The following is a 72089-nucleotide window of genomic DNA, read 5'->3' on the forward strand; positions in this document are numbered from 1 at the left end:
TCCTGGGAGCTGGATTTTGGAGGCTTGTTTACGTTGGTATATGTAATAGCTACAATCCCCCAGGTAGATTAAGTAATTTCTTCATTTAGAACATCCAAACCTGGATGACATTTGAGAGATTTCCTCTGCCTTGTCAAGGGCAAACACTAGCTTTATTGCTTCCCCTGATTCTTTACTTAAAGACAACAGACGGCTTTCTCCCTCGCGGCGACTACAGGAGCAGAGGTGAGTGAAAATTACCACAGATGTTTTATGATGTTCAAGCTCTTGCAATCGCACTCCCCAAACAGGCTAATAGCTTCTCTCCCGTGTTTTCTCATTCTGTCTCCTGTAATTTGGCCTACATTTTCTTCCCAAGTCAAGATTTTTGCCCTTTGCATGAAGCATAATAATACTTAGCATTTATGCATTTTAAAGACCCTAAATGATCATTAGTGAGCTAATCCACACAAGATATGATGCTTGTGCAGCAGGCCAGCTGCCACCCCATTGCACAGATGGGAAAACTGAGGTCCCTGTGGACCAGCTCAAAACCCAAAATCCTTCTTGTACATCAGAGCCTCTAGCTTCAAGTGAAGGTTCCCTGCACACTTGGACTCCAGAAGTAAAGCCAAGAGACAAAGAGAGAAAGACCAGAAATTGCCTTCTCTATTAAACAACCTATTTCCATTTTCAATGATTTTTTTTTTTTTTTTGGTAAGCTGAGCTGTGGAAAATTCCAGATCTGTCCAACAGACAGTGCCCACTCTGCACTTTGGGGTCTCCTCCTGGCTAATAAAAGCATAGATATCACTTTGCCAACAGAGTTCTATATAGTCAAAGCTATGGTTTTTCCAGTAGTCATGTATGGATGTGAGATTTGGACCATAAACAAGGCTGAGTGCCAAAGAATTGATTCTTTCAAACTGTGGTGCCAGAGAAGACTCTCGAGAGTCCCTTGGACAATAAGGATCTCAAACCAGTCAATCCTAAGGAAATTAACCCTGAATATTCACTGGAAGGGCTGCTGCTGAAGCAGTAGCTCCAATATTTTGGTCACCTGATGCAAAGAGCTGACTCTTCAGGAAAAAACCCTGATGCTGGGAAAGATTGAAGGCAAAAGGAGAAGGGGACAACAGAAGATGAGATACATGGATGGCATCACTGATTCAGTGGACATGAACTTGGGCAAACTCCAGGATATAGTGAAGGACAGGAGAACTTGGTATGCTGAAGTCCATGAGGTCGCAAAGGGTTGGACACGACTCAGTGACTGAAAAACAGCGACATGACTAATAAGCCTGTCCTAACGTATCACCCACACCATCAGTGGAAATCAGAAACAGTCAGGACTCGCCAATGCCTTTACTATGACTTCTCAGTGTTCCACCTTCCCATGTGGTCGCCTAGGCTCTATTTTACTAGCTTATTCATAAGCGTGTCATGTGGGGCAGAATCAAAAGTTTCTCTGTAGACAAGCTGCAATATGCTTACTGCTTCACCATTTCTACAAGGCTTATCTTTCTTTTGGGGATTGAATTGGTCAGGGATGATGGATTCCTTTTAAAGCCACAGTGGTAATTACTTAATACCTAGTCATTTTTTCTCCCCATTTGTTCTTTCTTCATTTGTCGTGAAAGTCTTTTTCAGGGACAAGTTAGGTGTTGTTACTAATCTCTTGCTTCTGAGTCCTTTTTCTCCCTTTCTAAAAACATATGTTGTGTTGGTCTTTTTCTCATCTTTGGAAACCTTACACGTCTTTCATGAATTCTCAAAAGTGGGATTTGTTGAAACTAAAATTCCACCCATCAATTTTTAATGGCAGTATCCCCTAAGTTATAAGATTTTGAATGGCAGGGGCAATAATTTATTCAATTTTTAAAAATTCCCGATGGTGCCCTGGCAGATTAACAGGTGCTTAAAACTGGTGTGAACTATACCAGCCCTCTGGGAAATGCTGCACAATATATTGATATTATCTGGCCCAACCTTCTAGCAATTTTCAATTTAATTAGGCAAACAGGTCTTACATGCATGAATGTTTTAGAAAATAGTGAACGACAGTATGATCAAGGGGCTCGCACCACCATAAGGGCCATGTGTATGATGTTACAGCAAATAGGGTAATTAAGGGTGGGATGTTATAGCCCCCTTGCCCACTGGTGGGCTATGAGTAGAGCTGGAGGCAGTGGGGGCTTCCTTGAGAGCTTTGGAGTCAGATGTCGATCTCAACTCAAGCCATCTGCCACTGTATAGCCGTGTGAGGTGGACGAGTTACTTGACCTTTGCAAGCCTCAGTTTACTCATCTCTAGTACTCATTCTCTCCAAGAATGCAGAGGAAAGAGTTCTGTTCCTTTTGTTTGCTACTGTGCCCTCATTAGCTAGAAAAGCATCAAGCACAAAGTAAAATATGAAAAAAATGTTTGTCAAAACAATGGGCCTCACCAGGTTTTAGGGTAACACATGTATACTAAATTTTGGTTAGGTAAAACATGTATACTAAATTTTAATACAGTATTTGGCACAATAAGTGTTCTGTAAAATCTTTTATCTTTGTTATTATCATTTCACCGAGGCTTAGGACTCCTGACTTCTGGACGTAGAGGATTTGAGTTCCATTTTTCCTGTAGCAATGATGTAGCAGCCTTTTTAAAAGAACCTCCAATCTGTAGAAAGTTGTATTCACATTCTAGCCTGTTCTATGTTAAGTTGCTCTTATTTTTCTGTTTCTTGTCCCCAGAAACCAAGTCCAGCCATGCATAACTTCTCCCGAAGGGGATCCACTGGTCCAGAAGTCACTTTTCATAGAGTGATACTCAAGAAACCAACTACTTGCAACTAAGTCTGGGTGTGGCCTGTACTTTCAGACGCTTGGGGTGCTGGGATCTGCAGAGGGTTCTGAGTAGAGTCCAGACCTACTCTGACAGCTGAGACCACAGCAAGCAGCACGGGTTAGTGTGTCCTAAGGGGGGCCGGCGTGAGGAGAGCAGAATCTCAGGGTGGTGATTCAGAGGTGAGGAAAGCTGATCAGAGCTAAGGAGTTGCCTGAAGTTGCCCTGGAATGCTGCCTGGACATTGAAGAGTGAAGCTGGGGCTTGGGAGAGACAGAGTGAGGATTTTGCTGTCACAATATTGTTAAAATAGGGGTTTTTCCTGAACTAGACCTACCAGATGTTTTAGGGGTGGTTGATATATCAGGACACATGTGCTACCTGGTGGTCAGGAGATTCCACGAGCCCAGCAGAAGGCCATGGTGAGAGCGAATGAACCCAGGGAGACGGAGGCCTCTGTTCCCGTACTCCCAGGACAGAAGCAGGGCTCTTGACGGCTCTGCAGGTGGCATCTGGCAGCAGGGGCACTGCGACAGGTGTGCAGGAGGCTGGGGACACAAGTGCACAGTTGGGGCTGGCGCCTTTCACAAACCTGGGCACCATTCATGGAAAACTTAATGGGAAAGGTCCCACCTACAGTCCACACAAGAGGGGCTTCCCTGGTGGTCCATTGGTTAAGACTCTGACTTACAATGCAGGAGACACCTGTTTGATCCCTGGTCAGGGAGGATCTCACATGCTCTGGATCAGCTGAGCTCGCGCACCACAACTACCCAGCCTGTGCTCTAGAGCCCAGGAGCTGCAACTCCTGCAGCCCACGTGCCTAGAGCCCGTGCTCCACAAGAGAAGCCACGGCAACGAGAAGCTTGTGCACCAGCAGTCCCTGCTTGCTGCAACTAAAGGAAGTGCCCACACAGAACAGTCAAGACCCAGTGCAGCCAAAGAATAAAATAAAGAGATAAATAAACAAATCTTTTTAAAAAGGTTAAAAAAAGAAAAAGTCTACACAAGGGGTATCCCCAAGTGTGGTCCATCCTGTATGGTGGTTTTTGCCCAGTCCATGTATGCCCTGGGAAGATGCTATCTGTATAAAATAGGCCCACAGACTCCACTCTATCAAATGAGATGGGTGTTCAGATAGTGCTTGCAAGGTGAAGGACTTGGGTATTATACTTAGAACTGTGACTTTATCACTACTGCTACCACTGCAAAGTGCATCATACATTGATCATTGCTTGGAACCCCTTCCATTCAAAGTGGCTATAGGCACATAGCTCTTGAGGCTGCATGGGTTGAGATTGTGTTAAAAAGGGGTAAAAGTTCCCCAAGTTGTCTTCACTAAATTGCCCATTAAAAAACCCATTCCCTCTCTTTCTTTCTTACCTTCCTTCTGCTTCTTCTTTTCCCTTCCCCTTCCCTAATTTTCTTTTCTCCTTCTTCCTTCTGTTGGCAATGTACATGGTAAGTTACTTAAGTTGTGTCCAACTCTTTGTGAACTCATAGACTATAGCCTGCCAGGTTTCTCTGTCCATGGGATGTCCCAGGCAAGAATACTGGAGTGGGTTGCCATTTCCTCCTCCAGGGGATCTTCCCAACCCAGGAGTTGAACCTGCATCTCTTACATCCTCTGCACCGATGGATGGGTTCTTATCACTGAGCCACCCGGGAAGCAAAAGGTATGAAATGCCTTCAAGGAGCTCTGGCTATGAGTACTTCCGTCAAGCTGAAGTCGTGTTTGGATTCTGATCTCTTCCTCCTCTTTCTTCCTGTATTTTATTGCTGATGCTACTTTTGAATCTTGACTTGGTTTATCTCCATGGATCTTGTATGTTTCCTTTTTTGGAGTCTTTCAAATTTTTTTGACTATAAGATTCTATATGAAATATCTTTTACATGCTTAACCTAGCACACATGGACAAATGTACACACACTTGGACAAATATATACACACGTACACATAAAACCGACCCAACCAGTGCTAAGCAATATTTAACCGTATATGGGTAATGTACTCTGACATTCTACTCTCCTCTATTTTATCCCATCGATCTAATTTCACTTAAAAAGAATTCATTAGATTCATTTCATAAGTAATTAACAGATCATAACTGGTAGTTGGAAAAGCTTTTTTCAAAATGATCATGGACTTCTGAATTAGTTGCATTTCCAAGTGGTCTTTGATTTCTACCTGATTCCTGAATATTCTTGAGTATATTGTCTTCTTGAAGTCCCAGCCAAAAATGATGAGACTGATAATATGTATTAAAGAGCAAGTAAACAAGTTTGAAATGATTTTGTGGAAGCAGCCACATGAAATTAGTTTAAAACTATAGATCTCATATTTTATTCAAATTATTTTATCTTTTTTAATTCTAGTATAATCTCTGGGGATGAGAATCTGGGCAACCTGTACCTTTTTGCTCCCTATTAAAGAGGTGTACACACTGGCCAATTGGTGTGGATGCTGGCAGTGAGCTATCCTTGTGAGTGTACCGAGGACCCTGCTCGGTGTCAGATTGCTTCTTAAGTAACAAACCTTCTATTTAAGTCACAAATGCAATCTGATTTAGGAAATTAGAGTATGCCATCTAGCACAGAAAGACAAATATCATATGATAGGCTTATAAGTGCAATCTTAAAGAACGATGGAAATGAATCTATATACACAGAGCAGATATAGACCCACAGATATAGAAAACAAACTTCTGGTTATCAAAGGGGAAGGGGGAATAAATTAGGAGTTTTGGATTAATAGATACACACTGCTGCTGCTGCTGCTAAGTTGCTTCAGTCGTGTCCGACTCTTTGCAACCCCAGAGACGGCAGCCCACCAGGCTCCCCGGTCCCTGGGATTCTTCAGGCAAGAACACTGGAGTGGGTTGCCATTTCCTTCTCCAATGCATATATATAAAATAGATAATCCAACAGGGACCTGCTGTATAGCACAGTGAATATATATAGCTCAGTATTCTGTAACAACCTGTAAGGGAAAAGAATATGAAATGTATATATGTATGGATATACATATGTGTGTGTGTGTGTGACTGACTCACTTTGATGTATACCTGAAACTAACACAACATTGTAAATCAATGATACTTCAATTTAAAAAAAAGTTAGCCTTGAGAAATAAAGAATGCCCATACTAGGATTCTAGTCCATTAAAAAAAAAAAATGCCATCTAGGATTTTCTTCACAATTCTGTACTTGATTTAACATCACATCACCTCTTGGTCAGCATGACAGTTGCCTGGTTCCTATCACATCTCTGCATCTTGCCTTATAGAAACCTCTGATGGGGGTGGGCAGGGGACTGGAGAGGGAGGCATGGTCCTGGGAATGGGCCCTGCTTTCCACTGGGGGATTGCCAGCTGAACAAAAAGGAATGGCTACCTGCTCCAGTATCTTGCCTGGAGAATTCCATGGACTGAGGAGCCTGGAGGGCTACAGTCCATGGGGTTGCAAAGAGTCCTACACGGTAACACTATATTTTACTAGCTGAATAAAAAGGCATAGGCCTTCACAGGGAGAAAGATGTGAGGGATCCCAAGAGGTGGGAATGGACATGGACCCTCGCTGCCCTGTTCTTGGGCAGGACGCTGATTCCCTGGCCTGGCCCTTGTCTGGCCCTACGACGCTGAGAGTGCAGGCATTTCTGAGGGACCACCATCTGATTTACCCTTTTCCTGTGAGTCCGGCAGAGCCCTGCTGTCCCTCACACTGACTGCCACAGTCCTATTCACCTCTCTGGGAAAAGAAGTAGGGATACTCCTATCCTCCAGGGTTGTGCCTGGAAGCATGATGACAGCCCTTTCTTAAAAACCAAACAACAACAAAACCCATCTAATCTTCCCTTGACCCTGTTATGTCTCGAAAGCAAGTGAAATGCTCAGAGCTGTCTGGTGAGCTTTCATTCCCTTTGGTAAGTTTCATTCCTCTGACCACTTACTTTGAAATTTCCTACCTACAGTATCTTGACACCTCTACTAAAACTTAATTTTTCTTCCTGTTACTTCATGAAAAGTGTTTAGAGTGACAGGAGATTATAACCCAAAGGTAGGCTTTCTTGCATCATAATCTTTTGTGTTATTGTAAATCAGGTCAAATCAGTCAACCTCAAATAAAATAGTCTTTTGTATTACTTAATTATACCTTGCTTTACAGTAGAGTTTTTTTTTTTTTCAAAATCCATGTAAACTTGCTCTCTGAATAATCTTTTTATATTTAAGATTTGCTACTAAAATTACAGAAAAACAAAAACCTGTAATCCAGTCTTTTCTGTGTTCACAAATGGAATCTTAAGGCAGGTATTCCAAGAAAAGAAGACATGATATTCTTTTTCTCAGTGACCACAATAGTACTTGGAAGGTTAAGGAAGTTCCCCACCCCTACATCATCCCCCCTCCTCCACCCCACTCCACCAAACTATGCAGTAAGGGCAGGGGGCTGGGAAGAGGAAAGTCAGCCATGGATGCAGGGAACTGAGTCAGGCAAAGAAGTTATCACTGTATTGCTGGGGCTTGAACTGGAGAGAATGGGGCTAAGGTTGGGGGGTCCATAAGGATGCAAAGAGAACCTAAGACCTTCTGTGTTCCAAGCTCCTCCTTTACTTTTTCACTGTAGCCTGGCCTCCAGGTAACTCTCTGTGTCCTGGTCTCTCTGCAGCCAGCTCACTCTTCTTCTCTCCTGGGTCTTACAGCCACTGATAGAAAGACAATAGTCATTTTTTTTCAGCTTTTAACTTTATATTGGAGTATAGCCAACTAACAATGCTGTGATAGCTTCAGGTGCACAGCAAAGGCACCTGGCCATACATACACATGTATCCATTCTCCCCCCAACCCCTCTCTCACCCAAGCTGCCACATAACATTGAGCAGAGTTCCTTGTGCTATATCACAGGTCTTTGTTGGTTATCCATTTTAAATATAGCAATGTGTACATATCCATCCCAAACTCCCTAACTGTCCCTTTGTCCAATTTTTCCTCCTTGGCAACCATAAGTTCATTCTCTAAGTCTGTGAGTCTGTTTTGTCAAGAAGTTCATTTGTAGCGTTTCTTTTCAGATTCTGCATATAAGGGATGTCATGTGATATTTCTCCTCTGTCTGAACTGTCATTTGGTTTTGAGCCAACCTTCCAGGTGGCAATATTACCCTATTTTTATTTTGTCGGATGGTGATTGAAGTATTTTTACTGTTCAACGGCTACTACTTGAATAATGAACCTTTGGTTTGGGGGACGGGGTCTCCCAGGCAGAGATGATACGGAAACTCTTGATGGATTGTAAAGGAACTGGTGTAATAAGTATAACCTGAAGGGAAAAGATAGCTATTTTAAAAAATAGATGACTTCATCCACTTATGCATTATAAGGGACTGCAGGTTTTATCTCAGGGAAGATGGCTCTTTCATTTAAGAAAGCCAATTAATAGACCTTTGGGTTAGGCGCCAAAACCTAGATTGCAGTGGCAGCTTGAGACAAAGGAGACTTAAATCTCTCTGCATAATAGAGCAGAAGCCTTGACCCACGTGATCTGACCAGAGCTGGGCCACGTTAAAGCACCACAGCTGGAGCTGGAGTCCCTGGTTCGCATCTCTGGAGTCTGTCTCTGTCAGGATCTAAGAACAGGGCCTGTGGTTCTGGAGCACTGGTGCCCTTCTTCCCCAAACGATTCTAGGTCCCCGATCAGGGGACCCTCTTCACTGCTTTCGCCCTGCCCTTCCTCCTGCGGGACCTCCTGCACTGGTGGGTCCAGCCCATGGAGCAGCAACCCCGGAGGGTCCAGTCTGTTCTCAGCAGGACTGTGATTCTGCGAACCACCTCCTAGGCTATGGGTCATCCACAAAAGTAGATAATTCACCTCTCAGCTCCTGAAGTCAGCCCTGGGCCCATCCCGCCCTTATGTGAGAGGAACAGGTGTTCAGTATCCTTGTTGCAGGAAGGGGGACGTCTTCCAGGGCCCAAAGCTGGCCTCTTGTCTAACACTTGGAAATGAATTGTCTGAGGAGACACGTGTGCTGACAAAGCAAGAGATTTTATCAGGAAAGAGCACCCGGGCAGAGAGCAGTAGGATAAGGGAACCCAGGAGAACTGCTCTGCCACGTGGCTCGCGGTCTCGGGTTTTTTGGTGATGGCATTAGGTTCCGTGTTGTCTTTAGCCAGTCATTCTGACTCAAAGTCCTTCCTGGTGGTGCACGCCTTATTCAGCCAAGATGGATGCCAGCGAGAAGGATTCTGGGAGGTGGTCGGACATGTGGTGTCTCCTTTTCACCTTTCCCAACTCTTCCAGTTGGTGGTGGCTTATTAGTTCCGTGTTCCTTACCAGGACCTCCTGTCGTAAAACAACTCACGCAAATAGTTACTATCGTGCCTGGCCAGGGTGGGTGGTTTCAGTCAGTGTGCTTACCCTAACATCCTCACCCCAGTCTTTCCCCCCAGAGGCTGTCCACATCACATTATCACAGTCAGCTGCACAGATAGCATCCTCTAATGACCTGCAGAGAGCTGCTTAAGACAGCGTTTCTTCTCCACAGGAGTAGATATGTGTCCCCCCCACTTCTCTCCATCTCTTTCTCTCTCCCCCCTTTCTCCTCTTCTTTTGACTGATTCATTTGACATCCCGAGGCAATCTTTCACTCCCGGGTTTTCTTTAAACCTTCAATTTATTCTCTTCACTTTCAACTTTTGTGTAGTCTCTCCCAGAAAATTACTTCTTTCTCTCCCTCCAGTCTCCCTCCTTGTTTTTCATCCCCGCCCCTCCCTGTCTCTCTTGCCCTTTGTTTCAAAGGGTGAAGGAAAAATAAAACTGACTCCAATTATGGAGGATGAGCATAAGTAGTGTTAGGGATACACCTGTAGCGAGAGGGAGGCAGTCCGTGAGTTTCTGAGCAAAATAACACCTCTTGAAGAGCCATATCATCAGCCTCAACAGCCCTTGAGGTAACCCCAAAGCCTCCTTCAAGAGCACCACACAGGCTCCATCTACTTTCTTCTCTTCTTCAATTAATCTTACTTCCCGCAAGAATGAACGATCACGTCAAAAAGAGAGACACATTTCATCGTATTGTTCCACTGTTTGGTTTAATTACTGGTATTGCACCGTGATTGTTTTCTGCAAAGTTTTCTTTCAACTGTGGAATACTGAAAGCGCAACCCCGGTTGGAGAGGCATTTGTGGTCTAGGCCAGAGGAATATTTATAACATCAACTCTGCAGGAAAGTTTATTCCAGGTCCCAAGCAACTCACTTGAAATGAACTTTCTGATCATGACCTGGAACAAATCTTACGCCTGGGGAAGTGCTTGGTCATGCATACACGGGCTAAGCTTGTGCTGGCTGCATCCAGGCATATTTCCATCAGCACAGGCTCTCCTACCTGTTCTCAGCAACACAGGGCTACTCACCATGCTCTGGGCAACTTACTGGCTAAGATGCAGAATCATTTGCAAAAAGGCAGGGGGATCCCTGCTTTACCTAAGGGGCTCCCATTCAGCTCATGTGTATAGTCCCTGTGGCTCTACTTCTGGAGATGAGAGGTGAGTTATAGGGGAAACATGGTTGATTCACAGGGAATAACCTCCTGAGGACTCAGAAGTTAACTTGTTTTCCCAGGACCCTGGGCCCAGGATTTTATTTTGAGACTCATACAAGTGCTCTTTCCATGGCCTCTGTGGGTCATCTTGAGTGAGTCTCCTTAGCTTTTCAACCACCTTCATAGCAGTTATTTGGAGAAAATGTGTAATTAGCATCACACACACACACACACACACACACACACACACACACACCCCTCCCATTCCTTTTCCAATCCCTTGTGATCCCTTGTCTGTGCTAGGCCAGGCCAATGGAAGATATTTTCTGAATCTAACAGGAGTTTGTTTTATGGATAAGGAACTTTTAATCTTCGGAGAGCATTTACCTCCAGCGATGGTCATCTGGGGAAGAAGCAGCTACCAGGGCAGCGCTGCCCCCAGCCCCCACTCCCAGAATGAGTCCCCTGCGGAGAGCCATTTACACTTAGGAAGAAATGTGATCATCTCCTGCTTACCGTGGTGTTTGGGGTGATTTGAATTGTAATGCAGTGTATCCAATCCACAGAGTGAAGGAAAACTGAACCAGGATCATTTAAGCTCTGAGGGTTGAAATAAGTGGCATGGGTCTGGCTTCCCTGGTGGCAGGGGAATGAAAGAAGCCCTACTAAAGGCTGGCTGGGCAGGCTTCTCTGTGGATGATGTAGGGTGAGTGTGTATGTGCTGTGTGTATGTGAGTCTATATGCACGTACACATATGTATTTTTTCCTCTGGTCATTGCTTTTTTTTTAGACATATGATTTGTTGGAGGAGTCAAATTGTTTCCTCTGAGGGGCAGCGATATTCACAAATTCCTCTAAATTCTTTTCCAGCTCCCCTTGAAAGAGAAGGAGGCAATGTGCCCACCAGAGCTGTTCCGGGAGAATTGGGTCCACACAGCATTAACGCCAACCCCCCTTCCCTTGATCCACAGGCATCTCTGAAGCTACTGGCAGGACCGCCCTTAATAACCTTCTTCTTTACTCCTCTTTACAAAGTGCTTGTGGTTAAATATTTATGAGGCCTTGCAAGATGGACCCCTATCACTGCCTGGGAATATATAAATGTCATGCTCACCAGCATCATATGGGGCTGCTCTGTGGAAGGGGGAGGGGTGAGTCTTTCCACTCCCTTCTGTGTGGCCCTGCAATGCTCTGGGCTGATGACATCACCACATCAGTGCAGGGATGTTGCCAGGTGCCAGCTGCAGAGCCAGAGTGGGATGGGTTGGGGTGGCAGGGGGAGGGGAGGATTCTTCCCAGCTCAGCGGGCCTTGCTCCTACCATCTAAACCTTGTAAATATTAATAGGAGCCAAAAATATGTTCATAAGAAATGAACAAAGCTAAAATAAAAGGAAAAGCAACAGACAAGGGGATATTTGCAGTAAAGATGACAAATGAAAGGCTAGTATCTCTTTTCACCAGCCCCACTTGGCTCAGGTAGACAGGTGTTCAGCAGGAGAGCACAGCCACTTTCCTGAGCTGGACTTTGTCTACGCATCCCCTGCGGATCCTGCCACCTGAAGCTTTGGGTGCAGAAGGGCTGGAGAGGGCCTCAGTTCAGTTCAGTTCAGTTCAGTCGCTCAGTCGTGTCCGATTCTTTGTGACCCCATGAATCGCAGCACGCCAGGCCTCCCTGTCCATCACCATCTCCTGGAGTTCACTCAAACTCACGTCCATGGAGCTGGTGATGCCATCTAGCCATCTCATCCTCTGTCGTCCCCCTTTCCTCCTGCCACCAATCCCTCCCAGCATCAGAGTCTTTTCCAATGAGCCAACTCTTCGTATGAGGTACCCAAAGTTCTGGAGTTTCAGCTTTAGCATCATTCCTTCCAAAGAACACCCAGGGCTGATCTTCTTTAGAATGGACTGGTTGGATCTCCTTGCAGTCCAAGGGACTCTCAAGAGTCTTCTTCAACACCACAGTTCAAAAGCATCAGTTCTTCAGGGCTCAGCTTTCTTCACAGTCCAGCTCTCACATCCATACATGACCACTGGAAAAACCATAGCCTTGACTAGATGGACCTTTGTTGGCAAAGTAATGTCTCTGCTTTTGAATATGCTATCTAGGTTGGTCATAACTTTCCTTCCAAGGAGTAAGCGTCTTTTAATATCATGGCTGCAATCACCATCTGCAGTGATTTTGGAGCCCCCCAAAATAAAGTCTGACACTGTTTCCACTGTTTCCCCATCGATTTCCCATGAAGTGGTGGGACCTGGGCATCTACATTTCTCTCCAGCCGTCGGGTGAAGCCAGGCTGTGTGGGTCCTCCTGAGGAGGCAGGACCCTCGCCATGAGGTGATGACCGAGACAGTCCATATGGTCTGTGGTCTGTGGTCTCCAGTCCAGCACAGTGGCCACCAGCACACGAGGCTCCTGAGTCCCCAAAATGTGGCTACACAGCTAGAGAGCTGACATCTTAATTTTATTCCATTGTAACTAACTGAAATGTAAATAGTCTCAAGTGACTGTCAGAGAAGGAAGGAGGAGGTTCCTGCCAGGTGTCTTGGTGGCCAGTTTTCATCAGTGAAAGGTGATGTCTGGGAACTTGTCTGTGCCCAAGGTGAAGATGGAGACCAGGGAGCCCAGCGAGCCAAACAAGGCAAGGCTGCGCCTTAGCTCTCAGCTGCAACCTGCCTCCCTCCTGCCCACCTTGCCCTGGGGGATTAGATCCGGTGCCACATGAGCCGAGTGCAGCCTTGTCCAGCCCAGGTCTCATGTCCCTGTTACTGTCTCAGCAGTGTGGTGCTGAGTACCTGTTTGCAGACACCCACCCCACAGAGCCTGTGTGTCCACGTCAGTCTCCATAGCACAGGGCTCCTTCCCTCCCCGACTCTGCTTTGGGCTGTTGACAGGCCTCTTGTGAGCCGTGAGGCCGCAGGGCGTGGAGAGCACACAGGCACCAACTTCAGACAAAAAGTGAGGGTGTGAAAGCATTGGTCGCTCAATTGTGTCTGATTCTGTGTCACCCCATGGACTGTAGCCCTGCAGGCTCCTCTGTCCTTGGGGTTTTCCAGGCAAGAATACTGGAGTGCGTAGGCGTTTCAGTGTGGTCTTGGGCGATTGTAACTTTCCTGAGCTTAAATTTCCTCTCCTAAAAAACAGAGCTATGATAGTGCCTACCTTCCATTAATGTTGCAAAACTAAGGATAATATCTACAAGGTGTCCTTAATAGTAGCTGCTGCTGCTAATAATAATAATAATAAATTCTGACTTTGATTCCTCCAGCTAGGCCTACTGGTTCCATCTCCACTTACTCAAAGCATTATTCTCTTCTTTTCAAGGAGCCCACAATTGATGTCCCTGAACATTTAAACACAAAAATAAATGGAGATGGCTTGTAAATTCTTAAGAGAATTGCCAGATTTACTTTATTAAGTAGAGCACATGTGGGAGAAAATACAAATAGAAAAAATCTTGGAATTCTTTCGAGTCCTGCTAATCATTGAATAAATGAAAAGAAAATTGCTGCTCAAACTATTAAAGCGTCTGTAAGAGCAGTATAACTCTGTGCTAGTGGCATTGAAAACGGGGGTAATAGTTTTGTAGAAAAGCTGGTAAAAGTCATTCATTCAGGGAATGTGTGTTGAATGCTGACCAAGTTTCAGTTATTTTGTTAGTCTCTGGGGACTCAGAAATGAGTAAGAACAGATCTTTATCCACAAAAGGTTATAGAATGGGCATTACGGAACCCCTGGCCTCACCAAAAATGCAGTCTGCTTCTTGACTCAGTAACCCCAAAGAAATATTGTTTTTTTAATATTTTCTTACAGTCATGTGCATTGCTATGCCATCTGTAATAGTGAAAGACTAGCTACCCCCACAGATAACCAACAGTTAGGAAATGTTTAACATTACAATGAGTTCTCAACAGCAAAGTTTAATAAGATAATGTCAAATGAAAAGAACACAAAATAGCATGCACAAAATACTTTGATTATGCAAAATGACGTGTGAACAAATTAAGAATCAGATATCAGTACATTTGAGAAACAGGGCTTTATGTGCCGAGTGGAGCTTTACACTGTGGTAGTCGCTACAGCTGCTGAGGCACACTGCCTGCCTCTAATCCTACATCCCAACCTTTCTGCTTCCTGGATCGTGGTTTCATAGGAACATGGCAGGTCCCCAGCCCCTGAAGCTAAGCAGGGCCTTGTGACTTACTTGGATGAATGACGTGGAACTGAAATAGCCACATGGCACATCTTGGTGAGAGCGTTAAGAGCCAGTCATCTTAAGCTGGCCAGCTTCCTGCCATGGCAACCAACAGCACTCCCCATGCTAGAGGGTCATCAGCCTGCCTCCTGGAGGGGAGAGATGGGCAGCAAAGACCCAGACAACCAGAATGTATATATACAGTGTGAGTAAAGAGAAATCTTTCTTATTTTTAGCCCTGCAGATTTCTTAACCTATACTTATCGACATAGATATCCATGTTGTTTGTTGATTTTTAAATTGCATCTATCACTTATTAATTCCAAAACAATAATGATGTGGCCTTGCAGAGCTCTTTCACGGGTCACACAATGTCATGAGCTTTATGATCTTGGAACTCATCCTTTAGGAGACCCCTTCATTCCTGAGCAAACATTTAAGAGTTTGAACATCACTTTCCATGTTCTAATTCAGCAATTCTAAAATGTTTTGGTTTCAGTATGTAAATATATATATTATATACTTTAAAATAATTGAAATCCTCAAAAGAATGATTATTACATGTGAGTTATCTCTATCAATATTTGCCATATTAGAAAGACTATAAAAAGAGAATATTTATCAATTAATGTAAAGTAAAAATAATAACCCCTTTATAAGGGCTTCCCTAGTAGCTCAGCTGGTAAAGAATCTGCCTATAATGCTGGAGAAGCTGGTTTGATTCCTGGGTTGGGAAGATCTGCTGGAGAAGGGAAAAGTTACCCATTCTAGTATTTTTGGGCTTTTTGGGTGGCTCAGCTGGTAAAGAATTGCCTGAGTTGCAGGAGACCTGGGCTCTATCCTTGGTTGGGAAGATCCCCTGGAGAAGGGAATGGCTACCCACTCCAGTATTCTGGCCTGGAGAATTATCTCTATTAATAATTGCCATATTAGAAAGAAAGACAAAAAATAATGAATATTTATAAATTAAGGTAAAATAACAATAATAACCCCTTTATAAAAATATATTCATGAAAATTAGCCATAGTTTCCAAAATTTAAAAGAAATAGTGCAAAAAGTGTCTTCATTTTACATGTTGTAAATCTCTTTAATGTCTGACTTCCGTTGGATTTTGACATGTGCCTTTGCATTCATTCTGTTGGAATACGTTTCTTTGTTGAAGCAGATGAAGAAAATCTGGCCTCACTCAAGAATATGGGATAGAGAAAAGGAAAGGTATCCTAGTAACTATGGACATTCTTCTTTGTTACTACACCAAAACTTGACAGGTGGTAGCAGTTTTTTAAAGGTCAATTGCAATATGGACCCTGAAACTGAATCAGCGAACATCTTAAAGCCTGTTCTATAAAAATTCACGGGTCTATCTTTCACTCTTGATGTGTTATTTTACCCGTGTGTGATTTCATAATATCATGCATTGTCCATTTGGAAAATACTGGTTTGTTGAATTATTCAGATCATCCCAAGTTGACACATTTCATAATACAATATCAAAAAGTCACATTTATTGATATAACTACTGATCACATCAGAAAAAGTCTTCTTGAGCATCGGGAAGCTGTCAAGCTCATGATGGCAGATACACATTTTTTAAAAATTCTGATTTGTGCTGAGAAACTCATATTTTATCATTGGCAACAAATACTTTCAGTTGTTTTCCTTTAAGTGACAGCTCACTTTGCTCGTTTGAAAGAAAATGTCTGCCAAATGCCCGAGTCTGAATAACCATGGCTTGTCTAGAATTTGTTCTTTCAAGCAAAAATTGTGTTTGCAACAACAAAAAAGTGGCTAGTTGAACCCACAACTCAATCACCTTGAAATAATCTTTCCACTTGGTTTTGCAACATATGTGCATTATGGGTACAATAGTTTCTCACACAAGATGTTAAAAGGGTCTGTATTTAAGGGTTGAGATTTAATCAAATGAATAATTTTTACTGTTTCATTGAAGGGTGTTCTTACGTGAACTGGCTTTTAATTTTCTTTCTGTGGAATTCACTGGCCACTAAGACAGTTTGTTGCAGCTGCTTAATTCCTGCTGAGGGGCCAGCATTTTTATACCTCCTCGCCCTCATTGCTTCTGTATCACCAGTGCAGGCATCAGCGGAGCGGAAGAGCCAAATAGCATTCTTAGGATAACAGGAAAATGATTTTGACCCCCACAGACCCCCGAGAAAGTGTTGAGGATGCCCAGAAGTCTGCCATCACACCGACCTGATGTAGAATGCTGCAACTGACCTGTAGTCTCCTCCCCCACGCTGCTCTTGGTATTTCTGTTTATTGGGCGCCTGGTTTATTTTTTCTGCAAAATAATACCATTCATTCACTCATGCATGTGTTCATCCATTCAACAAATATTTATTAACTATTACTCGTACCACCCATGTGAGGCACTGGGGACACAGTCAACAAAAGGCAGACAACGTCTTTGAACTCATTATATAGTCTAAATGGGACCAAAACCATACATATGTGTGTGCATTTATTTAGATGAAAGCAACGTATAAACATTGAACAAATCATACATGAGTGAAGCCAGGACAGACTGTGCCGTGTGCTAGAAATGAAATTAACCAAAGTGCTCTGATGGGTATGGTTGGTGGGGGGCGGGGGGAACGGGGGATGGGGCACTGTAGACCCAGGATGGGCAGGAAAGCCTTGATTCTAAGAACAAGACACTTGAGCTGGGACATGAGGGTAGGGAGGTATCAGCAGGCAAACTTCTGACCCGAGTTTCCTGTAATCGTCACAGAACATCACAGGGCACCTCAGACATTTCTTTGGGATATAAAAGGGGTGTTGGAGTTAGGTTGATTTTTATTAAATCTCAACCATTAAATACAAACCTTTTAATATTCTTCGTGAGAAACTGCTGTACCTATAATGCATGTACATTGCAAAACCAAGTGAGATGATTATTTCAAGGCGATTGAATTGTGGGTTCAACTAGCTACTTTTTTTGTTGTTGTTGCTTGAAAGAACATATTCTAGACAAGTCATGGTTATTCAGACTCAGGCATTTGGCAGGCATTTTCTTTCAAATGAGCAAAGCGAGTTGTCACTTGAAGGAAAACGGCTGAAAGTATTTGTGGTTGAAGCTCCAAGAGAAGTTGGAAGGGGTCAATAATATTAATATCAGTCAACACTTAGTAAGCACATATTACCTCCTGGGCAGGTTTTATGGGCCTTACCTGTATTAACTCATTTAATCTTCACAGTAATGCCATGAAATAGAATTCTATCCTTTCCACTTTGGGAAGGCAAAATTGAGGTCCAAAAGTCACACAGGGAGGAATTAAGAGGCAGGATTCTCGAGGTATCATTCACTCCAAAGCTATGATAAACCTAGACAGCATATTAAAAAGTAGAGACATCACTTTCTTGACAAAGGTCTATATTGTCAAAGCTATGGTTTTTCCAGTAGTCGTGTATAGATGTGAGAGTTAGACCATAAAGAAGGCTGCACACCAAAGAACTGATTCCTTCAGACTGTGGTGCTGGAGAAGACTCTTGAGAGTCCCTTGGGCAGTAAGGAGATCAAACCAGTCAATCCTAAAGGAAATTAACCCTTAATGTTCATTGGAAGAACTGTTGCTGAAGCTCCAATACTTTGTCCACCTGATGTGAAAAGCTAACTCATTAGCTCTGATGAAAAGACACTGATGCTGGGAAAGATTGAGGGCAGGAGGAGAAGGGGACAACAGAGGATCAAATCGTTGGATGGCATTACTGACTCAATGGACATGAGCTTGAGCAAACTCTGGAAGACAGTAAAGGACAGGGAAGCCTGGTGTGCTGCACTCCATAGGGTTGCAAAGAGTCAAACGGGACTTAGCAACTGAACCAAAAGCAGTACTTAGGAAACACTGTACCATTTTATAAAACATGTAGAAACCCCCTTATTGGGGGACCTATTACACTAGTATTGCTCTAAATGCATTTTGAAGATACATGGATCTAAACTACACAAATTGAGTTGATTTTAAAATATTTCACAAATTGGAGGACATGGTATCTACATGAATAGTGGTGAAAGGAATGGAGTTTGAGCTCCATAAAAGGGATCAGGGAAAGAAAAGTGTAGCGGATTAGCTGTTTCTGGCTTGTCCTGAGCCTGAAGGGGAAGGTTAAATATCTGAGCTGTGTGAGGCGCTGACTCTCTGCAATCGCTCACACCCAGGGGTGGGAGACTCTAAGAACAAAGCAGGGGGAACTCTGCTCGTGATACCTGTCTGGGGGGAACATCTCAGGACTGCTCTTTTTGATCAGCTTGCTCCGGCTGCCTCTGAGCTCTGAAAGATGCTTCTACCTGCCTGTTTCTGAAATCCTTTCCAACATCTTAGAAAAGCCTTCCCTCCTCACTCATGCACACACTAATCTCCTCTAAGAACGGTTGGTGTGTGAGGTCTGGCTGTATTTCCTATGAGAGGCAACAGTGTTTTAAGAGTATTTAAATACTCTGCCGGAAGGCTTTGTAACTGAGCACTGTCTCTCTGTGAAGACTGAGATTTTATTACTAACAGCCTTTTTTTTTTTTCCTTTGGCCATGTGGCGTGTGGGATTTTAGTTCCCCGACCAGGGACTGAACTCATGCCCTCGGCATTGGAAGCACAGAGTCCTAATCGCTGGGGCACTAGGGAAGTCCAAGTGGTGGGTCCTCATCTTGCTGTTACAGTCAGGCAATCACAGGACAGAGGTGTGCTTTGCCTTGAGCTCCCCTTTCAAGAAACTTCTCTTGTTCATGAGCAGCATGCTTTATGTTTGTTCTCTTTTCTCAGGAGGAAATGGCAGCCCACTCCAGTATTCTTGCCTGCAGAATTCCAAGGACTGAGGAGCCTGGCGGGCTACAGTCCATGGGGTTGTAAATTTTCTCAGGATGGATTTCAAATCTGTTTTTTGGTTTGTTTTTTAGCTAGTAGATAAAGTTCTGGAGAAACGAAAGTAGAAAACAATCTGAATAAGAGGGTCTAGGAAATAAGTCATTTTCATGATCTGACAGATGATGGAATGGATATATCCGTTTGAAAAGGAAAGGTCACTTGGAGTCTGCACTGTGGAGGTTTTTGAGCAGCAGTCCTGGCTCATTGTGGCAAACCATCTTACAGGTCCTGTCAGTAGAGACAAGGAGGATTCTAAAATTCTGATTTGTCATAGATTTGTGTCTCCTTTTTAGCAGGTGCATTGGGCAGACACAGCCTGAATCTGGATGTTTTAATTCTGTTCTGCGTCTCAGCCTAGTGAAAGGGATGGCATTAGTCACTCGATCCACCAGCATTCAGAGAGCACCTACTGTGTGCAGGCTGCAGGCACCAGGCACCATGTTGGGCACCAGACAGACACAGCGAAGGAGGTAGATACTGGCCATGCATGGCAGAGCTGGCCACCTCACTGCTGCTGTGAGTGACAAGTTATTATAGAAGCTAGTTCTGCTGACATGAAGATAAGATGAAGCCTATGTTGCTAACATAGATATGAAAAGTCTTTATGATAAAAGAGCTAAACGATGGGCCATTTATTATTATTATTATTATTCCTACTTCTACAGCCGATAGTGGGTAATGGTGATAACAATTAAGCCCCATATGTAATCAAGGTTTCCTTGTACCAAAAGAAAATGAGGCTGTTTCTCATAAAAATCTAGTAGATAAAATTTTTAGATATAAACTCTTTATTTTTCTCCTCACCCGAGAACACCCAGTTTTCTTGTACCTATGACTTCAAAATTTGGGCAATAGTTCCCTATAAGCATTGTCCTTGGGGCAGAGTGAGAGAGTATTACAACAGATAACCCATTGTCTAATTAAATACATAATTTAATGTGCAGCTGGAACATTAGTCCTGGAAATGAAAACTTTTGCTCCATAAGTGCTGGGCTTTTGGAGAGAAGCAGAGAATCAGGGCATAAATGAATTCCACAGCAACCACTGGATGGAAAATACATGATGGTGTAAAAGTTAGATTCCACATGACCCGAAGGGGAGACCAGGATCCTTGCTGGTTGCAGAGGTTTCCAGAGAAAGGGGGCAGTGGTCATGGAGACAATATCAAAGTTCTGAGCCCCATTGTGAAGGAGCCCCCTCCACACCATCCGAGAGCTGGTGGGGGGTGGATGGCGCATGGTGGGTGCATACCCCAGATAAGTTTGATATGAAGAGGAGAGGGGAACCTGACACATTCTTCCCAGGTCCTCAGCTGTGGAGAATCAAGGTAAAAGAGGTGTCTGGAAAAATGGACTGGGGGCAGGTCACAGCATTTCGGCACCTCACGTGGTTCTCAGTGAACAGCTGGGAAGTCCTGAACCTCCAGGGAGGCACCGGAAGAATGAGCGAATGCAGAGAGAATTGGAATGACCTGTGCTTGTGACAAAGATGGCTCAGAAAGTTTGCTCCTGCCTGTCCCAGGAGATGCTGGCGTAGTGAGCATCAGCAGGAGGCATGAGGGGAATGATGAGGACCAGAGGAGTCAGGCTGCATCTCAGAGGCAACTGGCCAAGGCAGAGGATGGGGACAAAGTCCTCCACAGCCCTGGATGACATCCAGGCTGCCAGCCACCCTCCTCCCCTCACCCCGTTCAAGGTCAGTCAGGGAGGAGGAGACGTGGTACTGGAGAATTTAGACAAAATATATGGCTTTAAACTAGAAGAACAGACCAGCTTGAATGGTCCAGGTTAAGTTTTCCACCACAGAGTACAAATGAGGACTTAAGAAAGCTCAGTGGTGGAGAACTATGGACATACCATCTCAGTGCTCATGAATTTGGGACCCAACATGCTCGTGACACTCAGATTGTGATGGCTGATTCCCTAGGGGTTTGCATTTTGTGAGGGCTGCATCCGAGTGTGGCTTAGATGAAAGCTGTAAGGTAACGTGCTGACGGCAGAGCTACAATCAGCTGCTCTGTAGGTGAACAAGGGATATGGTTTCTGAGGAGTTAACATTGGAAGGAGGCGATATATACATCACACATATAGTCAGTCCCTGATGTGATTTCTGTTTGCAGCAGGGGGCACAAAGCACATCCCTGCCCAGGTTAAATCTAAGCTTTCTGTGGGTGAATTGAAGTTTTTAGTGAGTGCAAAGTTGCTTTGGGTGATCTGCCAAGTCGATGCCTAGCGTGAGTATGCCCGTAATGTGCCCAGATCAATATAAATATGGATACTCCAGTATGAATTAGGCAGAAAAAGTGGGACAATCTGACAGCCCCTTGCTGAGACACAGCAGCTCCCATCCCCTGGAAGGGCCTGAAGAACTGCGGGTAGCCCTGATGGACTACCGGGAAGAATCCAGCAGCCTGGAAATGCAGATACTTTGGAGATGTTCGCTTGACAGACTGAAGCCTGTTTGTCATCTGGGCTGTCACCTGTCAGAGCTTTAAATAGGAGCCTCTATAGGATGTTACATAACCTGCTGGCTCACAACAGCCCTATTGGAATGGAACTGGGGACAGTAAGGAGGAGAAGCCGGCTGTGACATGGAGAACGAGCCCTGCTCTTCTTCCCCTTAGTGGATTCTGTGCCTCCTACATTGCCATGCTTGAACACACAACAAGGGGCTGGAGATGCATGCTCTTTAAGGGCTGTGTCAGTCAAGAGAAGAAAATTAATCATGGTGAGGTTGGGAGCAGAGCGGGAGAGAAAGAAGCAGGCTCTCTGTGGGCACTGGGCACTTGGGACAGTTCTGGGAGATGGAGGGACCTCACCCCCTTCTGTCCCCCATCTTCTTGATCGACACCGCCCCTCCCCAACACCACTAGCCTACTGAAGGCTGAGAGCTGAACTCCCATATTCCCCTTCTGGGAAGAGATGTAGCTTCAGTTCCACAAGACTATAATATGAGTTGAAATGTTCACAGGTTGGAAATCATGTAATGGTATGAGCTTTAGAGATGTCCTGTGGGCACAATGTTGCTGGTTTGATTTGTACACTTTTCCAAGGAGGACTCAGACTTTTACTGATCTTTCCAGCAGGGAGAGGTTAAGTCAAGCAGAAACCAGCCGGGGTAAAATCAATACAGAAAAACACTTGCTATATGCAATGGGTGTAATCCTGAGAATTTACATGCAAAGTTTGGTGATGAGTTTTATTTTAGAGACCCTGGAGGAGCTGGCTATTTTAAAGAATTCTGATGTAAGAGTGAAGTATTCTATTGTGATGGGATGACTCACTCTCTACTCCCTAATTTATCTGTTCTGTAAATTTGAATTTTGCACATTTTACCTCACTTACATTACCCACATACTGCTGAGTCATCAGAGGGCACGAAGTGGAAGCAAAATTTGGATGTAAATTTTCACATCATCATGATTGTGCTCAGTCATTCAGTCATATCCGAATCTTGCAGCCCCGTGGTCTGCAGCCGCCTGCGAGGCTCCTCTGTCCCTGGGATTTTCCAGGCAAGAATACTGGAATGGGTTGCCATTTCCTTCTCCAATGCATGAAAGCGAGAAGTGAAAGTGAAGTCGCTTAGTCATGTCCGACTCTTAGCGACCCCATGGACTGCAGCCCACCAGGCTCCTCCGTCCATGGGGTTTTCCAGGCAAGAGTACTGGAGTGGGCTGCCATCGCCTTCTCCGAGACAAGCAGTTTACAACAAGGCAATTCAGCTCTTTTAAGAGAGTAGTGTTTATTGCAACATTTCTAAAGCATGGTAAGCCCAAAAATTCAATAAAAAAGACACACACACACACGTAAACACACATACTCATGTACAACTTAAACAGTCTCATGAAACAGTATTTACCCTTACTATGCCTTATGCCCTCTGATAGCTTTTATTCTAACTTATTTTTGTAAAAATGTTCATTGAAACCTCCTTAATGTCATGCTGCTGCTGCTGCTAAGTCGCTTCAGTCGTGTCCGACTCTCTGCGACCCTATAGAAGGCAGCCCACCAGGCTTCCCCATCCCTGGGATTTTCCAGGCAAGAACACTGGAGTGGGTCCTTAATGTCATAGCCTATTTATAAATTGGTTATGACTTACAAGTTGAAAAACTATTATTTCTATGAAGGGGACATATTGGGCTGACCAAAAAGTTTGTTTGGGTTTTTCTGTTTCATGGAAAAACCTGAAGGACCTTTTTGGCCAATCCAATATTATTTGACATTTCCCCAATTTGTTTGACCATTGCGTCCTTTCTGGTGGACAGTGTCATGCAGGACCATGCCCCGTGAGACATGCTTTTGGAAATGCTGAACTGGTCCAGGTCCTTCTTTTCATAGCTCAGAGCATGAGAATGTGACTTGCTCGAAGTCACACGACAAATCAGTTAGGGGCAGAGCTGGAGCCCAAGACCCAGGTGACCCGAGTCCTGAGTTGGCTTGATTTTTCTGTGCCATAATATCATTTTCCTTAGTGGTTTGAAAATTAAATGGTCTAATCCAAATAAAGCCCACACCCCAAGAAAGACGATGATTATGACAATTGCCACGAGAGATAAGCTAGGTACCATCAATCAACACCTGCCAGATAGAGGGTAATGAAGGAAGAAGCATAAAGGTGATTAAGACACAATTTCCTCCCTTGAGAGACAGACACATATAGATAACCTGGGGTACAAGCCAGACTGTGATGGATGCTTAAATAAAACCATGATCAGAGGGCGTGGGGAAACAGGGGAGGGGACAGAGTCAAATGAACATGGAAGAGAGAGCTGGGAGGACTTTGGAAAGCAGAATTTAAAAAAATGTCTTGAGGGTTGGCCAGGACTTTCATACACACAAAAGGAAATATAAATTCGAGGTAATTAAGGGCACTTTAGGGAAAGGTAGGGGAGGTACTTGAGAGAAGGGTATTTGGGGAGAAAATTCATGATGAGAGGGGAAGCTAGAACAGTGGAGTACATTGTTCATGTGGGACCAGGGTGCCTGGCTCTATCATTGATGTCATTTTGCTGGGCAATATGGGGTCTTTTTTTTTTTTCTTTGCTGTTTTAAAGTTGCTGCAATAATTTAAGCAAAATATGGTAAGTATCCAAATGAACTCAGACACCATGGGGTTGAAAAGGGGGGTTGGTGCAAGAGATATGTTTAAGTTGGAATAGTGGGGACTTCACAAGTTATTAGATGAAGAGAGAAGAGTGAGTTGAAGTCTGAGCACTTGGTTGAGTAGGAGGATTATAATATTATCCAGTGTACAGAGCCTCAGGAATGACATTTTAAGGGGAAGATGGTGATATCCATGGACAAGACAGGGTTGATGAATGTTAAGCCAAGAGATACTCTCCATAACTTTAGAAAAAAGGCCGGTATTCACAAGGATCCTTTGTAGGTTGAAGATTGCTCTTCGTCAACCCTGTCATACCACGGTTTTAGAGCTAGTAAGCAATTAACTCTTTCTGGAACTAAACTTGGTTAGTTACAAAAGGAGTGTTTTCTGAATTTTTTCTCTTGAAATCTTTTTGCTCTGAGGTCTTTGTGCCACAGGATTCTTTTCTCCAGTATTCAGAGACATTGGAGACTTACTCTAGGACTAGAAGGCTTTTCTGCATTATTTTATGGTATTAAGGTTGAGTGTAAACAGGCAAATAGCAATAATAGCCATCACGAAATGTGAGTGACAATGAGCACACACATAGAATTTGGCAAGAAGAAAAAATCAGCTAGAATAAGGTGGAAAAGTCATGACATGTAGTTAAAAGTAAGTTTGCAAGATAGGAAGGGGTTAGATGATGGAGGAATCTTAATGTTAAGAAGAAAAATGTGGATATGGTAAGGCTAAAAATAGAAAACCATTACCTTCTTGGGGAAATTACATAATGTGAAGATGTCTTTAATAAGGTTTGTCTAGCATAAAATTTCTTGGTGAATCAAAATTGGGGAGATACTCAAGTCAGGGAGACCTCTAAGATTACTGCAATAAATTAAAGGAGCTGAAGGGATTGCAGCTAGTATGAGAAAACTAAAATTGTTCTTGTCAAGATTATCAATAACCTCCATTTAAAAATATATAATATTCATTTGCAGTCTTCAGTATATTTAATCCTTTAACATTTTAGACATTGTCAATCACTCTTCTTTTAGAAACTTATCTTTTAAGAAAGTTGTAAACTCAACTATAATATATGTAAAGAAAAGTGCACGGATCAAAGTGTAGTTATAAATTAATTTTCATAAAGTCAAAACTCCCATGGAACTAACGTCCAGGAAAAAAAAAAAGGACATTAACCAACACCACAGGATTCCCCTATGTCCCTTCCTAGTTACCTGCCTGAGCTTGAGAGCTAACCTCTATCCTGACTTCTACCACCATCAGTTAATGTTTTCTGTCTGGTTACTCTACATAAATGGAACCATATATCATGTATTCTTGTTACCTGACTTCTAGTGTGCAGTACTACGTTTATAAGTAGGATGCATCCATGTTTTTATACAGCAGAAGTTTGTTCATTCTCATTGCTGTCTGACATTCTTTTCCATAAATCTATCATGATTCTAAGCATTGTAGTTGTTAATAAATATCTGGGTTATTTCTAGTTTGTGTCTACTGTGAGTAATACTGCTACGAAAACTCTCATATAGGCACACATTTCTATTGGATATTCACTTAAGATTGGAATTTCTAGGGCATATGTTCACCTTCAGCAAATACTGAAAAACAGTGTTTCAAAGTGGTTATATCAATTACACTCTCATCGACAGTTCTTGCTATTGGGCTTCTCTGGTAGTCCAGTGCTTGTTAATGCAGTAGACACGAGTTCAATTCCTGGTCCAGGAAGATTGCACATGTCCTGCCTGGAGTAACTAAGCCCACGAGCCCCAACTTTTGAAGACAGAGCCTGTACTCTGCAACAAGAGAAACCACTGCAATGAGAAGCCTGGACACCACAACTAGAGATCAGTCCCAACTCATTATAACTAGGGTAAGCCCATGCACAGCAATGAAGAACCAGTGCAGCCAAAAAGAAATAAATATGCTTTAAAAAAATAAAAACACAATACTTGTTATTACTGATTGTTTCAATGCAAGCCATGCAGTGATATTTTGGAATTTTAAAATTCATATTTCCCTGATGGCTAATTGAATTGAATGCTTTCTTATGTGACAATTGCCACTTAGATATCATATTTTGTAAAATATCTATTCAAATCCTTTGCCTATTTTTAACTGAGACTTCTGTCTTTTCTCTTATTGATTTAAAATTACTATTTATATATTTGGGATAAAAGTCCAATCTTCTGTCGGTCACTTATACTGCAAATATCCCTTTCTACTCCATGTCTTAAGTTTTTACTTTCTTAGGTATGAAAACATAAATGCTTAATTTTAACAAAGTTCATTTTTATAAGTTTTCTTCTTTTGGTTAGTATTATTTATGTTCTTTTCAAGAAATCTGTCTAAATCAAGGTTATGTAGATAGCATTCTTTTTATCTTCTAGAAACATTGCTTCTACTTTCATTAGAAGCTGAAATTCATCTGAAATTTGCTTTTGTATATGGTGTGAGGTAGGGGGTAAAAATTGTTTTTTTTTTCCCCACATCAATGTTAAATTTCTTTGATGTCATTTATTGAAAAATTGTTCTTTCTTCATACCACAGGAGTATTATCTTCTTTGTGAGCCGAATGACTGTATGAAGATTTCTTTTGCCTAGCACAGCCTATTTATTGGCTTTGTAATGACTAATAGTACATTTCTCTTAAATCAGTTATTCCAGATTCTGGGTCATCCAACTGGAGGGTATGGGATTTGATTTATCTCAATTGTGCTTCCCCCCAACTAGCTTGTTGTGGCTTCTTCTTTGTCTTTAGAAAAATATCTTTCTAAAGGAGGATATCTTTCTTGGTAGTTCCAACATTTTTTGTCAATGGTTGTTCATCAGTTAGTTGTGATTTGGGTGTTTTCATGACTCCTTCTACTTCACCTCTATGAGAATTTCCTTCTGGGTTGTCTATAACTCCTGTACAATACCACACTTTGTTTCTTTCTTTCTGTTTTTTAACAAAAATATATATTTTGGCCACTCCATGCACCTTGTGGGATCTTAGTTTCCTGACCAGGGATCAAACCGTTGACCTGGGTAGTGAAAGCACTGAGTGCTAACTTCCGGGCCACCAGGGAATTGCCTATACTTTCCTAGTATAGTTTTATAACTTTGTAGTGAGTCATGATATCTAGTAATTCAAGCTGACCAACTTTCTTATTTGTCCAAATAACCTTGGTTGTTTTTATTCCTTTATTCTTATAATCTTAGTATCAACTGATCAATTCCCACCAAAAAATACTGTTAAGATATTGATTGATTTGAATTGCCTGGAATTTATGCCCCAATCAGAAATCATGTTGCATTTTTGCAATATTGAATCACCAATCTGTAAACTTGGCATATTTCTCCATTTATTTAGAGTTTACTTAATTTCTCTCAATGATAATTTGTAGTTTTCTGGGTATAAGTGTACATTTTTTGTTAAATTTTTCCTCAGTGTTTGATGTTATACAAAGTTGTAAATAATATGTTTTATAATTTTCATAATCTCATTGTTGATAGTGGTGTGGTTTAGTCGCTGACTCTTGCAACCCCTGGGACTGTAGCCTGCTAGGCTCCCCTGTCCATGGGATTCTCCAGGCAAGAATACTGGAGTGGGTTGCCATTTCATTCTCCAGGGGATCTTCCTGACCTAGGAATTGAACGCGGCTCTCCTGCATTGCAGGTAGATTCTTCACCTACTGAGCTATGATGGAAGTCCTTGTCGATGGTACATAGAAACAGAAATATAACTCATTTTTATAAATTAATAATTGACCTTGTATCTAATGACCCTGATAAATCTGTTTATTAATTCTAGCGGTTGTTCTTCATAGATTATTTAAAATTTTTTAAGCTCACCATCATGCCCTCTGTGAATAATGAAGGTTTTTTTTTTTTTTCTTTCTAATCATGGTACCCCTCTTTTTCTTACCTTGCTGCACTATGACCTACAATATATCATTGAATAAAGTGATAGTGGTTATCCTGATTTGTTTTAGGTCTCAAGGAAAAGTCTTTAAAATTTCATTAAATGTTATTGCTATAATTTTCTTGTTGTTGATACTTGTTACCAAATTAAGGAGTCTCCCTTTTATTTCTACTTCGGTAAGAGTTAAAAAATTTTTATATCACAAATGGTTATAGAATGTCATCAAATATTCTGCATCTAACGAAATGATAATAGGATTTTTTTCATTTAGTTTGCATATGTGTTAAGTTATAATGATTGTTTTGTTTTGAAATATTCAAAACTGTGATTTCAAAAAAAGGTGGCTTTTACTTTTTTTTGGTAATATTTTAGTCATATTTTGGTTTAAAAAAAGTTAAGTTGGCCTCATAAAGCTAGTTAAAACTAATCTGCTGTGAAATTCATCTGTTGGATTTCTAATTTCAGGGCTTTTTCTCCCCAGAATTTCTGTTTATACATTTATATATGTTGCAATTTCTGTTGGAACTCTACATCCTGTCATTCATTTTCTTGAACGTGTTAAATACAGCTATTTAGAGTTCATTTCTGAAAATCCAGGTCAGTATTCCTGTGACTGTTTTCTGTTGTTTCTTTTCTTTTCAGTTTGTTTTTTAATGTGTCTGATAATAAACATTTTTAGTTCTAGACATGGAATATAAAGGGTTAGAGAGACTCTGGATGATGCTATAGTCTGCAGAGGAGTTCACCTTGCTCTCTGGCGGCCAACTAGAGTAGAAAGACCACATCCATCCACCCAGAGAGAGAGCTCACATAGGGCAGATTTCAGCCACTTTCTGAGTCTGTCTCACTTCTAGGGTCTAACCCTCCAAAGGTACAGACTGACACCTACATGTACTAGAAAGAAAGTGAAGTGAAGTCATTCAGTTGTGTCTGACTTTTGCGACTCCATGGACTGTAGCCCGCCAGGCTCCTCCGTCCATTGGATTCTCCAGGCAAGGATACTGGAATGGGTTGCCATGCGCTCCTCCAGGGGATCTTTCCCACCCAGGGACTGAACCTGAGTTTCCTGTGCCTCCTGCATTGCAGGCATGTATTTTACCGCTGAGCCATGGGAGAAGCCCTAATAGAAAGAAAGTGGAAGTGAAAAGTGTTAGTTGCTCAGTGGTGTCCAACTCTTTGCGACCCCATGAACTATAGCCTGCCAGGCTCCTCTGTCCATGGAATTCTCTAGGCGAGAATACTGGAGTTGTTTACCCCCAAATATTTCTTAAATGAAAGAATAAGTGAATGAATGTTGGGAGCACAGGGGAAGAGTAACTGTGATAAGCAATGCAGAAAACGTGATGCTTCTTAGTAAATAAGATTTAAGGAAAAAGGAGGGAATGTTGTTGTTTAGTCACTAAGTTGTGTCTGACTCTTTTGCTACCCCACAGACTGCAGTCTGCCAGGCTCCTCTGTCCATGGGATTGCTCAGGCAAGAATACTGGAGTGGGTTGCCATTTCCTTCTCCAGGGGATCTTCATGATCCAGGGATCAAACCTAATTCTCCTGCATTGTCAGGTGGATTCTTTACCACAGAGCCACCAGGAAAGCCCAGACCTATAGTTCAGTTCAGTTCAATTCAGTTGCTCAGTTGTGTCCAACTCATTGCGACCCCATGAATCGTAGCACGCCTGTCCATCACCATCTCCCTGAGTTCACTCAGACTCACGTCCATCGAGTCCGTGATGCCATCCAGCCATCTCATCCTTGGTCGTCCCCTTCTCCTCCTACCCCAGTCCCTCCCAGCATCAGAGACTTTTCCAATGAGTCAGCTCTTCGCATGAGGTGGCCAAAGTACTGGAGTTTCAGCTTTAGCATCATTCCTTCCAAAGAAATCCCGGGGCTGATCTCCTTTGGAATGGACTGGTTGGCTCTCCTTGCAGTCCAAGACCTATGGTAGATAGTTACAAATATGGGTTATGCGTTGAGGGGTCTGGGCTGAAGGACAGGAAAGACATCAAAGCTATTTTCCAGTCCACAGGCTACAAAATGTCCACATTTCATAAGATTATATGGATTTGACAGCTTTGTAGGTTGGCATTTATGAATATAGCAAGAGATATTTGGACCCAATCAGTTCAGTTGCTCAGTTGTGTCTGACTCTTTGCGACCCCATGGAGAGCAGCACGCCAGGCTTCCCTGTCCATCACCAACTCCCGGGAGCTTGCTCAAACTCATGTCCATTGGGTTGGTGATGCCATCCAACCATCTCATCCAACCATTTGGGCCCAATAAGAACACAAACTAGCACTCAAAATTCTGCCTTCTGGAAAGTCCAGATATGAAGTGAGTTCTTGGCTAAGTTCAAAGAGATTGTTTTAAAATTTAAATTTATTTATTTTAATTGGAGGCTAATTACAATATTGTGTTGGTTTTGCCATACATCAACATGAATCCGCCACGGGTGTACACGTGTTCCCCATCCTGAACCCCCCTCCCACCTCCCTCCCCATACCATCCCTCTGCGTCATCCCAGTGCACCAGCCCCAAGCATCCTGTATCCTGCCTTGAACCTGGACTGGCAATTCGCTTCTTGGTAACTCGGACTCATGCTGGCTACTCAGAGCAAGAGACTGTGGAAAACAGAGCCAGGCGAATTGCAGCAGCCACATAGTGCCTCTAGGTGCCTGGCTGATGGCTCTTTTGGCTCTGCACATCCTTTCCCTCAAAGAGATTTTTAATGAACAAGCAGAAGATATTTATTTTTCTTTGAGGAAACACTCAAGAGGTTATCTTTTCTGCTTGTCTTCCTGGATCCCTCATAATCTTAAGACTGCTAAGCATGGTTATAGAGAACATGTTCCTTTGTAAAAGAAATCGTTAATGGTTCCTTAAGACTCCCTGTATAGATATCCAGCTATTTTTAAGGCCTTTCATTGGTTAATCCTTTCCTGATCAGGAGAGTTGTTCTGTTATTTGTCCTCCTGCATATATACATATTAATAAAGTACAAAATTCAGTACAAGAGCAGGCAGGTGAGCTGCAAGACTCAGCCAGTTAGCCTACTGAGTATTCTCTTTAGAAAGTTACTGAACCACACAAATCTATTTAGGAACCAATGTCTTTATGTTGTGGGTCTGTATATATTCTTTGGGCGAAATGTTCTAGACAGTTTCAGTGATAGCTCAGGACCACATTTCTCTCTTCCTGGGCAACGATGGAGCAGGATTCCATGTATTTGTGGTTTCAGCTTGAGCCTCCAGCATGAATTATAGTACTGGTTCCAAGGTACTATAAGGTGTTGGTATCCTAGAGTCTGAAATAGATGTTTCTAGTACTCATAAAATATTGAGCAAATATCAAGGGAAGATGTTTCACAACCTGAAGCTAATGCAGAGTGTCATTAACACTGTTATTGGAGACAATCCAGATGATTTAACCAAGACCTTTGACAAGGGTGTACACCTGTCCATGAATGACAGGCAGCTGTTTATTACCTATGCTGCTAATTAGATGAAAGATAAGGATGGGAATGGGGGGATGTCTGATCCAGAGCATCTCAGTAGGGGAGAGTGTGAGCCGACAGGTCACAAGGACTTCATCCCAGATGGTACACTCGATGCCCAGGGTGGGCTGTGGGCAGGGAACAGCAAAAGACTGCCTTCAGGCCACTTGGCTGCTCCCCTCCAAGCTCCAATAGCATGTTCTTCCAGAATTCTTGTTAATGTGAATTCTATCAGCAACTTACATCATCTTTACTATTGTGACCTACACTTTCCATTATTTTGAGCATTTGAAGCTGATGAAAATCTATGCTTTTCTCTACTTTACCATCACCATTACTGAGTTCTTTCTTTCTGATAACATTGAGATGGTGTAACTGCTACAGGAATAACTTGAGTCTCAAGTTGAATCATGCTTTGGTAAATTCAGTTCAGTCACTCAGTCGTGTCCTGAACTGCGACTCCATGGACTGCAGCACACCAGGCTTCTCTGTCCATCACCAACTCTTGGAGCTTGCTCAAACTCATGTCCATCAGGTCGGTGATGCCATCCACCATCTCATCCTCTGTTGCCCCTTCTCCTCCTGCCTTCAATCTTTCCCAGCATCAGGGTCTTTCCCAATGAGTCAGTTCTTCGAATCAGATGGCCAAAGTATTGGAGTTTCAGCTTCAGCATCATCCTTCCAATGAATATTCAGGAATGATTTCCTTTAGGACTGACTGGTTTGATCTCTTTGCAGTCCAAGGGACTCTCAAGAGACTTCTCCAGCACCACAGTTCAAAACCATCAATTCTTTGGCATTCAGCTTTTTGTATAGGCCAGTTCTCACATCCATACATAACTACTGGAAAAACAGATGGACCTTTGTTGGCAATGTAATGTCTCTTCTTTTTAATATGCTGTCTAGACAGCGTATTAAAAGAGCAAGCATCTTTTATTTTCATGGCTGCAGTCACCATCTGCAGTGACTTTGGAGCTCAAGAAAATAAAGTCTGTCACTGTTTCCATTGTTTCCCCATCTATTTGCCATGAAGTGATGGGACTGGATGCCATGATCTTTGTTTCTGAAAGTTGAGTTTTAAGCCAGATTTTTCACTCTCCTCTTTCACTTTCAAGAGGCTCTTTAGTTCTTCTTTGCTTTATGCCATAAGGGTGATGTCATCTGCATATCTGAGGTTATTGATATTTCTCCTGGCAATCTTGATTCCAGCTTGTGCTTCATCCAACTGGCATTTTGCATGATGTACTCTGCATATAAGTTAAATAAGCAGGGTGACAATTTACAGCCTGGATGTACTCTTTTCCCAGTTTGGACCCAGTCTGTTGTTCCATGTCCAGTTCTAACTTTCATGTCTTCATCTGCATACAGATTTCTCAGGAGGCAGGTCAGATGGTCTGGTATTCCCATCTCTTGAATTTTCCACGGTTTGTTGTGACCTACAGAGTCAAAGGCTTTGGTGTTATCAATAAAGCAGAAGTAGATGTTTTTCTGGAACTCTCTTGCTTTTTCAATGATCCAACAGATGTTGGCAATTTGATCTCTGGTTCCTCTGCCTTTTTAAAATCCAGCTTGAACATCTGGAAGTTCACAGTTCATGTACTGTTTAAGCCTGTCTTGGAGAATTTTGAGCATTACTTTGCTAGCATGTGAGATGAATGCAACTGTGCGGTAGTCTGAACATTCTTTGGCATTGCCTTTCTTTGGGATTGGAATGAAAACTGACCTTTTCCAGTCCTGTGGCCACTGCTGAGTTTTCCTAATTTGCTGGCATATTGAGTGCAGCACTTTCACAGCATCATCTTTTAGGATTTGAAATAGCTCAACTGGAATTCCATCACCTCCACTAGCTTTTTTCATAGTGATGCTTCCTAAGGCCCATTTGACTTCACATTCCAGGATGTCTGGTTCTAGGTGAGTGATCACACCATTGTGCTTATGTGGGTCATGACGATTTTTTTGTATCACTTTTCTGTATATTCTTGCCACTTCTTCTTAATATCTTCTACTTCTATTGGGTCCATATCATTTCTGTCCTTTATTGTGCCCATCTTTGCATGAAATGTTCCCTTTGTATCTCTAATTTTCTTGAAGAGATCTCTAGTCTTTCCCATCCTATTATTTTCCTCTATTTCTTTGCGCTGATCACTGAGGAAGGCTTTCTTATCTCTCCTTGCTATTCTTTGGAACTCTGCATTTAAATGGGTATATCTTTCCTTTCTTCTTTACCTTTAGCGTCTCCTCTTTTCTTAGCTAAATGTTAAGACCTCCTCAGACAACCATTTTGCCCTTTTGCATTTCTTTTTCTTGGGGATGGTCTTGATCACTGCCTCATGTACAATGTCACAAACCTTTGTCCATAGTTCTTCAGGCACTCTATCAGATCTAATCCCTTGAATCTATTTGTCACTTCCACTGTATAATTGTAAGGGATTTGATTTAGGTCATACCTGAATGGTCTAGTGATTTTGCCTACTTTCTTCAATTTCAGTCTGAATCTGGCAATTAGTAGTTCATGGTCTGAGCCACAGCCAGCTCCCGGTCTTGTTTTCACTGACTATATAGAGCTTCTCCATCTTTGGCTGCAAAGAATATAGTCAATCTGATTTCACTATTGATCATCTGGTAATGTCCATGTGTAGAGTCTTCTTTTGTGTTGTTTGAAGAGCATGTTTGCTATGACCAGTGTGTCTTCTTGTCAAAACTCTGTTAGATTTTGCCCTGCTTCATTCTGTACTCTAAGGCCGAATTTGCCTGTTATTCCAGGTATCTCTTGACTTCCTACTTTTGCATTCCAGTCCCCTATGAGGAAAAGGACATCTTTTTTGGGTGTTAGTTCTAGAAGGTCTTGTAAGGTCTTCATAGACCTGTTCAACTTCAGCTTCTTTCAGCATTACTGGTTGGGGCATAGACTTGGATTGCTGTGATATTGAATGGTTTGCCTTGGAAACTAACAGAGATCATTCTTTCATTTTTGAGATTGCACCCAAGTACTGCATTTTGGACTCCTTTGTTGACTATGAGGGCTACTCCATTTCTTCTAAGGGATTCTTGCCCATAGGAGTAGATACAATGGTCATCTGAATTAAATTCACCCATTCCAGTCCATTTTAGTTCACTGATTCCTAAAATGTTGATGTTCACTCTTGCCATCTCCTGTTTGATCACTTCTAATTTATCTTGATTCATGGGCGTAACATTTCGGGTTCCTATGCAATATTGCTCTTTACAGCATTGGACTTTACTTCCATCACCAGTCACATCCACAACTGGGTGTTATTTTTGCTTTGGCTCCATCTCTTCATTCTTTGGAGTTATTTCTCTACACATCTTCAGTAGCATAGTGGGCACCTACCGACCTGGGGAGTTCATATTTCAGTGTCCTATCTTTCTGCCTTTTCATACTGTTCATGGGGTTCTCAAGACAAGAATACTGAAGTGGTTTGCCATTCCCTTCACTGGTGGACCACATTTTGTCAGAACTCTCCACCATGACCCATCCATCTTGGTTGGCCCTACACGGCATGGCTCATAGTTTCATTGAGTTAGACAAGGCTGTGGTCCCTGTGATCAGTTTGATTAGTTTTCTGTGACTGTGGTTTTCATTTTGTCTGCTCTCTGATGTTTAAGGATGAGAGCCTTATGGAAGCTTCCTGATGGGAAAGACTGACTGTGGGGGAAACTGAGCCTTGTTCTGATGGGTGGGGCCATGCTCAGTTCAGTTCAGTAGCTCAGTCATGTCTGACTCTTTGTGACCCCATGAACTGCAGCACGCCAGGCCTCCCTGTCCATCACCAGCTCCCGGAGTTCACTCAAACTCACGTCCATTGAGTCAGTGATGCCATCCAGCCATCTCATCCTCTGTCATCCCCTTCTCCTCCTGCCCTCAATCTTTCGCAGCATCAGAGTCTTTTCAAATGAATCAGCTCTCCACATCAGGTGGCCAAAGTATTGGAGTTTCAGCTTCAACATCAGTCCCTCCAATGAACACCCAGGACTGATCTCATTTAGGATGGACTGGTTGGATCTCCTTGCAGTCCAAGGGACTCTCAAGAGTCTTCTCCAACACCACAGTTCAAAAGCATTGATTCTTCAGCGCTCAGCTTCCTTTACAGTTCAACTCTCACATCCATAGGTGACTACTGGAGAAACCATAACCTTGACTAGATGGACCTTTGTTGGCAAAATAATGTCTCTGCTTTTTAATATGCTGTCTAGGTTGGTCATAACTTTCCTTCAAAGGAGAAAGCATCTTTTAATTTCATGGGTGCAATTATAAATCTTTAATCCAGTTTTCTGTTGATGGGCGGGGCTGCTTTCCCCCGCTGTTGTTTGACCTGAGACAAAATATGCTGGAGGTAATGAAGATAATGGTGACCTCCTTCAAAAGGTCTTGTGCACGAATTGCCGCATTCAGTGCCCCCCACCCTGCATCAGGCCACTGCTGACCCACGCCTCTGCCAGGGACTCTTGGACACTCCCAGGCAAGTCTCAATCAGTCTCTTGTGGGGTCACTGCTCCTTTCTCCTCCTGATCCCACTGTCCTCCAAAGTCAAATTCTCTGGGCATTCTCAGTCCCTTTTTCTAGATTCCTAGGCTGGGAAATCTGTTGTGGGTCCCAGAACTTTCTTAACAATGTGAGAATTTCTTTGGTATAATTGCTCTGCAGTTTATGGGTCTTCTGCTTCGTGGCTCTAAGGTGGGGTTAATGGAGACCTCCTCCAAGGGGGCTTATGCCACACCCAAGTCTGCTGCACCCAGAGCCCCTGCCCCTACAGCAGGGCACTGTTGACCTGTACCTCTGTAGGAGACACTCAAACACTCAAAGGTAGGTCTGGCTCAGTCTCTGTGGAGTCTCTGGGTCCTGGTGCACACAAGGTTTTATTTGAGCCCTCGAAGCATCTCTGGTAGGTATGGGGTTTGATTCTAGATACGATTTTGCCACTCCTATCATCTTTCTGGGGTTTCTCCTTTGCCCTTGGACATGGGGTACCTTTTTTTTTTTTTTTTTTTGGTGAGATCCAACATTCCCCTGTTGATGGTTGTTCAGAGTGAGTTGTAATTTTTGAATTCTTGCAGGAGAAGATGAGTGCACATCCTTCTACTCTGCCATCTTGAGACTTTACCAAAGCCCCATGCTTTGGTAAAGTGAGTGACAAATTCTAAATGATTGCTATGCAGCCAGTTTTTAAATTAAAAAGTAAACTAATACTTATTTTTAAAAGTTTAAAATTTACTAAATTACTTTAATGAACAACTTCAGAAACAAATCAAGCAATGCCAAAGTGTTTGATAAATGACCCAGGAAAAAAAATACACATAGACACACAAGAGCCATACATTGTCTTTCTTCATGAATTGTAACCCATTTATTTCAAGTCTGAGCAGAGCTGGGCTTTATAATAAAGCCATTTAAACATGCTGGAAGAGCGTAGCAAGTTTCTGCTGTCTCATGCTCCTTCCCTTACATGTCTCACTCACATTTGGGGTTGAATCACTGTCTTTGTCTCTTTCTCTTACTGCCCAGAAAGTCTCTCAATTCTTTTACTGCTATAGCTCATTCTCTTTTAAAAAACTTTCCATTTTATATTGGACTATAGTTGATTAACACTGTTGTATTAATTTTAGTTGTACAACAAAGATATCCATTTATACATATACATGTATCTGTTATTTTAAAAATTCTTTTTCCAATTGGGTTGTTACAGAACATTGAGCAGAGTTCCATGTGCTATACAGTAGGTCCTTGTTGATGATCCATTTTAAATGTAGCAGTGTTACATGTCTGTCCCGAACTCCCTAATGATAACTCATTCTTGAGCCTATCTTCCCATTCCTCGGTATCTGGATGGTTATAAAAACCAATAATAACCTGCGTTCACTAATAATTTTTGAAGTCTTTTTATATGTCAGATCCATTTCCTGATGCCTTAAATGCATTATCTAATTTAGCACTCCTAGGAATTCAGTTCCTAGCTTTTGGATGGACTGAACTGACTAATTTGAAAAGACCCTGATGCTGAAAAAGAATGAAGGCAGGAGGAGAAGGGGATGACAGAGGATGAGATAGTTGGATGGAATCACCAATTCAATGGACATGAGTTTGAGCAAGCTCCAAGAGTTGGTGACAGACAGGAAGGCCTGGCGTGCTGCAGTCCATGGGGTTGCAAAGAGCTGGACACGACTGAGTGACTGAACTGAACTGATACTCATGGAGATGAGATGACTAGCTGTCCCCACAGTGGGTCAATGGCACTGCTGGGATTGAACATACCTCATCCTTTCTCTGTATTTCTGGAGACTGCAATAAACCCTCAAACTTTGACATGTCTGCAAAGTATCAGGGAATTTTGTTAAAATGCAGATTTTGATTCTGGGAACTGGATGGGACTAGGATCCTGCGCTTTCAACAGGATTCCTGGGGAGGTTCTGTATCTGGCCCTGGAGCAATATCAAGTGTTAAGGCTGCACTGTTTACGATAGCCTAGACACAGAAGCAGCCAAAATGTCCATCACAGATGAACGAACAAAGAAGATGTGGTGTATATACAATGGGATATTCCTCAGCCATAAATGAGAGTGAAATAATGCCATTTGCTGCAACACGGATGCAACTAGAGATTATCATGGTAAGTGAAGTAAGTCAGAAGGAGAACAAATACCATATGATATCACTTCAATATGAAATATAAAATACGACAAAACAAATCTATCTGTGAAACAGAAACAGTCAGGAACATGGAGAATAGACTAATGGTTGCCAAGAGGTGGAGGAGGGGAGGAGTGGGAGCTTGGGATTATTAAATGCAAACTTTTATGTATAGACTGGATAAACAATAAGGTCCTACTATGTAGCACAGGGACTTCTGCTCAGTGCCTGTGGCACCTGGATGGGAGGGGAGATTGGGGGAGAATAGATGCATGTATATGTATGGCTGAGTCCTTTTGCTGTTCACCTGGAACTACCATTGCTGAAGCTATTATTCACTGGAAACATAACCTTGCTAATGAACTACACCCCCATACAAAATAAAAAGCTTTTAAAAAGTGATAAGGCCAGGATGGAATTCTTTCTTCTTTGAGGAAGTGGGATGGTGCACTTAGAGGGTATATCATCTTATCTTCTAAAATGTGGAAGTGTCTCCAGAACTCCATCCCATTGCACTTTCTGAGCCCCAAGGGGGAAATAAATTCAGTCTTTCTATTCCTCTGCCTCCATTTCAATGGACTGTCCCTGTGGACATCCCCAGGGAAGGTCTTCTCTGCTGCAGAGGGTCTGGGGCAGTCTGTTTTGCAGCAAACACCCCTGGATGACACGTGCTATTGGACAGGAGCAACACTTTTGATCTTCTCGGAAAGTCACTCTATTGTTTGCTTCAAAAATGCCCTGAGGCTGCCAGTTCCCCCAAACGAGACTTTAAACATATGATGGCCATTTATCTATTTTCAGTCCTTTCAAATTCCTTCTCATTCTTGCGATTTGGGACAGGGGAGAGGGCAGAACCTGAATGGCCGTGACTCGCCATTCATTATCCAGTAGAGCTCTATTAAGCCAAAGAATTCTTTCCCAATTGTTTCTTTCCTTCTAGGGATAAAGACGTCCTTTCACCCATTATGTCTCTGATCATTTTCCTGCCCTTTTCTGAAACTTCACTTTGTTGGCTTCACTTTCTTTGAGGCAAAGATGATCAAAGCAGCTCTAAGCATGCCAGCAATTTTTACAATAAATAGCATTTTCTGGGTTATTTTCCATTCCCATTTTAATGCAGCTCACTCACCTTGCTTGTTCTTTAAACTGTCCCTGTGCATTTTCTATGGTTTCATATCAAACAGAAAAGTCACTTCAGATTACATCAGAGTACTTGCCCCTACCCTGAATTCGCTTTAACTTAATGTGAAGGTTGGGAGAGATTCAGTACACTGTGTTCTCCAGAATGGTTTCCTTTTTTGTTTTTTGCTTCTTCCTCAAGTTTCTTGGAAGTACAGTGTTCTGCCCTGGCCAGAAGTGAATCTGAGTAGAACTGAGAATTGAAGAATTTTTCAAGCCTTTATCCAATCACAGCAGTTCTCATCAATGACATTGTACCCCCTTGGCTTGTATTCTTCTCACTTTCTGGGTCTTCCAAATGATAATTAATCATATACCAATTGCATCCATTTCTGCTTTGCCACCTCCAATTTACTTTTATTACTATTACTCTTTGCCACCATCCCTGTTAAAGGCTGAAGTTTCCTGAGAACATACTTTGTGCCAGACACATTTTAAGAACATCACACATGTTAACTTGTTTGGTCCTCTCGGCGGTCCCCAACCTTTCCGGCACCAGGGACCAGTTCAGTGGAAGATCATTTCTCCACGGATGGGGAGTTGGGGGGTAGGGATGGTTTCTGGATGACTCAAGCACATTACATATATTATGCACTTAATTTTTATTATTATTACATCAGCTCCACCTCAGATCACCAAGCATTAGATCCTAGAGGTTGGAGACCCCTGCATACAACTCAGTTCAGCTATTATTCCGTTTTATAGATGAGGACATCAAGGCCCAGAGAGGTCCATGGCTAGTCCAGGGTCACACAGACAGTAAGTGAAGGGGACAGAATGGAACTCAGGCATTCCAGCTCTGCAGACTGAAAATTTCACCATCAATCGCCTTACTATGTAATAGTGCAATCAATGCTTTATACATATGATCTAAATTTTGGTAGCAGTATGCTTCATCTAAGGAACACCGTGTTTTCTTCAAAACAAACTGTACCTCTGTCTTCCAGGAAGCCTTCATGGATTAAAATAAGGGAGTAAGCAAAGCCCAGAGATTCCATCTACAAATCATAATGCCAAAGCCTTGCTTGTCACCCTTGGTATTCATGGGTTTACCTCTTGGAGGCTCCATATGGACATGGACACTGAGCACCTTGAGGGCAGGGACTGGGTTTTATTCATGTATGAATCACCCTGTGATGGTCCCTAAGAAAGATCTGAGCATCCTCTCTCTATGGCTCTGGAACCGATGCAGAGCCACACAGAATCTTAGAGGCAGGTGAGTGTGGGGGCTGCATGTGGGATCCCTGAATGGACCCCTCCCTTCTCTGCCCACCTCTGGAAGGTTGCTCTACATAGACATTATTTTGTCTGAATTCCTTCTCTTCTGTCTGTACTCTGAGCAATCTTTCTCCTATTTTTTCTTGGCACATTTTGCAACCTCCTGTGGCTAAAAGTTACTCTCTTTAACAGGAAGAGAGCTGAATTCTGGCTTGCATGTCACTGTTGACCACACAGAGCTGGAGGACAGAGCACATTCTCTCTCCAAACTCCCTTTATGCCTATGATTCAACACATGGTCACTGTCAGAATTAGACAACTCCCATTTGGTCCACCCAGGAAATCGATTTCATTGACTTTGTTCATTGTGACCTATTACCCTGTGAGAGCTGGACTGGAAAGAAGTTCTGAGCGCCAAAGAAGTGCTTCTTTCAAACTGTGATGGGAGAGAAGACTCTTGAGAGTCCCTTAGATAGCAAGGAGATGAGTCAATCCTAAAGGAAATCAACCCTGAATATTCATTGGAAGGACTGTTGCTGAAGCTCCAATACTTTGGCCACCTGACGGGAAGAGCCACTCATTGGAAAAGACCCTGATGTTGGGAAAGATTGAGGTCAGAAGGAGGAGCAGATGACAGAGGATGAGATGGTTGGATGGCATCGCTGACTCAATGGACATTAGCTTGAGCAAATTCTGGAAGATAATGAAGGACAGGGAAGCCTGGCGTACTGCAGTCCATAGGGTCACAGAGAGTGGGACACGAGTTAGCAACCAAACACCAACCCTGGCCTGAGAAAGGCCTCCCAACTGCTTTCTATCCTGGAGCCTGCACTGGTGACAAGGATTGCTGTTCCTGCCCCACATTACATACCTGCCTCATATCCCAGGGTGGGTGCATGGGTGGGTAGTATGAGCTGAGACATCTCAGGTTCCTGGTCATATCCCCATGTCCCTCAGCATTCAGAGAGGATGGTACTTACCTTGTCCTCAGTCGATGACATTTCACAGGTAAAACGCCAAACACAGTGCAGGAACCCAGTGATCATTTTAACAAGTGTCAATCATTTCCTTCCCCATCGCTTCTCTAATTTCCTCTCCTATCTCAATTTTGTTTTCACACTAAACTCTGAGAGGAGACGGCGGATATTGTTGTGTTTGTATACAGAAAGTGAAATTGAGGCGGAGAAAGACATGCTCACAGGAGGTGTTCAGATCACGGGCCTGGTGCCTGGCTCAGTGACAACGGGTCAGAGCATCCTTTACTCTCAGTAAGGTATGTTCACTCTCCCTGGTGGGGAGGTAGGTTCTAGGAATTCAAATGCAAATATAAAACCATGTCAGCAAGTGTTTAAAACAGAATGGTAACAATAATGACAGCGGCATTCATATAGTGAATTTGTTTACTGGTTGTATTATGCAATACTTTGGTCACCTGATGCGAAGAACTGAGTCATTGGAAAAGATCCTGATGCTGGTAAAGATTGAAGGCAGGAGGAGAAGGGGATGACAAGAGGATAAGATGGTTGGATGGCATCACCGACTCAATGGACATGAGTTTGAGCAACTCCAGGAGTTGGTGACAGACAGGGAGGCCTGGTGTGCTGCAGTCCATGGGATCAAAAGAGCTGGACACAACTGAGTGACTGAACTGAACTGTATTGTACAAAATGTGTTTATAGGTCTTCTTTCTATAAAATACTTCAGCTGAGTGCCATTTCACTGGTGTAACAGGTGGATTGAGTAGGAAATCTTACAGTTACAAGTATCAGAGGCTTATTTTATATTTTACTGTCACAAAGATGTGGTAATAGGCAGTGGCTTGTATTGGTTCAGCAGCTCAATGATGTTAGGGCTCAATTCAACATGTGTATATTTCTATTCATCTCCTCATTGTAATGAAATGGCTGCAGCAGCGCCAAGAATCAGATCCTGCATTTCAGTTTGGAAACATGGAGCAGCACAAGGCATTTCTCTAGGCAGGGAGGAAAACCCTTCCCTTTTACATCTCTTTGGCTAAAATGGGATTAATGTCTCTCCTTTGACTAGGAATTGAGCTCATGTTCGCTAAAATCAAAAGATCCCCTAAATAAATATGGGGCAAGGTACTCCTGTTAGTAAGGAACACTGACTCTTTAGGAAGGCAGTTAACAGTGTCTGATACAAAAGAACACTGGCCTAGAAGGAAAATGGACGATAAGCTCATTCTTTTTCTTCCATGAGCTAACTGAGGCACATTGTAAAAGTCTTCACAGCTCTGCTTCCTTACCTGCAGATTAAAGATAATAATAGAGTACTTCTCATGGGGATGGAGTGAGGAAGTATATGTATACACAAATGTGTTAAAGATTAAAAGTACTGTGAAAAGCAAATTATTTTATTTAGGTCATTTCTTCATTTAGGAGGGATATTAGAGGGGCATGAAATGATCTCTTTCTGATAGAAGTCACACCAGGTAGGAAACCCAAGCTGTTCATGTATGAAATTTGAAATAATCTAAAGTTTAGCTATCAGCTCAAGACAACAAAAGCAGAGTTACTATCAGTAGTGTGAAGAGACAATACAACAGGATGGTTAGGACTAAAGGGTTTGCAAGTCACACGTGCGGCTTCCCAGGTGGTGTTAGTTGTAAAGAACCTGCCTGCTCATACAGGAGACGCAGGAGAGGCTAGAGATGCGGGTTCAGTCCCTGCATTGGGAAGATTCCCTGGAGGAAGACTTGGCAACCCACTCCAGTATTCTTGCCTAGAGAATTCCGTGGGCAGAGGACTCCTGCACACCTTAGTTGTGTGATCTTGGGCAGTTCACGTATCTTTTGAATCTCACTTTACTCATCTGTGAAACAGAAAAAGTTCTTTCCTTCCAGGGCTTTTAAGGTTTTGAATCACATGAAATATACACAAAATACTTAGTACAGGATCTGGCAAAGGAGATGAAGTCAGTAAATGTTAATTAACAGATGGTTAATGTGTAGTTTACTGGACATTTCTCTTTCCTCCATCTCTTTATTTCTCTTCCATCCAACCTCTTTGGAACCAGACACCCCGTGTCCCTGGGCAGATGGTTGTCTTTTACCATATTGAACAGGTCCTGAATGATCTTGGTCCTCACACAATGTCCCTGAAGCTCCAGATTAACCTTTTCCCCGGGATAATTATTGACAATTTACCCTTAGTCTTTGCTTCCTGCCTCTTAACTTATTTTGGATTGGCAATGAGACTGTGCTTCTAGCCCTGAGGTTGCAAATGAACTCATTTCTGTCTTTGCCTGAATCCTGGCCTCTTGTTACACTGAGTGAAAATGACCCAAACTGAATTCCCTCCTGGGCTGGAAGAGAGCAGGGACTGAGAGGTGAGAAAATGCCAAGCAATCGATCAGAAAAAGGGACAACCCCTCAAATAAGCTCTCCTCTGTCTCATGTCCAGCTCCTGCTTCACTCCCATGAATATACTTCAGGACTTTGGGAAAAAAACAAGAAGATGACCAACTGTTTTATGGGTTTGGGACATGATTCTTTCTCTCTCAAAAAAATTTAACATGTGAAGGCTATTATTTGGAAACCTAGTCTGGGGCTGTTTCACTTGTCAGAATTGTAAGCTGGAATTGAACTGCTGTAGTAGCACACTGCAATTTAAACTAGAATTGCAGGAAGGCTGGACCACAGGAAGAGGAGTTTAACCCTTGATGGTTACAAGGAAGGCTGTGTAGACCTCTTCTCTGCTGTAAAACAGATCAGGATTTTCAGTGATGTCGGTTGCTGTCTGTTTCAGCATCTCTCAGCTGTAGCCACACATTTCTTCCTGACCTTAGTGCATTTTTCCCTCCTTCCCTCCAAAGCTGTGCCTGGCTGCAGAAGACAGGACACCACAAGCTCAGACCTCTGGGCACATGGGGTCTGCAGAAAGCTTCGCGCGATTGATGGGCTCAGGAGGAGCCTGCAGCCCTCAGGTGCCCACCGAGGTGTGGCCTCCTGTACCTGCTTCACTCTGGAGACCTGGACATACTGGTCTCCCTCCTGGAGCATGAGCTGTTCTGCTCTGGACTGAGCTGTTGAACTGGATATTGCATCTGCTCTTTCTTACAAACCGACTCCAGCAAAGGCTGAAAAGGGACCCCAGCTCCCCAGCACCGAGTTGGTTCCTCCTGAGGGTGGATGGCCCCTTTGCCAGGAAAGCCCCCAGGCCCAGGGGTCAGCCACTGCCCAAGCACCACGCTGAGCCCTAGTGGACCTTGTACAGGCCTGCGCCCTCCAGCGGCCAGTCTCAGAATTGCATCAGCTTCCTCTCTGCCACCCTCCTCCCCGAGACCCCCTAGAACTGAAGACTGGGTGTGCTTTGAGGCCAGTCCTCCTGAACCATAAGCTGGATGTTTCTCAGCATGGATTTTCAGGCCCCACTCAGATCCACTTTTCAAGTTGGGCTACCAACCCCCCAGGGGTATCAGCAGTGGCCTTACGCAAGGTGCTGTGCTGTGTGTCCTTGGGTAAGTCACTGCCTTCTCTGAGCACCCAGCTCCTCACCTGGGGATGGAAATAACAAACCTCACCATGCAGTCATTCATGTAACACGCACAGAGTAAAGTGACAGTATACAGTAGCCGTGCTATTATGATAGATGATTCAGGAAGGTAAGTCTTTCTTATCCTGTGCCTTCAAGTGATAATACTTGACTGCAATTTTAAACAAATGGTTTTAAACATTAAAACAAACATAAATGCATTGTGCAGCCGAGTACAACATCCATATAAATTTTTAAGATAAAACAGGTGACTTCCAAAAACCTTCATGCTTCTTGTGCGATGCTTCAGGCTCCCTGTCTGACAGCCTGGGGGTAGAATCTCTCTTCTCTGCTATTTGAGGTGCTTCAAAGACCTGAGCGATAAACAAAGAAGCTTAAGTCAGAAAGAGAAGAATGCAGAAAATATGTCTGCAAGGAGCAAATTCAGGTGTGAGCTATGAAGAGTGAAGAAGGAGATTCAGATTGTCCTGGGCTGCTCGGACAATATTTATCTACCCCTGTTGCCTTCATCAGCAACAGCCAGCCCTTCCCATCAAGCAAATTCTCCCATCATCACTGTTGAGAAAACATCGCCTGAGGTGTAATCTGGAGGGAAGCCCAATAGGAAGCTCTGAGGGCAGGAACGTTCTTAAACTCTTTGCACCTCAGTTTCCACATCTGGGAAATGGGTTTGTAATTCTAATCTCACAGAGTTGGATGGAGCTAGACACACGTCTCTAAGTCTTCTAGCACATTTCCAGGCCCTTTGCTGCATCGGTCCTCCCACTGCCCTGGCCCTGGTCACTTCTACCCCTTACCTGGAACACTGTACTCGCCTCCTCATTGTCCCTGTTTCTCAACTCTCCTCACCCCCTCCCCTGCCTCCACTAACCCCAGCACAGCCATAATGGATTCTGAAGAACTGAGCTACCCCTGGGTGGATGGAGTGGAGCAGGTGGATGAGTCACTGGGAGCTGAGCTCGCAGACACCATTTGGTGGACCCCCTTCTCACCTCTGCATGGGTCTGGATGTGGCAGGGATCCACACAGTGACCAACCACCCTCCCTCTGCCCACGGTCTGCAGAGAAGCCCAGCCTTGTCTGTGCCTTGTCTAACTGCGCTTGACTCAGAGACTCGCTTTAAAGAATGAGATTTGCATACAGGCACCAGGCAAAAAATAAAAATAATTCTCCCTAAGCAGGAAGCCGCACAGCCCATAATTGCTGAAGGTGCTAAGAGGCCAGGCCTCTGCTAGCCAGTGACGCTGCAAACCAGCTTTTTCATCATAAAGGAATGAGCTGCCAATGATTTTCATAGCTTGATTAACGCTCTTCAAACCGATATCCATTGGGAGCAGAAGTGAAGTCCAGAGAAGATGAATGTTTCCTATTACTTGATGTAATGACTGTGAGGCAGGCTAATGAAACCTTTACAGCCCGAGTTTACAGGAAAAAAACCAACAAACACAGATCAATACCTGAGTTACAGTTAGAATGCACTGATGAATGGGTGACAGCCTGCAGGCCCAGCCTCTGCACAGGAGAGGAGAGCAGGGAAGTGGGGTTGGGTGTGTTGAGAGGGAACTGGAGACCAGAGAAGATGGAGAAGGGTCCATCGGCTGAACTCATGGGGCCCAAGGGTGCTGAGAAGAGGTTGTGATCTGAGCGTATGGATGTCAAAGGAAAGAGAAGGGCCAGATGTCTGAGAGGAGAGAGTGAGGGATTGAAGAGGGTGTCTACACAGCCAATTTCACGGTGAAGGCATTGGGTCCAGAAGCGACAGGTGGTGGATGCCCATGGCCAAGGGCGACTGGCTTTGGTTTTTGCACTCTTAAGAACGGGCGGCCCTTCTCCCCTCGCTGTCCTTCCTGCTAATTAAAACCTCACCCGCACCGTTCCCACTCCTGGCTGCTCATTAAGGGTTTCTTGCCTTGACACCGACATCCTTTGTTTCCTGAGTCCTGGGATCAGATCTCCAGCGAGGAAGAACAGCGCCTGTGCTCAGCCGCGGCCTCTGTTCCACTGCCGCTCAGAAGCTACCCTGGGGCAAGGTGACACCAACTGCTGGCCAGGGCCAGCCAAGAAAGTCTCAGTTGCTGACACATCGCCCATTCATCTTCTCCGACAGCGTTCCTGGGCACAGCTCGTGGCTCAGGGAGAGAATGCAAACTGGAAAAACTCACAGCTTTGGCAGAAAACCCTCATTTCCTTCAAGTCTCCAGTCTTTGCCTAAGCGCACGAGGCTGCAGTGGCTGCTCTCTGTCCAGCCCGTGGCTGACTCCCCCGCCCCCTTCTCCACTGTGTGCGTGTCTGTCTCAGGAAAGGGGTTTTTGTGGGTTTTCTCATTGCTGTGTCCTCAGCTCTGAGAACCCTGGTCGGTACGCAGCAGGGGCTCGGCAGATACTTGTTGCAGGAAGAAGTGAAGGAGGCCTGGCCACTGTGCTCTGGTCCTGGCCTCAGAGAGTCCGCAGCTGAACAACTACTGCCCTGTGTCTCAGTTTTCTGTCCTGGAAAATGGGGATGATAATCCCTATTCTATTTTTCGGAGTTTCTGAAGGAACAAATGGATCAACATATATAAAGTGTTTGAAAAATATGAACACTCTATGAATGCAATAGGCTCATATTCGTTAGTATTGAACGGGGCACCCAGTCTCTGTAACCAGGGGACCGGCCACATGCACGGGTGCTTGTTTCCCACCTCGTGGCTGAGGCAGCTACCCACCCCACACTCCTGAGCCAGAAGACTGCTTTTATGTCTTTGTCCAAAGTTATTCTGGGTGTGCAGCACCCCAAGAAATGAGAACCCAGACCACTGTGCCAGGTTTGCGGGGCACGCCACGTGAGATGTGCACTTACTCGGTAGAAATTGGACAAAAGGCTATACGTATAGGATCTGAGAGCGTGGCTTTCAGGGCCTGTTCATCAAGTAAGGGGATGACATGGTCCCAGCTCTGCAGGAGCTGAGAGGAGGCAGGATTCTCCAGGGAGCACGTCTCTTCCAGTTCTGCTGACTCGGGAGGGATAGGTAAGTCAGCACGGGGCTAAGAGCTTCGCTGATCGAGGTTGCTCTGGGTGCTGAGGTGGGGTGGGCACACAGGAGAGCAGTTGGCTCTAACCAGAGCAGGAAGGAGGGCCCTGGAACTGCAGTAAGGACCCCGCTGGGTCATCCATTAGTGGGGGGTCAGCTGGTCCCATTCTAGGTAGCCAGGGAGCTCCCTGAGTGTCGGCTCCTGCCAGCAGCTCCCAGTCACCGGTCGGTCCCTTACAGGATTCTTGGCTGTGACATTAGTAATGGCCTCACCCAGGCATTTTTCATCAGTGACCCTGAACCTTAGCTCCCCCTCTGCTCCCCGGGATGTCGGCCGTGGATGCACATAGGTGCCCATGACAGAGAAACCCAGGCCTCGCCATCTGCCCCTTCCCTTCCTCTCAAGGCAGCAGTGGGCAGGTGGGAAGGGGCTGAGGGCCTGAGTTCAGAGACTGGCTGGATGTGAAGTCTTGGCTCTGCTAAACCCTGGCTGTGTGACTTTGGAACTGTTACCACACCCGCACGGTGGGACGACAGCGCCTCTCTTATTGTCTGTGTGAGAAGCACAGGAGACTGGGCACTGTAAGTGCCCACAGGTGGTGTGTGAGGAGCTCACTGTTGCTGGGGAACAAGGTGATGTCTCCAGAGCTGCTTGTCTGCACGGAAGTCTCGTGTTGCTAACACCAGAGGGAAGGGGAACCTGTCCTGGCCAGGTATGCTGGTTGAGCAGGTGCTGTCAACTCTTCACCACGGGCCTGTGAGCTGAAATGGCCCCACTCAACAGCCAAGGGGAGGAGAGAGGCCCTGAGGACCTTGCCCAAGGGGAGGGGCTGACAGCTGCTGAGCTGGGCCTCCAAGGCTCCCGGCTCTGGTTCTAAAAGCCCACAGCCTTTCCTGGTCACTAGGCTGCATCCCAGAGAAGATTCCAGACCGCACAACTAGCACAGTTTGCCTACAGCCTCCGCAGCAAAAGACACGTGGCCAGAGCCTCCTGTGGCACATGCCAGCCCGTCCACCGCCGCCACCTCGCTCCGTGGTAATGAGAACCACCTGCTGCAAGACAAAGCCAGGGAGAGAGGAACAGCCTGGCTCGCCTGGAAATAGCAGCCGGGACAGCAGCAGGCTGGCCGGGCACAGGTGGGAGGCCAGGGGACGGGCAAGGCTGCTGCAGCTGGGCCTAGGCAGAGACCCCCGCATTCGGTGCTTCCTCAGGACCCCCAGCCTCAGCCTGCTAAAGGGAAATGTGAGCTGACGCTTGTGAGCTATAAACACGTGTCATGCACGGTGCTGCCTGCCTCCCTGCGCTGAGCCTGATCTGCGGCTCAAACTAATCCTGTGAGATGGATCTTATTCTCGTCCAGCAAATAAGGAAACTTAGGAGCCAGGCCACCCTCTGGACAGTGCAGCCAGGGGCTCAGTAAAGGAAGACAGGGCCAGCTCTGGACCCAGCAGAGGTGGAGCCCAGAGGCACAGGGAGGGGACCGTCCCTCTGCAGATGCTGCGCTTCCTCCTGGGAGGCCTCCTGAGTCTGCCCCCCTCTCCTCCAACCTCCACTGCTCAACCTTTGAGGGCAGGGAAGTCCTCACCTCTCTGATGCCCTCCTCAGCCTTGCCTGTTAGACCTTGTCCATGGAGAACCCGACCCAACACCTAGCATACTGGCACCTACCGAGATGGGACTGAGATATTTGATGGCAGACAAATGGATGACTGGATACAATGTCTAGAATAGCACAGCCGACAGAACTCTCGGCCAGGACAGGGCTGTGCCTCCACCCTTGCCGCCCTGGCCAGCAGCCCCTGATCACAGGTGACCCTGGCTGTCATGTTGGACAATGCAGGTCTGGAGACCCGGGCTTTGTCCACTTCCACCACCGCTGCCTTCGGCCAGCTCCGTAGCCATGGCAATGTGACAATCAGCTGGAGAGACCTGGCTGATTCTACACCTGGGTGGATCCAGCTCTTCAGAACATGACGCGCTCATCTTGAAATATCTCTGGGGAACTTCTTCCACCTCCGTTGGCTGTTGGTACCAGCTAGACATCAGGATCTTGATTTTTAAAAGACATGAGGATTCAGTTCTCCACAGCCCCCAGATCCTTCTCTGATGGTCAGGCAGGCTTGTTCAGCAGTTTAGAGGACCATTTGGGGTCTATTTGACTTCCCAGCTGGTGCTAGTGGTAAAGAACCCAACGGCCAATGCAGGAGACACAGTTTTGATCCCTGGGTCAGGAAGATCCCCTGGAGGAGGGCAGGGCAGCCCACTCCAGTATTCTTGCCCGGAGAATCCCCATGTGACAGAGGTGGCAGTGTTGGACATGAAGTGACTAAGCGCTGCTTCTCAGCTCAGCACCCGGGGAAGCTGAGCACAGAGACAAAATGTGGGCATTAGCAGGCTGGGGGGGGGGGGGATTTGGGGTGGAGATTAGAGTGCAGAGCTGGCAGCACCCAGACCAAAAGCACCCCTTGGGATCAGTCTGGCATCTCCCAGGGTTCAAACACTGGGGAACATCAGTAGCCATCCCAGGAATTGGCGCCTTGAAAACTGTCAGGTATACTTGTTTAGAATGATCCATTCTTCCTTCCAGAGCACCTGGGACCTACCTGGATGCTGAAAAAAGGTCAGGCAGGACAGGAGGTGGAACAGGTGGCAGGAGGCAGACTCTGCAGCTGGGGACGGAGCTGTGAGCCCAGCTCTGGAGGGATCATCATAGCTTCCTGCTCTGCAGCGTTGTTCTCTGGAGATAGCTGGTGGGTCACTGACCCCTGGATGATGGGAGTTCCCTGGACAGAAGTGGCAGAATCACTGTTAGAGTTAGGCTGAGCTGCCGTGGGCCAGCTTGGGGCACCTCCTGGCTTAATCCACACTGACCTGAAAGCTCGCTCTTAGAGCAGTCTTTCAAATACGGTCTCTGGGAACTGAAGATGGTATGACTGTGGCTCTCGCGAAAATTTGTGTGCCCTGTGGCTCTCGCGAAAATTTGTGTTAGTGGTTTTGCCAGAATTTGGAGTGTAGGGGGGAAGGATGGGGAGGGTGACAGTCCTTCCAGTGGTGCTGGGACACCAGACCCTGAGGATGTCATATTCCCTTCCCACCCTGGGCCAAGCACAAGTCCCACCCAGGAGAGCTCCTTCTTCTTCCTTTTTCTTCCTTTCTTTCCTAACCCAGGCCCCCTTTCCTTCTGAGCTGCACAGGCACTTTCCCTCGCAGCTTGGGGGTGCAGGGATCCCTCATCTGGGTACAATCTCTGGAGGGGAGACCTGTGAATGAGGCCTAGGGTTACTGATCTGATCTGAGCTTACTGACTTCCGCCCAGAATTCTCAGGATGCTCCATGGCGTGGCTCAGGATGGAATGAATTTTTCGGCCCAAAGTAACAGATTCCTGTGCTATTGGCTGAGGTGGCTGTGTATAAGAGACAAAACGTTTTTCCTGGTTTTCAGGATCTGTCTAGACAGGCCTCTGTCATTGCTTGACTGCAGAGCCTCGGCACCAGGGCCTCAGTCTCCTAATCACTAGGATAAGGGCATCGGACCAGGTGCCACGCTTGTCGGATTATGTCCTGCAGCAGCTGTGGCTAGGGTGGAGGGGGTGCGCCCGGAACCCTCACCTCGGCTTCCTCGAGGTCATCTTTGCTTTTACTTCTGTTGGTTTACATCCCTGCGTCAGACTTGCTTTGCAGAAAACATTTGATGGCTAAAAATAATTTGGAATCCCTTGACTATTTGGTCTCCGAGGTGCCCTTTTCGCTCTATAATTTTAAGGTAGCACCTGCTAATTGGCTCCGATTGTACGCCCAGGTCAGAGACTAACAGCTTGTGGCGAGAAGTCCTGAGACTAGGTTTCAACTCATTTTAGCAATTTGCTCACTTCTTTACATTTGACACTTGGGGTTACATATGAAGCTGTTTTTTCTTTCTTCTTCTTTTTTTTTCCGTAGGAGCATTACTATTTTGAAGCAAATTCTCTGCATCCTGGGAGGCTGTACAGGGGAGTCTGTCTCCCATCTCATTTCCCCTCTGCGGCAGCTTTGGGATGGTGGTCGGCTCTGTGAGGGAGGTCAAGGTCATGTCTTTGTCCATCTTTTCTGGAGTCTCATTGCGCCTCTACCCCAAGAGGGGTCACTGCATGTACGGTGAGTCATTTCATTCACGGGTCGCAGGAGACGGTGCACCTTACCACCTTCAGACCAAGTATGAAGACTCACGAAGCCCTCCCTAGTCCCAGCATCTCACCCATAGGATGGCTCCAGCAGCTGTGTCACGAACGCCCATTCCGCGTGTCAAAGCTTCAATCCACCGCTTCTGCTGCTCTGCTCTTAGCATTTGTGCTTTAGGAATCATGCCACGAAACCTGCTTTTGGGGAGAGAGCCGAAGAACCCCTTTAACCTCCAATGTGCTTTCTTATTTTCTTTTTAAATCAACTTTATTAAGGCATAAGTGACATACAACAGGGCAATCCTAGTTTAAGAGCACAGTTCTGCAGTTCTGAGAACTGTGTTCCCGTGTGACCACCAAGCCAGCGCAGACATTGAGCGTGTCCACCATGCCATCCCTCTGTGTACTGTGTGTGCCAGGACAGTATGGTGGATAAGAGAGGGCAGTGGGTGTTGGAAACCTCGGCGCGGGATTGGGCTCGAGTTATATGAAATACGTTGTCAACATCCGTACGACTGGACACTTAAAATGGGTACTGTTTACAGTAGAGGACATCGAAGCTTAGAAAGATTAAATACATTTCTCTCTGCTGCAACCCAGGGCTGGTCCTAGATCCGACACAAGGATCAGGAGATTTCTATCCCATACTCTTAACTACCGTCCTAGGCTGCCTCCCTTCAACATCCTATGCATAGATGGAAGCGATGAAGGCTGGGGACTAGCCACCTGGCCCAACCTTCTCGTTACGTACAGAAGGAAACAAGACCCTGGGGGTGAGGTGGTTCAGGCAGCGAAGCACTGGTGAGGCCCAGGTCAGGGCCCGCACTCAGCATACAGAGCCCAGCGGTGGTGCCTGCCTGGCGGTGTCAGTGCCTTCACACCAAATATACCCCAGCTCCTGTGGGGTCTCTGCACACAAGAAGAGCTCGTAATGTCCTATTTTATCGCAACGACTCTACACGTGAACATGGAATGCCCTACAGTCATGCTTCTCAGACCAGCCAGAATGCGCCGTGACTCCTGCTAGGATCTTGTTAAAGTGTAGATGCTGATTTAGAAAAGCCTTATCGTTGTTGTTGCTTAATCGTTAAGTCCTTTCTGACTCTTTTGGACCCCATGGACTGTAGCCCACCAGGCTCCTCTGTCCATTGGATTTCCCAGGCGAGAATACTGGAGTGGGCTGCCATTTCCTTCTCCAGCGGATCTTTCCAACCCAGGGATTGAACCCACAGCTCCTGCCACATCTCTTGCGTTGCACGCAGACTCTTTACCTCGGAGCCATGGGGAAGCCTCAGGGGGAGCTCCAAAATGTTTCTGAAAAATTCAAAAACAAAATTAAGTGAATTCAGTCTAGACATTCTCTTAATTTTCCTCTCTCCCTACAGAGGACACACAGGCACATGCTTCACAGCCACAGAACACGGCAAGCATCTGAGATGAACCTCGACATAGTCACCGAAAACCTTGACTCGAAGACAAATCCTTGGACGTGGGTTGACTGGTCATGCCCGCAAACCACACTGAATATTTCATTTTCCTACACTTTCCAGCTGGAATTAGATATCACAGGACCAAGTATTTTGATTGACTCCGCATCTGGGTCCCTGGACACCGCATGTCCCTGGGACTGCTCGGCTGCACTCAGAGGTTTTCATCGCGCTCCGCCAGAGCCACTTTTGGCCTGTGATTGATTGATAGATCCCAGTCCAAGTCCAGTTGCTCTTCCTTTCTGTCTAGAAGGATTTGGGATTTATTGATCTCCGTCCAGGCTCATCTGGAGAGAACAATGCGGCTACAGCAGAGAGAATGCCACTTGGGGTCCTGTGTTGTGCGTTTTTATTTCTCTTGCCAACTCCGACCGAGGCTTTATCTGTGGTGCTTTTGGCAGCTGGTAGGCATGGTGCCTGCCTGAGACGTGTCTGATTCCCCATTCCGCTGCATGTCCTTTGATGGCATATTCATTTAGGCACATTACAGTCGTACAGATGCAGGCTGACCCAGTTAGCTCTACGTGCGTTGTGAATCCAGTTAATTGTATATCAACTAATTGCATAATTTATTTATTAATGGAGTGAATTAAGATCCAAATGCCGCAGCTCCTCTTCAGAGCATCAGGGTTGATAAGAGGCAAGGCTTTGGAAGAATTTCACATTTTAGAGCCACGATTCCTCTCTTCCCTAAAGTTATTCTTGTTTTTTTTTTTTTTTTATTTTAACTTTGAAAAAAGAATCGTCATGAAATAAGTATGAGTTTTTTTAAAAAGCTATATTGCTAAAATACTAATAATCCTTTATATTTTGCTGCATAATAGTGGGAAACAAATATTGACAGATCACATTGGTGCCACCCAAGAGAACAGTTTTGAGAATACATATTCCCAGTTTAGAAGGAATCCAGGTTTTTCCTCTATCCTCCAGGTATCCCCTCCTGAAATGATGGTGCATTGCTGAATGGTCAAGACTACACGAGTCTCTAATCTGAGGGAGATGCAGTCTAACCAGCCGTGAGCCCCAGAACCCTGGCCAGGGATGCTGCTCTCTACAGAAGGAGGTTGCCGCTTACTGGGTTCCAGCAGCAAAAAGCAAAGGTGCAGAATGACTTCTGGCTAACAGCCTGCCCTAAGCAACCACCCTACTGTCCTCAAAGTCTTCTCCGTGCTGGTTTGGGGAGCAAATCATCATGGCTGATTCTGTAGCTTTCCCACACAAGTGCAGGAATAGCATTGGAGTGCAAATACTTTACATAGGAAGTGAGCTCAAAAAGCTCTGGAAGAGGAGTGGGAACAAGAAGGGACCCCGCTAAGGGGACATCGCCGTGAGAACCTCTGGGAGACTGGAGCATCCTCAGCTGTCCTCCCTGGGAGTGAAGAAGCTGCCTCCAATTTGTCCTCCAGTTCTCACCTGCCATCGCTTTTCCTGGCAGTGTTCACTCCTTGGTGTTTTTCGGAAGACGATCTCTTCAATGGCCTGAGAGAATGTCCTCAGGGGGAGAATCGCAGGTGTTTTTGAAGAGATTCTCGAGGCTGGAATGGAATGCCGAGAGCCTGGGGAGATGAGCAGGACACTGATGGCCAGGAGAAACCCGGGACCTAAAGAAGTCCACAGCAGCCCAGCGTAACAGCTTCCAGTCGGTCTACACAGGGTCCAGAAGGTATTGACCGCTGCCCCTACAGAAAGACATTTCCCCGCCCAGCCCTGTTTTGACTCTTTCACACCTCGCAGAATCCTAATTTCCTGCCTCAGTTTAAATCTTTTCCCAGAGGGACTCCCTGTGAGCCACATAAATTCCTTTTGGGGGGAGTACATTGAAGGGGCGGGAGAGGATGGCATGGTCAGATGGCATCACCGACTCCATGGACATGAGTTTGAGCAAACTCCAGGAGATAGTAGAGGACGGGGAAGCTTGGTGTGCTGCAGTCCATGGGGGTCAGAAAGAGTCGGACACGACTTAGCGACTAAGCAACAACATCCGTGCCCACAGGAATGCATTCTGTCCTTAGTTCCTGAGAAAACAGTTAAAATGTTACCTGTGTATGTGTGTGTGTGTGGGGTGGGGGTTCCTTAGTCAGTGTAGGAGTTGGTGAATCCAACACAGTATTATCTTGTTGGCATAAAATAATAATACATTGTCTTCATGTTATTTTTATAATTTGCAATGCACTTGGGTTTCTGAATTGATTCTACCCAAAACTCCTAGGAGGAGGCATTTTTAGATATCAGCAAGAAGAAAACCACATCGCCAGGAGGGTAAATCAGGCCCTGGGGCAGCATGGGATAGCTACTAAGAACTCAGTTGACTGGGACTTCCCTGCTGGTCGAGCGACTAAAATTCCACGCTCCCACTGCAGGGGAGGGGTGGGTTCTATCCCTGGTCAGGGAAACATGTTTTCAAATGCTGCAACTAAGAGCTTGCATGCCACCACTAAACAAACAAACAAAAAACACACCAAAGATCTCACCTGCTGCAACTAAGACCCAACACAGCCAAACAAATAAACATATGCAAAAAAAGATGAATTCAGTTGACCTGGGTCCCAGCCTTGGCTCCTTTGTATACCAGCTGTGAGCCCCTAGATGACTTCCTGAGCCTGCCCCCGCCATGAGACTGCGTCCTCAAATATAAAGCAAAATTTAAAATAGTGCCTCTATAGGGTTGTCTTGCAGAGATGGCAATGGTACTCCACTTCAGTACTCATGCCTGAGAAATCCCATGGACGGAGGAGCTTCGTAAGCTACAGTCCACGGGGTCGCTAGAGTCAGACACGACTGAGAGACTTCACTTTCACTTTTCACTTTCATGCATTGGAGAAGGAAATGGCAACCCACTCCAGGGACGGGGGAGCCTGGTGGGCTGCTGTCTATGGGGTCGCACAGAGTCGGACATGACTGACGCGACTTAGCAGCAGCAGCAGGGTTGTCTTGGGACTTAAGCAGGATAGTGAAATTGGGGTGAGTCACCAGTACTTACTATGAACTGACTCAGCTGAAATTGCCCAGTGCATCCAGGGCTTGAGCCTGGTTTCTTGGGCTGTGGGTCTTGTTCTCTTTTCCACCATCCAGGTTCTTGGTTAAATCCTGAAAAGTGAGTCCAAATCAGGCATTTTGAGGCTGGGTTTGTGCTGAACTTTCTCTTCAATGCCTACAAAGCCTGTAGTCGACCTCTGTGTATGACATGGGAGGGAGGGGGTTTCCCGGGCACGTGAATAGAGATAAAATGACTGAAAAAATAAGAATAAAAACAGAGACGGATCCAAATAGCTGCACGGCTTTAAGAGAATGAACACTGTGTACCCGGCACAAAACAATCTTAATAGGAATAAATTTGCCTTTTTATGCTGAGAAGAGGCTGAAATGAAGCTTGCAGGGTCTTGGTGTTGCGGCGTCATCTTTATGTTCCTAAATGAATAACAGATAAAGGATCCATCTTATTACAGGAGAAAGGGCCAAATGTGTTTGCTTTCAAGCACAGAATAAAATGAAATGCGTATTCTCAATGTGGAACTTCATTTTGATTACCCGTCTGGAGGAGACGAGCAGAGAAAAGCCGTCCAGGCCCACCCAAACTCTCCCTCCCCCGCCCTTTTTTATTTGTTATTGAAGCAAATGAGGCCAATTGTTGGAAATTTCTGTGCAGCCCTGAATGCCTCAATGGTGACTCTCGCTGAGATTAATGCATTTAATTTACTTCTCTGGTGTGTCGGAGACTGCCATTCAGCAGCCAGTTGGGAGTTCCTGGGCCTAGAAGCTGCTCTGTGATGAGATGCTCTCTGTCTGTGTCTGGATGAGCTTGTTGGCAGGGCTTTGGCTGTGCCAAGGAAGAATCGGGGTGGGCCTGGCATTTCCAGACTTCTGCCCCCTCCTCCGTGTGTGTGTCAGTCGCTTCCATCCTGTCCGACTCTTTTTGACCCCATGGACTGTAGCCCACCAGGCTCCTCTGTCCATAGAATTCTCCAAGCAAGAATACTGGAGTGGGTAGCCATTCCCATCTCCAGGGGATCCTCCTGACCCAGGGATGGAACCTGTGGCTCTTATGTCTCCTGCATTGGCAAGCGGGTTCTTTACCCCTAGCATCACCTGGCCATAAGCTAAAAAAAGGGGAAAGGTTGAAATATACAGGGCAAGACAAGCAGAAGAGACTTGCGGTCACTGTCTTTCCAGGTGTTCTGTGCTGTCTTTTCTCGCACTGGCCTTATCAGGAAAGGAGTCGCTTCCATTCAAGGCAAAACTTCCCACTGAGGGGATGAATACTTCTCTTTGTGGCTCAAGCAGTTTTGGGCTTTTCAATGTGAACTGTCAACTCTGGGCATCACCCAGGATGCAGAGTGGCAAAGCTGTTTCTCCCTCCTCATTGATTCACAAGTGTCCACATAGGGCACAATGCTAGGTCTGGGGGTGCAGTCGGTACACGATCCAGGTCCTCCCTGCATCTAGACGGTTGAGGGGTGATCAGTTGTATACAGGCATTGGACACAGATCTACTTAATTACAGCTTTGATAAGTGTCACAAGAGGAATGGATACATGGGGGACCCAGTCTACACTGGAGGAGTTCAAGAACGTTCCTCCATAGGAAACATTATACTTTGAAGGATGAGGAAGAACACTGCAGGGCTGAGGCCAGAGGAGAATGCACGCCTCCTGGCTTCTGACCTATAACACATTCCCTGGCCAATATCTGATCCTGTTTGTAGCATCACTGCCTTAGGGCAAACCCCTATGAATCCCCAGAGGGCAGGGGATTCTATCTCTTTAATTTTTGGTCCCTAGCAAGGAGTCTGCTTTCCCCCCAAGAGCCTGGTAGAATGAGGGATTCTCTCCTATTTATTTTCAATATTTCCTGGGTGCCCGTCCTCAGTGCATGGCTGTTAATTGCTCTCCAGCCAATCTCCCAAAAGGATAGGGTGATATTTAGCTGCTTCTTACTCCACTCCTCTAACCCCACTGAGAATACCTTCAGCAGGATATCACTCCAAAGGATTTATCTTTGGAGATGGAAAAATAAAGCTTTGGTCTAAGATGACTTCAGGCAACTTTATGTAAGGTCACAACAGGAATAAAGTGCCTATAGTCATACTTAAGAGACATTGCAGGCACAATCTGGGTCCTCCCTGGATCCTCCTCCATTCCAGAGCCCTGCAATGAAACAGTTATTATAATAAAGCTAGTCATACGCTCTTTTTGGTTTCCTAGTGTGTATAAAAGTTATGTTTATATTATAATTATTAAGTGTGCAATAGCATAATGTCTAAAAAATGCACGTACCTTAATTAAAAAATACTTTATTTTTTAAAAATGCTAATCTTCTGTGTGTGTGTGTGTTGAGTTGCTCAGTTATGTCTGACTCTCTGTGACCCCCTGGACTGTAGTCCGCCAGGCCCCTCTGTCCATGGAATTTCCTAGGCAAGAGTACTGGAGTGGGTTGCCATTTCCTCCTTCAGGGGATCTTCCTAACCCAGGGATCAAACCTGCATCTCCCGTGTCTCCTGAATTGGCAGGTGGATTCTTTACCACTAGTGCCAATGGCACCCCACTCCAGTATTCTTGCCTGGAAAATCCCATGGATGGAGGAGCCTGGTGGGCTGCAGTCCATGGGGTCGCTAAGGGTCGGACATGACTGAGTGACTTCACTTTCACTTTCATGCATTGGAGAAGGAAATGGCAACCCACTCCAGTGTTCTTGCTTGGAGAATCCCAGGGATGGGGGAGCCTGGCGGGCTGCTGTCTATGGGGTTGCACAGAGTCGGACATGACTGAAGCGACTTAGCAGCAGCAGCAGCAGCAATGCCACCCGGGAAGCCCAACCATCATCTGAGCCTTCAGCAAGTCCTAAGCTTTTGGCTGGTGGAGGGTCTTGCCTCCACGCTGATGGCTCTTGATGGATCAGGGTGGTGTTTGCTGAAGGCTGGGGTGGTCACAGCAGTTTCTTAAAATAAGACAGCAATGAAGTTTACCACCTCAGTTGACTCACAAACAATTTTCTGTGGCATGCAATGATGTTTGATAGCATTTTCTCCACAGTAGAACTTCTTTCAAGATTGAAGTCAGTCCCCTCAAACTCTGCTGATACTTTATCCACTAAATGAATGTAATATTTAAAATCCTTTGGTGTCATTTCCACAATCTTCACAATATCTTCTCTGGGAGTAGCTTCTATCTTTCTTTTTTCGTTCATGAGAATCAACTCCTCATCCTTGAGAGCTTTATCCTGAGATTCTAACAGCTCAGTCAAACCGTTAGGCTCTACTTCTGACTCCAGTTCTCTTGCTATTCCCACCACATCTATAGTTACTTGCTCCACTGAGATCTTGGACCCTTCAAAGCCTTCCATGAGGGTTAGAGTCTCCCTCTCCCAAACTCCGGTTAGTATTAATATTTTGAGCTCTTTTCATGAATCACAAGTGTACCTAATGACATCTCAAATGGTGAATCCTTCCCAGAAGCTTTTCAATGTACTTTCCCCAGGTCCATCAGAGGCATCACTATCTGTGGCAGCTATAGCCTTACAAGTTGCCTATTTTAAATAATAAGATTTTAAAGTTGAAATGATTCCTTGATCCATGGGCTGCAGAAAGGATGTTGTGTTAGCAGACATGAAAACAACATTAATACCATTGTCCATCTTCATCAAAGCTTTTGCGTGACAAGGAGCATTGTCAATGAGCAGTATTATTTTGAAAGAAATCTTTTTTTCTGAGCAGTAGTTCTCACCATGGCCTTAAAATAGTCAGCATACCATGGGTGAACGGAAGTGCTGTCACCCAGACTTTGTCGTTCCATTTATAAAGTACAAGCAGAGCGGAATTAGAGTAATTCTTATAAGCCCTGGAATTTTCCAGATGGTAAATGAGTACTGGCTCAATTTAAAGTCACCAGCTGCATTAGCTCCAGGGAGGGAGTCAGCCTATGCTTTGAAGCTTTGAAGCCAGGCATTGACTTTTCCTCTCTAGCTATGAAGTCCTAGATGGAATCTTCTTCCAGTAGAAGGCTGTTTGGTCTGCATCAAAAATCTTTTGCTTAGTGTGGCTACCTGCACGAATGATCTTAGCTAGATCTTCTGGATAACTTGCTGCAGGTTCTATTATCAGGACTTTCTGCTTCACTTTGCACTTCTTTCCTTACATTTCATGAACAAGCTTCTGCTAATTTCAAACTTTCCATCTATAGTCTCACCTCTCTTGGCCTTCACAGAATCAAAGAGAGTTGGGGTCTTACTCTGGATTAGAATTTGGCCTAAAAGTCTTCTCTCCAGACCCCTAAAACTTTCTCCACGTTTGCAATAAGACTTTCTCTCCCTTATTATTTGTGTGTTCACTGGAGTAGCACTTTTAATTTCCTTTAAGAACCTCTCCTTTGCCTTCACAACTTGGCTAACTGCTTGGTGCAAGACACTCAGGTTTCACCATTTTTCAGTTTCAACATGCATTTCTTACTCTGTGTGTGTGTGTGTGTGTGTGTGTGTGTGTGTGTGCTTAGTCATGTCTGACGCTTGCAATTCCATGGACTGTAGCCTGCCAGGGTCCTCTGTCCATAGAATTTCCCAGGGAAGAATACTGGAGTGAATTGCCAGTTCCTACTCCAGGGGATCTTACCAACTCAGGGATCGAACCCATATCTCTTGCACCTCCTGAACTGGCAGGCACGTTTATCACCACTGAGCCACCTGGGAAGCCTCGCTAAACTAATTATCTCTAGCTTTCAATTTAAGGTGGGAGACATGCCACTTTTCCTTTCACTTGAACACTCATTTGTTGTAGGGTTATTAATTGGCCCAGTTTTAATATTGTGTCTCAAGGAATAGGGGAGATTGAGAAGGAGAGAGATGGGGGAATGGCTGGTCCATGAAGTCATCAGACACACACAACATTTACAAATTAAGCTTGCCCTCTCATATGGGTGAGGTTTGTGGTGCCCTAAAAATTATAAGTCACATCGAAGATCTCTGATTGCAGATCATGATTATGTAACAAATATAATCATCATGAAAACATTTGAAATACTATGAGAATTATCAGAATGTGACACAGAGACATGAAGTGAACAAATGTTGGGCAAACAGCACAGTAAACTTGCTCAGGGCAGGGTTGCCACAAACCTTCAGTTAATTAAAAAACAAACAAACAAACAAACAATTTCTGTGAAGTGTAATAAGATGAGGTATGGCTGTATGTGGCTCCCTACACCTGGATAGATGTCCCCTGCTACTCAGGAAATCCCTGGAGAGACTGCCTCCAAAGATGAAATTCAGCAGGAACCCTAGAGGTTGTCCCTCCAGAAGGTAAGCGAATCTAGGCCAGAGCAGGGTCTCCAGTGCAATTTCCCATATGCATTGTGACACGTGAGGATTCCTACAACAGAGAAGAGCAAGCATGCCTTAGAAATTCCAATGAGGGATAATGCACGTAGAATTGGGAAGTGATGTTTAAAGAATGTGCATGCGTGTTTTAAAACCAAGTTCAAGTACAAATGGAGACTAGCTACATGATATCGGGAGCTTACTGCTTTTCTGGGGGCCTCAGTAACTCCATCTTCCAGCACAGGAACACTGCTGTTGTGATATTTCCCCCTGATTATGATCTAGATGGATGAGGCACCTGGAAAATGCCAGGATGGGTATGATCTGTAAAAGTGTCGTTACTGGTTTGCCTCTCCTGCGTCTCCTGCCAGAAAGAACCACCTGAGGGTTGGGATGCAGAGGTCCCCTGGGTCCTTTAACGGCCTGACTCTGCGACCTGGAGGAAACCTTGGCCCCTTCCACAACCCCATGGGCTGGTCATCAAGCAGAAATGGTCCCAGCTCTCTCTCCCTCCCCACTCCACCCCACACCATCAACATTCCCCGCTGTGGGGACTGTGAGCTCTAAAGAGATGCGTCATGGGCGTGATGTGCAAGCCTCCGAGGGCTTCATCACTCATCCTGAAACACTGTCACGCAGCCAAGTATGTTCTCCTGTGACATTAAAAACCTCACTTCAGCGAGGAAAACAAACAGATAAAGAACACCCGCTAATGACTTTGGAAGGCCAGAGAGCAGCTGAAGTATTGTTTTTTTAAACGCAATAGATTTTAAACGGCATTTCCAATAATGAATAAGTCACCCAATTACTGCACTCTCCTCATTCCGCACACCTGTCCCAGTGATTCTCAATCCCCAGAGTGACTTTTATTTTTAACAATATTTATTATCATGAGTGTTATCACATTTGATGAAATCAGTGGAAGCCAGACGCCGCGTGTGGATGCCCCCCCCCCCACCCTGGTGTGGAGAGGTTTTCGTCTTCTTTCAGATGCTGCAGCTGCTTGAGGCTGCCGGTCTCCAGGGGACCAGGAGGTGAGCTCAGGACACCCCTGTAGGGGCTCCATGACTGTCACCCCAAGATCTCACACCACAGTTGCTGCCAAGGGGCCCTGAGTATTTCACAAAGTGCCTCCTGGACACAAACCTAACAGCAGCTCTCCTTGGCATCCAGAGGCCTGTGCTTTGGGTTTTGGGATAAAGCAGCTCTGTCATTGCCACCCAGCAGTTCATTCTGCTCCTGAGAAAATGCTGGAGAAACCTCAGAAAACAAAGGGGTGAGGCCTCAGACATGCCACTGGCACAGCCCGTTATACTCTCAGACAAGAACAGAACTAGCATGCCTGAGTCCCTCTGCTGTCCTCCCGAAACTATCACAACATTGTTTATCGGCTAGATGCCAATGCAAAATGGGAAGGCAAAGGGTAGTTATGTGGTCCCTGTCTTGTCTCCAGCACTAGCTTTTCACCTGACCTTGCCATTGATCCAGCCTGAGAGAGAAACTCACCCACGCCCAACAGCTAGGGAGCATTGTATCCAAGAACATTCTTTCAGTCATTTATTATCATTTACAAGAGCCTGCCGTACATTTTACATGGGACGTCTGATATGATAAGTTGAAGACAGAGATCCTGCATTGAAGAGAGCTCTGATCCTGGCTGCTGGGAGAGATGACTGCGCACACTGATAGTTGAGTTGAGGACGGTGATAATACTTAACCAGCCAGGACCTGGCAGCGTCACGTTTTCCGTCCTCAGTCCAACCTCCATTCTACAGTCAAGAACATGAAGAGACAGAGAAAAAACTCTCCTAGGGCCACATGACTCTAAGAGGCTGCCCTGGGGTTGGAAGCCTACATCTTGGTGTACAGAGTCACGCTCCTGAGAATCACGCTCAACACTGCCTACGAAGACGGGCGGAGAGGATGAAATGACTACCGTTTAGACTTGTTTGGACTGCAGGCTAACTGATATGATGAGCATTTAACACATGTTACGTAATTTAATTCTGAGAACTACCCAGCCAGGTAGTCAGGCTGTTAGGCTGTAAGAGATAGACTTAAGTAAGAAGAGGACTTCAATGCAAGGAGCTAATAAAATCAAACAAGTCACAAGGAGATTCCGGGACCGCAGTGGCCAGAACCAAGGACACGAGTGTTCTCAGGACTTTCTCTCATTCCCTCCTCTTCTGCCCCCTCCCTTCCTCTCTGCCTCGCTCTCCCCCTGTCCTTCCACCCTCCCCTCTCTTCTCCGCACCCCCAACCCCATCTCTTGTTTCTGAGCTACTCTCCATGTTAGCTTCACTCTGACCAGTGAAGACATACCAGCTTTTATGACATAGTGAAGACAAAGGAGTCTGGCAACCCCTGACTTAAGGTCTCACATCTTTACCTTCGGAATAAAAGGTTTCTTCCCACCATCTCCTAGAAGTTTCTTGGTAAGGACATTGACTTGTCTTGTACCAAGTGCCCACTCTTAGACTAAACACTATGCCTGAATAGCAAAGAAAGGTCACAAAAATGTAATTTCTGTTCATGAGGTTAGAAAGTGTGGGAAATGAATTTTTTTTTTCAAAAGAAGAGGTGAGAGGGGGGTGACATGACCATTGAAAAAATCATTACAAAGGTAAGAGCCAGCCCTATGTATGTCTATCATGTGTAGATGTATAGATATCCTGCTTGTCAATGAGAAACCAACTTTGAGAGGGCTTATGTAACTTGCTCAAAGTCTCGTCTCTTGTACCTGAGGGATTGGAACTGGGTGGACGGTAGAATCAGTATCCGTGTGGGGTAGCTTAGCCTCTGAACTGTTCAGAACATCATTAGGGGTAGAACTGCACTTGAGTCCTCGAGGAGAGTTGGTTGACACTTGCAAACAGGAGGTCTTCATGGGGTGGAAGTTTTTCACCTGGATTAGAACAGTGGTAGTGGTGATCGAATCTCTTCACAGAGGTGGGGGGCAATGGGTTCTCTATGCCTCCCGACCAGATGTGCCTCATGGTTGGAGCTCATGACTGGGGCTGGACGCTCAGTGTTCCCCTCAAAATGCAGTGAGTCCTCGAGGCTAAGCCATCATCACCTCACTGGGACATTCATACTTTAGTCTCCACCTGGACCTCACAGCCTCAGCCCACACCCTTTCACACCCCAGGTCCATCAAAGTTTGGAAATGAGAAAAGCCAGGATTTCTGATTGAACCATGCTTGGTAGAGTTCACGAGGAGCCCATGCATCTGCAATTCAGATTCAAGCCTGCTGTGACTTGGAACTTCCCAGAACGTTGGGTTAGTGGTTCTTATCCCTGAATTCCAGGGTCATCCCCACTTCCATCAGTCTTCCTAAACCCTGCTTGAGTTACTTTCTCTAAGGAACTTTGTTTTAATCTCAAAGGACTTTCTCCTTCACTAGATTTCGTTCTTTCTTTTTTTTCTTTTTTAAACTTTTTATTTTGTATTGGGTATAGCTGATTAACAATGTTGTGATAGTTTCAGGTGAACATTGAAGGGACGGGACTCAACCATACATATACATGTATCCGTTTTCCCCTAAACCCCTTTCCCATAGAGGCTGCCACATAACACTGAGCAGTAGGCCCTGTTCTATGCAGTAGGTCCCTGTTGGTTACTTATTTTAAATACAATGACCATCTCAAATTCCCTACCTGTTCCTTTACCCCCAGCTTCACTAGATTTCTGACAGTGTCTCTTAACCCCTGCTACTGCCTCCCTTGCGATTCCTCTTGTCTAATTTTCCTTGGTCAGGATCCTCCCCTGTGGTCCATGCAAGCCTCCTGGCTCTTTTTCCTTCTGGCAGGAAGTCAGTTGATCCCCTTACACAGTCTTCTAGCTCTTTCTGCCAAGTGGGCTGGAATCCTAGGAATGTGCCCCAATTCTCTCGTGAATTTAACTCCAGTGACAGAATCACAAGGACTTCTCTGAAGGCAGCTCTCAGAATTCACCACCTCTCATTTGGCGGCTCCACCCTCGGGAACAAGAACCATCCACTGATTGGTAAGTTTCAGGCTCTGCCTCCCTGCTTTGCCATCTCAGCTTCCGATCACTACTAGGCCTCATTAAGTGACCCCACAGCCTCAGTCAGTCTTATCTCACAGTTGTTTCTGAAACAAAGAAGGGGTTGTCCTTTAAGACAGAAGAGAGAAGTCAGAGAAAAGAAGCTGGTAGAAATCCCTAAGAAGACTAATTATGACGTTTCCGCCTTCACTTCCTGGGGCCTCTGACCTCTGGAGCCTAAACTGAATGTACCCTATGTTCCCTGTGGTTAGGTCCCAGATTTCCGTTCTTTTCAAAGAACAAGATCCGTGTCCAAAAAGTGATGGGAAGTTTCTAAAACCTTCCTTCAGTTCCTCGGAGGGGGTGGTGTTCCTTCATGCTTCCCTCTGACTGCTCTTTCTGGGTCTTTGTCTTTACCCTGGGCTTCTCATGTCTTCTAATAGAGCCTCTGCATTATGTGTTGGTTTCTCCCATTACCCAGATTTGCGCAGCTGAGGAAAGCAGAGCAGATGAGCAGGTGCAGCAAGCATTCTCCGCTCTAAGCCGTGGGCATGTGTGTTTCTGTACGTGTGTGCACGCCACCAATACTCTCTGGACTGCCGCCCTGCTACAGAGAATGGATACTGGCTCTGAGGTCAGTAGCTGAGCGGCCACAGGGCTTTGGCCCGGGGAGCCCTGGTGCCGGTCTGACCCACTGGCAGACCTTCGGTTCTTCTGCTGCTTGGATGGTGGCCGGGAGGACTGCCTTGTGTCTCAGTTGCTTCATTTCACTTAGCAGCTATTTCATTAAAGTTTCCCTCCATTAGAGAAAGATATTCCCCCTGTAGTTTAGAACACTGCTTGAGAGTTCCTCTCTGCAGATTCCCAAGTTAACCAGAGTAGAATAAAGATAATTAATGGATGTCCCTGCTCTCCAAGCACGTGGCCTTGAGGGAGGAGGCCTCTCTCTGTCTCTCCCTCCTCCCCTGCTGTTTCCCTCACAAGTGCACACACATACACATTCATACACTGTGGAAACACTGAGAATTGTAAGCAGCTGTAAGAAGAGAATTCCAATGAGTGCACACTTTGCAAGTACTGGGAGATTCTTTGACACTTCTTGGATGAGGAGGTCAGTAAAAACATATCCTCAGACGATCTATCTCATAGGTGTTTGTTTTCTCAGCTTGAATAATGTGTTGCTTTTATCATTACACAATACGAAATTATCAGAATCAAACATGTTAAGTTTCATCACAAAATTGTGATCCAGACAGTCTCCCTGGATTCATTTCCTTTCAGTTCTTGGTTGAGCCCTGATGTTGTGCAAGTACCGAGCTGGGGGTTCTAGATACAAAGGTGACTGAGAAAGGACACCTCTCTGGGGAGCCCAGAGGTCATGGGGGTAGTGCCCTGCCAGGCTCATGGTGAGCCCACAGTCTCACACACAGAGAACTAGGACAGAGAAGAACATAGCACTTTGGGTAAAAGGGAGGATTACAGAGAATTCCTGAAGGAAGTGGTGACTCCAATGTTTCTCCAAGGGCTGGTAGAAGTCACCAGGTGAAGACTGGGTAGGAAGGGTGAGGATTGTAGAGCAGGAGGGCCCACTTGGGGCAGCTGAGCATGAGCTAGAGCTGGGGACCCAGGGCTTGGCACTGTAGGGCCCGGTGCTCCTGCAGCCTGAGTTTCAGAGGAAGGCAGTGTGGGAGATGACAGTGGTTGGACAGAGGTCAGAGGATGAAGGCCTTGTGAGCCTGGGAGGATCCTGGATTTTCCCTGCAGGGTGAGTGGAGGACAGGAACAAGCAGTGACTTGAGTTTGGGAAGAATGTGAGCAGACATTTATTTTGCATAGCTCATCTTGGGCCATGGTTGGATTTGGAAACTGTTAACAGACAGGGCATCGGTTTTTAGCTTGTTGTGATAATCTGGATCAGAACCAAACGTGGATAGATTAGGATGAAAGAGAGGGATTCTAGAAATCTCTAAGAGATAGGATTAGTAGGGTTTGGTGAGTGAATTATAATCATGAATCATCTTGGAAAATGTTAAGCCTGCTCTTGCACTCCACCAGTCCAGAGCGATGGGGTGTGGGGGTCATCCCTGAACCCAGGTGTCTCCAGTTCTCCAGACCTCAGGTTAGCCTCCCCAACTCCGCTATGACCATGGACCTGGCTACCAGTGCCTCTTATCAGTACTGTGATGGCTTCCTAGCATCCACCCTGGCCAGCCTTCAGTATATTCTCTGAACAGCAAAGAGATCCCATTCAAATCAGCCTCAAAATCTCCATCTCATCCCACCCAGTAGAAGTCAAAATCCTTCAAAAGTCCTAAACCCCCACATAGCCTCCAGCCCCTTGGATGTCTGCTCACTTTCTCTCACTGGTCGCCCAGTGTTCCTTCCACTCTGGGCTCACGCCCCTCCGCCGTTCCTCTTCTCTGCCAGACGTGCTCCCAACAGGGTTCCCACACTTGCTGGTTCCTGAAGAGCGCACAGCTCCCCCCTCACTTCCTGTTGGTCTCGATGCACAGGTCCCCTCTGCAGGGCCTTCCCAACACCCCAGGTGAAGCTGTAATGCCCCCAACACCTTCTCCTTCCTTGCTTCACGCAGCTATTTAGCCCTCTTACCACCCAACATCTAATGAATCGTCATCTCCACACCAGAATCACCTATAAGCTCCCAGCTGTATCCTTAGAGCCTCTCACCCTGGGTATTCAGTGGACCTTTCTAGTTGAATATGTAAATAAGCAGAGACGCCGCTTACATGGGGAGAGAGCTGGGCAGTGGTCTCCGTGAGGGTGTGCAGGGGGTGGGTGAGCAAAAGTGTGGGACAGCAGTGCAAGGGGGGGGTGACAGTGACATCTGCGTGTGACACACACGTTAGACACTGTCCAGTTCAAGTCACAGAATCCCCACAGATGATCCCAGAGGGCAAGGTGTTTATAAAAACAAAGCCAACTGACTATTACGACAAACTGAGAAACTAAACCTCAAACAAGCTTCCCCAAACCAGAGGTAGGACTCAATACACGCCGGGTGAACTTGTGAGCCAATTCTAAGCAAATTGTGAAGAAATGGAAGTGTGTGCAAGGGTGGGGAAGACAGTCCAGGTGTGAGAGGCCCCACGCGGATGCACCAGAGGCAGGGGGTACTCTGCAGTTCAGAGTGGGAGTTTCGACTCTACACACAACTTGGTTTCCAGCCGCTGTGCACAGAAAAGGCCACGGCACAGGGATCCACAGCCCAGCCCCTCTCACTGGGGCCCCTGGGGAGCGTCTGAGCATGGACCTTCCCACCCATGGTGAGGGCTCTTCACCTGCATCTCCCCTTCTGCATCCTGCTCCACCCAACGGACAAAAGGCATGGCTCCTCCTCCTGATTCCTTTCCAGCCTCCCCATGGCTGAGCCTACAGGGTGTGTGTGTGTCTGTGTGTTGTCTGTGCAGTTTGCCCGTATCTGCACTAGTGTCTGCGTGTCTGTGTGCGTGAGTGCGGTTGCATTGTCAGACACTGGATGTCGGATGTTGGGGGGCTGGCCCAGGAAAGCTATCTCACGCAAGGATTCAGAGCTGGCAGAGTGGAGTCTGCCGATCTGAGTCAAAGCCTCGCTCTGCTGTTACTAACTTCTGATCTTAAGTACATACACAGAGTCTATGAACTTTCCTTCTCGAAAATGGGAGAATGATATCTGCCCTGTAGGGCTTTGAAACGAATTTTGTTAGGCCAAGTGGGTCCTGTAGGACTTAATGTTAGTTGTTATTGTTAAAAGTTTAATAAAATGACGTTAGACCCTTGACACAGAATACAAGGCTAGTATAACACTGGAGGAGCAAGAAAAAATATGGAAAGAGAGGCGTGAGTGGGGTTATGGTGTGTTTGCAGGCCTCAGAGGAGGAGGACTCTGTGTGAGGACCTGGGGCCGGCCTGGCCAGCAGACCTGCTACGGGTGGGGCCTACCCTGACTGCAGCCCGCTGCTGCTAGCGGAGACCCGGAGCAGGCTCCCCGACAGGCCTGCGTGGAGCAGAGCCGTGCCCAGCCATCTCAATAGGGCTGCTCTTTTTCTGCATTTGGAGCATCTACCCTTCCCCATCCTTGGATGGCTCTCTGCACAGGAGGCCAAGGAGAGGCCAAGAACAGGCGTGAGGACCAGGTGGCCTCTGCCCGCTTCCAGCATCCCACTGCCTGGGAGGGGGGGCCTCCTTGCCTAGGAACCCCTGTGGAAGCAAACACATGCTCTGGCTCTCAGGGGCTCTTAAGCCAACCTCCCTGGAAGCCAGCTTCACTCAAAAATGTTTAATTAACACCCTCCCACCTTCCTAAAAATAGGAAAGAAAAATCGATAAACACTAAATGGTTACAATCCTTGGATCAAAGTGGTTTTAAATTGGTTGTCTTCAGCTTCAGCCTCACTCTCAAGTCTCTAATTTCAAGCCAAAGACGTGGACTAGCTCCTCAGGGAGGCCCTGACGTGTCCCAGATGTGTCATTCGGACACCTGCACGCTCGCCCCTTGGCGGCCACAGCCCCTCCCATTTCACATGCAGCTTCATAGCTGCATTCGTACCAAGGTAGGAACATTTCAAAATCTTCTTCCAAACTCCTGCTCCTTTATCCCTGTGATAAGGCTGTTTGCTGAGCTTAGCAATTTGGGGTGAGGATGGAGTGTGGATCCCGTTAGCCAATTGCTTCCAACAATACAGGCCTTGAAATTAAAAGACACTTGCTTCTTGGAAGAAAAGCTATGACAAACCTAGACAGCATATTAAAAAGTAGTGGCATTACTTTACCGACAAAGGTCTGTCTAGTCTAAGCTATGGTTTTTCCAGTAGTCATGTATAGATGTGAGAGTTGGACCATAAAAAAGGCTGAACACCAAAGAACTGATGCTTTCAAACTGTGGCACTGGAGAAGACTTTTGAGAGTCCTTGGATTGCAAGGAGATCAAACCAGTCAATCCTAAAGGAAATTGACCCTAAACATTCATTGGAAGGACTGATGCTAAAGCTGAAGCTCCAGCTCTTTGGCCCCCTGATGTGAAGAGCTGGTCCATTGGAAAAGACCCTGATGCTGGGAAAGGTTGAGGTCAGAAGGAGAAGGAGGTGACAGAGGGTGAGATGGTTGGATGGCATCACTGACTCAATGGACATGACTTAGAGCAAACTCTGGGAGACTGTGAAGGACAGGGAAGCCCGGCATGCTATAGTCCATGGGGTCGCAAAGAATCAGACATGACTAACTGACTGAAAAACAACAACAACACAGGCCTCAGGGCTTTTGCACAGGCCCCTCAACTTGTGAATCTCGTACCCCATACCTTCAAGGCTCCCTGGGCTCCCCTGTCTTTATGAAGCGTTGCTTTCTCCGGGAGACGTTCCCTGATCCAGAGTCTGAACACTCCCTGCACATGGACCATCTCCCCTGCTTCTAGCTTCTCTGAGTTCCTGCACATGGGCCACTTTCCAAACGGCAGACACTTGACCGATTTAACTTGTTCATCATCCGTGTCCCTCTTGAGGAGGTAGGGAGCAGAAACCTTTGTCTTTTGGGGCTCTGATGTATTCCAGGGTCTGGAGTAGTGCCTGGCATTGAGAAGCAAATCAGTTAACATTTTTTTGGAGGAGAGGCAGTGGTTAAGAGGCTGGATTTTAAAAGAATCGCTGAAACTCGACCA

The sequence above is a fragment of the Capricornis sumatraensis genome, chromosome 8 (genome assembly GCF_032405125.1).
Source record: "Capricornis sumatraensis isolate serow.1 chromosome 8, serow.2, whole genome shotgun sequence".
Classification (NCBI taxonomy): Eukaryota; Metazoa; Chordata; class Mammalia; order Artiodactyla; family Bovidae; genus Capricornis; species Capricornis sumatraensis.